Below are 72,089 nucleotides of genomic sequence, written 5' to 3' on the forward strand. Positions count from 1 at the left end.
AAAAAATAAATAAAAATTTGACAGGATGTGCGGCGCCTGTTCACTTGGTGTAGTTGGGGTTTTTTTTGTGTGAACTTTGGAGTCTCTCAGGCTGCAGTGCTGTGTAACATGGCAGCTGCAGCCTGCAGGCACGGAGGATGTAGCTGTACCGATGTAACGGGGGAGGGTGGGGAGGACCAAGCCTGGCCCGGCCTGCTCTGCCCAGCTCCCGCCCGGAGGACAGTGCAGTGCCGTGATTCGCGGGGATTTAGGGGGCGGAGCCTAATGCTGTGAAGTGCCCGCCCCCATCAGATGATCGGAGACCTGTGCTGCTATGCTACTGTAGTAATCAGGTAGTGTAACTCAGTCTCTCTCTGACACTCTATCTCTCTCTCCCTGACTCTCTCTCTCTTCCGGACTCTCTCTTCCTGGCACTTTCTCCCTCACTCTCTCTTCTGGCACTCTCTCTCCCTGACACTCTCTCTCCCTCCCTCTTTTCCTGGCACTCTCTCTCTCCCTCACTCTTTTCCTGGCACTCTCTCTCCCTCACTCTCTTCCTGGCAAACTCCCTCACTCTCTTCCGTGCACACTCTCTCCCTCAGTCTCTTCCTGGCACTGTCTCTCCCTCAGTCTCTTCCTGGCACACTCTCTCCCTCACTCTTTTCCTGGCGCTGTATCTCCCTCACTCTCTTCCTGGCACTGTCTCTCCCTCACTCTCTTCCTGGCGCTGTCTCTCCCTCACTCTCTTCCTGGCACTGTCTCTCCCTCACTCTCTTCCTGGCACTGTCTCTCCCTCACTTTCTTCCGGGCACTCTCCCTCACTCTCTTCCGGGCACTCTCTCTCTCTCCCTCACTCTCTTCCTGGCACTGCCTCTCCCTCACTCTCTTCCTGGCACTGTCTCTCCCTCACTCTCTTCCTGGCGCTGTCTCTCCCTCACTCTCTTCCTGGCACTGTCTCTCCCTCACTCTCTTCCTGGCACGGTCTCTCCCTCACTTTCTTCCGGGCCCTCTCCCTCACTCTCTTCCGAGCACTCTCTCTCTCCCTCACTCTCTTCCTGGCACTGTCTCTCCCTCACTCTCTTCCTGGCACTCTCCCTCACTCTCCCTCACTCTCTCCCTCACTCTCTTCCGGGCACTCTCTCTCCCTCACTCTCTTCCGGGCACTCTCTCTCCTTCACTCTCTTTCTGGCACTATCTCTCTCTCACTCTCTTCCTGGCACTCTCCCTCACTCTCTTCCAGGCACTCTCCCTCACTCTTTTCCCGGCGCTGTCTCTCCCTCACTCTCTTCCGGGCACTCTCTCTCCCTCACTCTCTTTCTGGCACTGTCTCTCCCTCACTCTCTTCCTGGCACTCTCTCTCTCCCTCACTCTCTTCCTGGCACTCTCCCTCACTCTCTTCCGGGCACTCTCTCTCCCTCACTCTCTTCCGGGCACTCTCTTTCTGGCACTGTCTCTCCCTCACTCTCTTCCTTGCACTCTCTCTCTCCCTCACTCTCTTCCTGGCACCGTCTCTCTCTCTCTCTCTGACTCACTATGTCTGGGGCCTTCCCCTGCCTCCTCCTCATGCATCGTTCGCTTCCCTGCCCTGACGATCAAGATTCGCTCCCTCCGTCGGTTCTTGTGCATAGCTGCATGCCCTAATTTACCCAGTGCTGCAAGTATGGCGGTACGGCATACCTGTAAGAAAATCCCAGCAGGTACGCCGTACCGCCGGGCCGCCACCTTGCAGACACACTAGGCCTTGGAGAAAGGAGAGCACAGCATGCGCCTCTCCTCTCCTGCCTGCGAGTCCCGAGTCCGGCAGCGGCGGCGTGCACTGAGCCAGTACGTGAGCCAATCAGGAGCCACTGCTGCCGGACCGCAAGCCCTGATTGGCTCGCGGACCGGCGCCAGTTCAGCAGACCGGACTGAGGGCAGGAGAGGGACAGGAGGAGCGCGTGCTGCGCTCTCCTCTCCCCAGCAGAAGATAGTGCCAGTCCCAGGCAGCAGCAACAACGGTAAGTTGCACTGCTGGGGCATATCTGGCACTCTGGGGGCATGTGTATCTGGCACTGTGGGGGCATATCTGGCACTGTGGGGACATATCTGGCTCTCTGGAAGCATGTATATCTGGCACTGTGGGGGCATGTATATATGGCACTGTGGGGGCATATCTGGCACTGTGGGGGCATGTGTATCTGGCACTGTGGGGGCATATCTGGCACTGTGGGGGCATGTGTATCTGGCACTGTGGGGGGATGTATATCTGGCACTGTGGGGGCATATCTGGCACTGTGGGGGCATGTATATCTGGCACTATTGGGGTATGTATATCTGGCACTGTGGGGGCATATCTGGCACTGTGGGGGCATATCTGGCACTGGGGGCATGTGTATCTGGCACTGTGGGTGCATATGTGTATCTGGCGCAGTGGGGGCATATCTGGCACTGTGGGGGCATATGTGTATCTGACACTCTGGGGCAATGTGTATCTGACACTCTGGGGCAATGTGTATCTGGCACTGTGGGGACATATATGGCACTACTGGGGGCATTTGTGTATCTAGCACCATGGGGCATTTGTGCATCTGGCACTGTAGGAGCATATCTGGCACGGTGGGGGCGTATCTGGCACTGTGGGGGCATATGTGTATCTGGCACTATTGGTGTCATAAGTGTATCTGGCCCCCCATATGTGTATCACGCCCCCATTTTCATTGGCCACGCCCCATGTGGCATTTGGCCACACCAATTTTTTCTGGCGCGCGCACACAGTACCTCTAAGACATTTTTTCTACTTACACCACTGAATTTACCACAGTATTACTTATTGCGTAAAATCAAGACGCTGTGGTAAAAATCAGTGGTTGAGTGGTTGTTGATATCGGTTACAGCCACATGTTCTGTTGCCCTAAATCCCTCCCCTGGAGGTTGCCTATTGTCATCTCCTCCTGTGCACAGTCAATGGTGGCGCACGGCCTCACACACAGACAGCAGGGCGATTGTAAAACCGACGTATGTGTTACGCATACCAGGCTATGAGTCCTGGCATAGTGTACTGTAGCGGGCACACACCTGCTTCACAAATTTTATGGAGGCGCACACCAGCCGCGGATACCGGGGAGCGATGCTCCCGCTACCCGTACACAGAAGGGGAAGCCTGCAGGAGCATAATCATGTGGGTAGCAGGAGGGTCAGTCGGAGTCAGCGGGCTGTTGTAATGTGGGTGCTACGCTGTGGCGCGATGCATATTTATCATGGCAGCGCCAAGACAAGATTTAAAGTGACACATCTGTAGCAGGTGGCATTAGTCCTCCCATACCTTCCACTGTATATTACACAGCAGCAGCAGTATACATCCCTCTCTCCTGGCTCACTAGCGGCTGGGCTGGCACACAGTCTATAAACAGTATATATATATATATATATATAAATGTATGTATATCGTTCACGCCTTCACAACGTTGGCCAGATGTGACCATCTTTTGCACTAATACAGAAGTTGTTGTTTTATCAAAATCCAGAGTGCTGCTGCCTTCTTGTCTTTTTGTACTATCATCTGCTGCGGTGGGCAATACACAAAAGCCGGCATGCCCTATATACTGTATGCTTAGGGAAGTTCTTAACTGGTTGCCTTCACAGTAGAACTATATATATAAGTCGAAGGGTGCGGCACTCCAAGCATATAAGAAGAACACATCAGTGCTGCCATTGATGTGTTATTACGCTTGGAGTGGCGCATTCTGGGACTTATATATATATACACATCTAAACCTCTCCCTAATCATAACCCCAATACAGTACCTTAACCCAAACTGATAAGCCAACCCTAATATCCTTCCTATCCCTAATACCCTAACCCAAAATCGCTAAAACAACCCTAATACCCTATCCCTAATATCCTAACCCAGACTGGATGGCCCTATTCGGTTCTTATCTGCCGTCAGATTCTATGTGTAGAAAATTTATTTGGTGTAGCACACACATTTATCAAGTGGGTTGGGTATGGGGGGGTGGGGGCGCTGAAGATTTGCCTAGGGTGCTGAGAAACCTTGCACCGGCCCTGCATATGTGAACCAAGTTTGTTGTAAATTGGTCCAGGCATTCGGGAGTTATGCTGTCTCCTGACATATTCTGTGTTGCTGTCCCACCCCTAGGGGTGTCTAACCCCCACAGAGTTTGTTTGCAGATTCTAAGTCAGATGTGTACCAAGTTTGGAGTAAATTGCCCCAGGCCTTCCACAGTGATGCTGTCTCCTGACCAGTGGCGGAACAAGCAAGCGGTGGGCCCAGGTGCAACAAAATGCTTTGGGCCCCCCCCCCCCATCCCATCCAAGTCCACCCCATGGGCAGTGCGCGCCGTAGGCGCGCGCAAAAATACATAGTGGCGTGGCTTCGTGGGGAAGGGGTGTGTCCACAAAATAATACCAATTCATAAAACGGTGCACAGTAGTCTCCATTCTTCAAATTACGCCGCACAGTAGCACCACTACACCAGGTAGAGACCCTTTTACTCCTTACAGCGAACAGATTCCCCTTTTTACACATAACGGCAGACAGCGTGCACTTTTTACACATAACGGCAGACAGCGTGCCCTCGTTACACATAGCGGCAGACAGCATACACTTTTTACACAATGGCAGACAGCGTGCCCTCGTTACACATAGCGGCAGACAGCGTGCCCTCGTTACACATAGCGGCAGACAGCGTGCACTTTTTACACATTACGGCAGACAGCGTCCCCATTTTACACATTACGGCAGACAGCGTCCCCATTTTACACATTACGGCAGACACCATACACTTTTACACATAACGGCAGATAGCGTGCCCTTTTTACACATTACGGCAGGCAGATTCTACCTTTTTACACATAGCGGCAGGCAGATTCCCCATTTTTATACATAGCGGCAGGCAGATTCCCCATTTTTATACATAGCGGCAGGCAGATTCCCCATTTTTACACATTGCGGCAGGCAGATTCCCCATTTTTACATTGCGGCAGGCAGATTCCCCATTTTTACACATTGCGGCAGGCAGATTCCCCATTATTACATTGCGGCAGGCAGATTCCCCATTTTTACATTGCGGCAGGCAGATTCCCCATTTTTACATTGCGGCAGGCAGATTCCCCATTTTTTACATTGCGGCAGGCAGATTCCCCATTTTTATACATAGCGGCAGGCAGTCCCCCCTTTTTACACATTGCGGCAGGCAGTCCCAACAAATAAAAAAAGAAAGAAAGAAAGAAAGAAAGAAAGAAAGAAAGAAAGAAAGAAAGAAAGAAAGAAAGAAAGAAAGAAGGAAGAATTATACTTACCCTCTCTGTTGGCTCAGGCTCCTCGGTGCAGCTTCCCGGGCAGTAGAGAAGAAGGAGGAGGGAGGTGAAGGAGGGAGCCGCAGCAGCGCTGTGTTACTGGTGGAGGCGCTGCTGCTGCTGTCCCTCTGCTTCCCTATAGGCTGTTCTCAGAGACAGCCTATAGTGAAGCAGAGGAGCAGCAGCAGCAGCGCCTCCACCAGTAACAAAGCGCTGCTGCGGCTCTCTCCTTCACTGAGAGACTGTGACCTGTTTGTATATGAGGGAGGGAGGGACGGACCCTCCTCCCTCCTTCGTGTGCGGGTGGCCAGAATCGTTCCTTATGACGGGCGGGTCACGGGAGCGCTGGTGTGCGGCTGCGGCATGACATACAATGAGTCATTGTGACTCATTCATGTAATGCCGGCCGGCGGCTGTGGGCCCTTGAGTGCGGCGGGGCCCCAGTGCAATGCACTGCCTGCCCCGCCAGTAGTTCCGCCCCTGCTCCTGACATACTTTGTGCTGCTGTCCCACCCATTAGGGGTGCTAGGGGTGTCTGACCCCCACAGTGTTTGTTTCCACAGTGAAAGTCATATGTGTATTAAGTTTGTTGTAAATTTCTGCAGGCATTCCAGAGTTATGCTGTCTGCTGAAATACCCAGTGCTGCTGCCTTACCACCTAGGGGTGCTAGGGGTGTCTTCCACCCACAGTGTTTGTTCCCAGATTGTAAGTCATATGTATACCAAGTTTTGAGTACATTGCTCTAGCAATTCCAGAGTTATGCTGTCTCCTGATGTACTCTCTGCTGCTGTCTGCCCCCCTAGGGGTGTCTTCCTCCCACAGTGTTTGTTCCCAGATTGTAAGGCATATGTGTACCAAGTTTTGAGTACATTGCTCTAGCAATTCTGGAGTTATGCTGTCTCCTGATGTACTCTGTGCTGCTGTCTGCACCCCTAGGGGTGTTAGGGATTTCTAATTGTTTTAGTTGCCTCCGCCGTGTTTTAATACGCTCGTATGTCAAATTTCACGATTGTCGCTTGTAAACTGTGGATTTGTATAGAAAGACAGAATTACGGTTTTTCGCTTTTATATAGTAGATACACTTAGAGTTACTTTGATATGTGACTGTCATACTTGGCAACATTTTATAACAAGTTCCAGGAATGCTTGGTGGCTGAGCCCAGTGCATGGTGGAATGTCATGTGCGGATCTGTCTAGGAGGCCCTTGGTGCACTACAACTCCCATCGTGCCATGTTTACTTGACTTCCTTATAATGTGATGATTTGTTTTTAATTCATGTTAATTACTCATGTTCCATACATTTTCATTTATACCACTTAATGTGCGCATAACACAGTGTTTATAGGGCCTAATTCAGACGTGATCGCTCGCTAGCGTTTTTTGCAGCACTTCCATCAGGTCAGAACTGCACATGCGTATGCACCACAATGTGCAGGCACGTCATACAGGTACAAAGCGGTTCGTTGCTCTGCGATGGGTTTGTGCAAAGAATCTAATCGCATGGGCGATCGCAAGGAGATTGACAGGAAGAAGGCATTTGTGGGTGTCAACTGACCGTTTTCTGGGAGTGGTTGGAAAAACCCAGGCATTCCCAAGCGTTTGCAGGGCGGGTGTCTGACATGAATTCCGGTCCCGGACAGGTTGAAGTGATCGCAGTGGCTGAGTAAGTCCTGGGCTACTCAGAAACTGCACAAAATCTTTTTGTACTGCTCGGCTGCACATGCGATCGCACACCTGCACAGATAAAATACACTCCCCGGTGGGCGGCAACTATGTGAATGCAGGACTGCAAAAAACAGCTAGTGAGCTATCAGGTCTGAACTGGCCCCATAGATACTCCAGAAACCCCATGGGGCTGTTTTACTGGTCCATGTCAGGTTTAGCCATCCAAGTGTGAGGTCAAATTGATCAATAATCCTGGGCCGCAGCTCCAGAGGCGGGATGGGCCTGCGTGTGGCCAGCTGTACAGTGGAGACATCGGATAACAACCCATGTCCTCTCATGCTTTACAGTGTTTAGATGCAAAATTGGGGGTGGGTGTTTGGTAGGCTAAAGCACTGGGGCTCGTTACAAATACTGGAATCTATTTACTAAGCCTTGGAGAGAGATATAGTGGATGGAGATAAGTACCAGTCAATCAGCTGCTAACTGTCATATTATAGGCTGGATTTGAAAAAAAGACAGGAGCTGATTGGCTGGTACTTTATCTCCATCCACTTTATCTCTCTCCAAGGCTTAGTACATAGAACCCATTGTATGCAGTGGTTGTGGGGCTGATCAAATGGTTAAAAAATAGATACTTTTTTGCTGGTGAGCTACAGGGCCCAGATATCACACAATTACCAAGTTCTTGGCTGCCAGTTGGGAGGGGTATGACGCAACCATGTGGGCAGTGCAGGGGCATGACAGCAGAATCGCATCATTAAGGCACAGTATATAAAGCCACGATTACATCATTGTAAAGTGGGGGAAGGGGCCATGATGATGGGATTCAGCAGGAATAGCGTCATCAGCTCGCCTGGACTGGTCACTTCACATGAGAAGTGGGCATCAGCGTGTGGAACTGAGGTGTTACTGAAGATATGCCTACACCTTGGTGCCTGCTATCCTGGAGTCTCCAAGACATTGCGGGAGAATAGGCAAGTACCATATGCTCTATCATGCGTTGGGATCGTGTAACTGGCGGATGGGATCCCAGCGGTCAGCATCCTAAGCCAGATTGCCGGTGGGGGTACGAGTGCAACAGAGCCCCATGCAGGCTCGCCAAGGACATAGCTACCATAGGTGCAGGGAGTGCAGCTGCTATGGGACCCAGAGCTGAGAGAGGCCACCTTCCCTGTCACAGTTACATGTGTTATATACAGGGTGTAGGTGTAGCTACCATAGGTGCAGGGAGTGCAGATGCTATGGGACCCAGAGCTGAGAGGGGTCACCTTCCCTGTCACAGTTACTGTACATGTGTTATATACAGGGTGTAGCTACCATAGGTGCAGGGAGTGCAGCCAGGGCCGGCGCTTCCATTAGGCAGCTTTAGGCAGCTGCCTATGGGCGGGTGATCTGAAGGGGCGGCCCGCTGAGAATGCCCTGGAAAATTTATGCTGCAAAGTGAAGGTATGCAGCGCTACAGTGAGGAGGGCGGCGCTGTAGTGGCGGGTCACGGCATCACGCTGAGGAGCAGCAGTGGCAGGGGAGAGGATTTGTCTTAGTGTCAAGAGGTGCAGAGCGCGTATCTACAATAGAGTGACAGAGGCGGCATTTTGAATGCTGCACTAGCTGTGAGCCAATTGCAGCTAGTGCAGCATTCAAAATGCCGCCGCTGTCACTCTATTTCAGGTCCGTGCGCTACACCGCTTGACAGTGGCCTTGCAGCAGCCTTGAGGTGTCCGGCTTAGACTCTGTTCCGGACACTGATGTATTTGAAACCCCCGAGCTGCTGCAGGATAGGAAAGGTCCTTCTCCACCTTCCGGGAAGAAAAGGTGCTTGATTGTTAAGAAGGTTTCTGAACAATCAATTATTGCATTGGTGGCTATTGTGGAGTTAAATGCTTGAAAGTTGAAGAGCTCTCCATAAGTGAATTTTGACCAAAAGGTGTAGCGCTGTATTGCTCTCATTTTTCACATTACATACAACACGAAAGTGTTCTTTAGTCTATTTGTTGTTAATAGAGAGTTGATAAAGTATGGGCAATATCCTCTGTCCCTTCTAAAAATTCTTCAGCAGCGCCAGAGTCAGCAGCAGCGCCCTCTGTGTACACTGTAACCTGCAGATACACTACTGCTCTCCCACATGCCCCCACATCCACTGACCAATCACAGTGGCACCAGCTGCGAGAGGTCCACACTGTACACAGGAACAAGCCCACCAGCCGGCCAAACAGAGGTCACCGCACAATGCCAGTTGAACACAGACATAAATATATCAAGTCAACACTTTTTCATCTAAGGGGGTGTGCGTGGGGGGGTGGGGGGCGGCTGGTCATGAGTTTTGCCTAGGGTGCCAAATTACCTTGCACTGGCCCTGAGTGCAGCTGCTATGGGGCCCAGTGCTGAGAAGGGCTACCTTCCCTGTCACAGTTACATACCTCCCAACTTTGCTCTTGCTTGAAGAGGGACACACGCGTGGCTTCGGGCGTGGCCTATAAAATGGGGGTGTGGCTTCACGGGAGGACCTGCGATCGCGAGCCACACCCCCGTTTTCATCACTGAGGGGGCATGCCCAGCGCACTGTGAGCCACTGGCATGACCCCTCTCCCTCTGACTCCAGTAAATAGACGCTGTGCGCATGCGCACAGCGCCTATTCACCGCTGCTCTGCTAAGCAGGGCAGCGACAGACAGAGCCTCCCAACTGCCCCCCCCCCCCCCCATGGTGGGAGACTGCGGCCCATGGGCGGGACAGTCCCCAAAAATCGTGACTGTCCTGTGAAAATCGGGACAGTTGGGAGGTATGCAGTTACATGTTTTATATACAAGGACGTGGCTACCATAAGTGTAGGGAATGCAGCTGCTATGCAGAGCTGAGAAGGGCAACCTTCCCTGTCACAATTACATGTGTTATATACAGGGTGTAGCTACCATAGGTGCAGCTACTATGGGGCCCAGAGCTGAGAGGGGCCACCATCCCTGTCATAGTTACATGTTTTATATACAAGGGTGTAGCTACCATAGGTGCAGGGAATGCAGCTATGCCAGCTACTATGGGGCCAGAGCTGAGAGAGCCTGCGTTCCCTGTCACAGTTACATGTGTTATATATAGGGGTGTAGCTACCATAGGTACTGTGACTGACTACCAGTGCAATGCCTCACCTACTGGTGTGATCTCCACCTCCTGTGACACGATCCTCCTGCTGGTGCTGTGACTGCCTACCAGTGCAATGCCTCACCTACTGGTGTGATCTCCACCTCCTGTGATATGATCCACCTGCTGGTACTGTGACTGCCTACCAGTACAATGCCTCACCTACTGGTGTGATCTCCACCTCCTGTGACATGATCCACCTGCTGGTACTGTGACTGCCTACCAGTACAATGCCTCACCTACTGGTGTGATCTCCACCTCCTGTGATATGATTCTCCTACAGGTGATGTGACTGCCTACCAGTACAATGCCTCAGCTACTGGTGTGATCTCCACCTCCTGTGACATGATCCTCCTGCTGGTGCTGTGACTGCCTACCAGAGCAATGCCTCAGCTACTGGTGTGATCTCCACCTCCTGTGACATGATCCTCCTGCTGGTGCTGTGACTGCCTACCAGAGCAATGCCTCAGCTACTGGTGTGATCTCCACCTCCTGTGACACGATCCTACTGCTGGAGCTGTGACTGCTTACCATGCTGCATTAGTCTTGCTTACTAACACTGTGGGTAATGCTAACAGTTTGCTTAAGCACAATTTGTGTTGGGCCCCGCTTATAGCTGACTTACTCCAACCTACATGAGGCCACTTTTCATATATTTCCAGGGCCACTTTACATTCCCAATCCACCCCTGTCTGGCATGGAAAAATGTGAATGATAAATCAATGTAAATGTACCAGGAGGTATTGACAAGCCTTTATAACAGTATCTTATATTTTCCGGGAGATGTATCAAGCCGTGGAGAGAGATAAAGTTGAGTATTTGCCCAAATCAAATGAAGCTTCTAACTACAGGTATCATTCCATGTACTGTGCTAGATAAGTGACAGAAGATGATTGGGTGGTTTTGACATCTGCACTTTCTCTGACGTCCTAGTGGATGCTGGGCACTCCGTAAGGACCATGGGGAATAGACGGGCTCCGCAGGAGACTGGGCACTCTTAAAAGAAAGATTAGGTACTATATCTGGTGTGCACTGGCTCCTCCCTCTATGCCCCTCCTCCAGACCTCAGTTAGAATCTGTGCCCGGCCAGAGCTGGATGCACCTAGTGGGCTCTCCTGAGCTTACTAGAAAAGAAAGTATTTGTTAGGTTTTTTATTTTCAGTGAGATCTGCTGGCAACAGACTCACTGCTACGAGGGACTGAGGGGAGAGAAGCAAACCTACCTGCTTGCAGCTAGCTTGTGCTTCTAAGGCTACTGGACACCATTAGCTCCAGAGGGATCGAACACACAGGGCCCGACCTCGATCGTCCGTTCCCGGAGCCGCGCCGCCGTCCCCCTTGCAGAGCCAGAAGACGGAAGATTCCAGGAGAAAATCGGCGGCTGAAGACTCCGGTCCTCAATAAGGTAGCGCACAGCACTGCAGCTGTGCGCCATTGCTCCCACAGCACACCACACGCTCCGGTCACTGGTGGGCGCAGGGCGCTGGGGGGGGGCGCCCTTTGTTGGCAAAATGCACATAATACAGTTTTAAACTGTATATGTGCCTAATCCCCCGCCATAAATATTATTAAAAAAGCGGGAGAAGCCCGCCGCTGAAGGGGCGGGGCTATCTTCCTCAGCACAGCCAGTGCCATTTTCTCTTCACAGCTCCGCTGGAAGGACGCTCCCCAGGCTCTCCCCTGCAGTATACACTACGGAAAGGGTAAAAAAGAGAGGGGGGGGGCACATAAATTTAGGCGCAAAAGGTGATATAAGCAGCTATTGGGGGAAAATTCACTTTGTATTAGTGTAAATCCCTCTGTTATATAGCGCTCTGGTGTGTGCTGGCATACTCTCTCTCTGTCTCCCCAAAGGACTTTGTGGGGTCCTGTCCTCAGTCAGAGCATTCCCTGTGTGTGTGTGTGTGCGGTGTGTCGGTACGGCTGTGTCGACATGTTTGATGAGGACGCTTACGTGGAGGCGGAGCAGGAGCCGATAAGTGTGATGTCGCCCCCTGCGGGGCCGACACCAGAGTGGATGGATATGTGGAAGGTATTAACCGACAGTGTCAACTCCTTGCATAAAAGGTTCGATGACGTAACAGCTTTGGGACAGCCGGCATCTCAGCCCGCGCCTGCCCAAGCGTCTCAGAGGCCATCAGGGGCTCAAAAACGCCCGCTACCTCAGATGGCAGACACAGATGTCGACACGGAGTCTGACTCCAGTGTCGACGAGGATGAGACAAATGTACAATCCACAAGGGCCATCTGATGCATGATTACGGCAATGAAAAATGTGTTGCACATTTCTGACATTAACCCGGTTACCACTAAAAAGGGTATTATGTCTGGGGAGAAAAAGCAGCCAGTGACTTTTCCCCCATCTGATGAATTAAATGAATTGTGTGAAGAAGCGTGGTGTTCCCCAGATAAGAAATTAGTGATTTCTAAGAGGTTACTAATGGCGTACCCTTTCCCGCCAACGGACAGGTTGCGTTGGGAAACATCCCCTAGGGTGGACAAGGCGCTCACACGCTTATCAAAAAAGGTGGCACTGCCGTCTCAGGATACGGCCGCCTTAAAGGAGCCTGCAGATAGAAAGCAGGAGGCTATCCTGAAGTCTGTGTATACACACTCAGGTACTATACTGAGACCTGCTATTGCTTCTGCATGGATGTGTAGTGCTGCAGCAGCATGGTCTGATTCCCTCTCAGGGATACTATTTTGCTAACCATAGAGCATATTAAAGACGTAGTCTTATATATGAGGGATGCACAGAGGGACATTTGCCGGCTGGCATCTAGAATTAATGCAATGTCCATTTCTGCCAGGAGAGTATTATGGACTCGGCAGTGGACAGGTGATGCTGATTCTAAAAGGCACATGGAAGTTTGCCTTATAAGGGTGAGGAATTGTTTGGGGACGGTCTCTCGGACCTCGTATCCACAGCAACAGCTGGAAAGTCGACTTTTTTACCTCAGGTTCCCTCACAGCCTAAGAAAGCACCGTATTATCAAGTACAGTCCTTTCGGCCTCAGAAAGGCAAGCGGGTCAGAGGCGCGTCCTTTCTGCCCAGAGGCAGGGGTAGAGGGAAAAAGCTGCACCAGACAGCCAGTTCCCAGGAACAAAAATCCTCCCGTGCTTCCACTAAGTCCACCGCATGACGCTGGGGCTCCACAGGTGGAGCCAGGTGCGGTGGGGGCCCGTCTCCGGAACTTCAGCGACCAGTGGGTTCGCTCACAGGTGGATCTCTGGGTTCTACAAGTGGTATCTCAGGGATACCAGCTGGAGTTCGAGACGTCTCCCCCTCGCCGTTACCTCAAATCAGCCTTGCCGGCTACTCCCAAGGAAAGGGAGGTAGTACTGGCGGCAATTCACAAGCTGTACCTCCAGCAGGTGATAATCAAAGTTCCCCTCCTTCAACAGGGACGGGGTTACTATTCCACAATGTTTGTGGTACCGAAACCAGACGGTTCGGTGAGACCCATCCTAAATTTGAAATCCTTGAACACTTATATAAGGAAGTTCAAGTTCAAAATGGAATCGCTCAGGGCGGTTATTGCAAGCCTGGAAGAGGGGGATTTTATGGTGTCACTGGACATCAAGGATGCTTACCTACATGTCCCCATTTACCCACCTCACCAGGAGTACCTCAGGTTTGTGGTACAGGACTGCCATTACCAATTCCAGACGTTGCCGTTTGGTCTGTCCACGGCACCGAGGGTATTTACCAAGGTAATGGCCGAAATGATGATACTCCTTCGAAAGAAGGGAGTTATAATTATCCCGTACTTGGACGATCTCCTTATAAAGGCAAGGTCCAAGGAGCAGTTGTTGGTCAGAGTAGCACTATCTCAGGAAGTGCTACAACAGCACGGCTGGATTCTGAATATCCCAAAGTCGCAGCTGGTTCCTACGACGCGTCTGCTGTTCTTGGGCATGATTCTGGACACAGAACAGAAGAAGGTGTTTCTCCCGGATGAGAAGGCCAAGGAGTTGTCATCTCTGGTCAGAGACCTCCTGAAACCAAAACAGGTGTCGGTGCATCACTGCACGCGAGTCCTGGGAAAGATGGTAGCTTCTTACGAAGCAATTCCCTTCGGCAGGTTCCATGCAAGGATCTTTCAGTGGGATCTGTTAGACAAGTGGTCCGGATCGCATCTTCAGATGCATCGGCTGATCACCCTGTACCCGAGGGCCAGGGTGTCTCTGCTGTGGTGGCTGCAGAGTGCTCATCTTCTCGAGGGCCGCAGATTCGGCATTCAGGACTGGGTCCTGGTGACCACGGATGCAAGCCTCCGAGGTTGGGGGGCAGTCACTCAGGGAAGAAACTTCCAAGGACAATGGTCGAGTCAGGAGACTTCCCTACACATAAATATTCTGGAACTAAGGGCCATTTACAATGCCCTAAGTCAAGCAGAACCCCTGCTTCAAAACCAGCCTGTGCTGATTCAGTCAGACAACATCACGGCTGTCGCCCATGTAAACCGACAGGGCGGCACAAGAAGCAGGATGGCGATGGCAGAAGCCACAAGGATTCTCCGATGGGCGGAGAATCACGTGCTAGCACTGTCAGCAGTGTTCATTCCGGGAGTGGACAACTGGGAAGCAGACTTCCTCAGCAGGCACGACCTCCACCCGGGAGAGTGGGAACTTCATCCAGAAGTCTTCCAGTTGATTGTAAATCGTTGGGAAAGGCCACAGGTGGACATGATGGCGTCCCACCTCAACAAAAAGCTAAAAAGATATTGCGCCAGGTCAAGGGACCCTCAGGCGATAGCTGTGGACGCTCTAGTGACACCGTGGGTGTACCAGTCGGTTTATGTGTTCCCTCCTCTTCCTCTCATACCAAAGGTACTGAGGACAATAAGAAAGAGAGGAGTAAGAACTATACTCATCGTTCCGGATTGGCCAAGAAGAACTTGGTACCCAGAGCTACAAGAAATGATCTCAGAGGACCCTTGGCCTCTGCCGCTCCGACAGGACCTGCTACAGCAGGGGCCCTGTCTGTTCCAAGACTTACCGAGGCTGCGTTTGACGGCATGGCGGTTGAACGCCGGATCCTAATGGAAAAGGGCATTCCGGTTGAAGTCATTCCTACGCTGATAAAAGCTAGGAAGGATGTGACAGCAAAACATTATCACCGCATATGGCGAAAATATGTTGCTTGGTGTGAGGCCATGAAGGCCCCAACAGAGGAATTTCAGCTGGGTCGATTTCTGCATTTCCTACAGTCAGGAGTGACTATGGGCCTAAAATTGGGATCCATTAAAGTCCAGATTTCGGCCCTGTCTATTTTCTTTCAAAAAGAACTGGCTTCACTGCCTGAAGTTCAGACGTTTGTTAAGGGAGTGTTGCATATTCAGCCCCCTTTTGTGCCTCCAGTGGCACCTTGGGATCTCAACGTAGTGTTGGATTTCCTAAAATCACATTGGTTTGAGCCACTTCAGACCGTGGAGTTGAAGTATCTCACGTGGAAGGTAGTCATGCTGTTGGCCTTGGCCTCAGCTAGGCGTGTGTCAGAATTGGCGGCTTTGTCCTGTAAAAGCCCATATCTGATTTTCCATATGGACAGGGCAGAATTGAGGACTCGTCCCCAATTTCTCCCAAAGGTGGTATCAGCTTTTCATTTGAACCAACCTATTGTGGTGCCTGCGGCTACTCGGGACTTGGAGGATTCCAAGTTGCTGGACGTAGTCCGGGCCCTGAAAATCTATGTTTCCAGGACGGCTAGAGTCAGAAAAACTGACTCGCTGTTTATCCTGCATGCACCCAACAAGCTGGGTGCTCCTGCTTCTAAGCAGACTATTGCTCGCTGGATCTGTAGCACGATTCAACTTGCACATTCTGCGGCTGGACTGCCGCATCCTAAATCAGTAAAAGCCCATTCCACGAGGAAGGTGGGCTCTTCTTGGGCGGCTGCCCGAGGGGTCTCGGCTTTACAACTTTGCCGAGCTGCTACTTGGTCGGGATCAAACACTTTTGCAAAATTCTACAAGTTTGATACCCTGGCTGAGGAGGACCTTGAGTTTGCTCATTCGGTGCTGCAGAGTCATCCGCACTCTCCCGCCCGTTTGGGAGCTTTGGTATAATCCCCATGGTCCTTACGGAGTACCCAGCATCCACTAGGACGTCAGAGAAAATAAGAATTTACTCACCGGTAATTCTATTTCTCGTAGTCCGTAGTGGATGCTGGGAGCCCGTCCCAAGTGCGGACTTTCTTCAATACTTGTATATAGTTATTGCTTAACTATAGGGTTATTGTTCTGAGCCATCTGTTGAATGAGGCTCAGTTGTTGTTCGTACTGTTAACTGGGTATAGTTATTAGTGATGAGCGCCTGAAATTTTTCGGGTTTTGTGTTTTGGTTTTGGGTTCGGTTCCGCGGCCGTGTTTTGGGTTCGACCGCGTTTTGGCAAAACCTCACCGAATTTTTTTTGTCGGATTCGGGTGTGTTTTGGATTCGGGTGTTTTTTTCAAAAAACCCTAAAAAACAGCTTAAATCATAGAATTTGGGGGTCATTTTGATCCCATATTATTATTAACCTCAAAAACCATAATTTCCACTCATTTTCAGTCTATTCTGAATACCTCACACCTCACAATATTATTTTTAGTCCTAAAATTTGCACCTAGGTCGCTGGATGACTAAGCTAAGCGACCCTAGTGGCCGACACAAACACCTGGCCCATCTAGGAGTGGCACTGCAGTGTCACGCAGGATGTCCCTTCCAAAAAACCCTCCCCAAACAGCACATGACGCAAAGAAAAAAAGAGGCGCAATGAGGTAGCTGACTGTGTGAGTAAGATTAGCGACCCTAGTGGCCGACACAAACACCGGGCCCATCTAGGAGTGGCACTGCAGTGTCACGCAGGATGGCCCTTCCAAAAAACACTCCCCAAACAGCACATGACGCAAAGAAAAAAAGAGGCGCAATGAGGTAGCTGACTGTGTGAGTAAGATAAGCGACCCTAGTGGCCGACACAAACACCGGGCCAATTTAGGAGTGGCACTGCAGTGTCACGCAGGATGTCCCTTCCAAAAAACCCTCCCCAAACAGCACATGACGCAAAGAAAAAAAGAGGCGCAATGAGGTAGCTGTGTGAGTAAGATTAGCGACCGTAGTGGCCGACACAAACACCGGGCCCATTTAGGAGTGGCACTGCAGTGTCACGCAGGATGTCCCTTCCAAAAAACCCTCCCCAAACAGCACATGACGCAAAGAAAAAAAGAGGCGCAATGAGGTAGCTGTGTGAGTAAGATTAGCGACCCTAGTGGCCGACACAAACACCGGGCCCATCTAGGAGTGGCACTGCAGTGTCACGCAGGATGTCCCTTCCAAAAAACCCTCCCCAAACAGCACATGACGCAAAGAAACAAAGAGGCGCAATGAGGTAGCTGTGTGAGTAAGATTAGCGACCGTAGTGGCCGACACAAACACCGGGCCCATTTAGGAGTGGCACTGCAGTGTCACGCAGGATGTCCCTTCCAAAAAACCCTCCCCAAACAGCACATGACGCAAAGAAAAAAAGAGGCGCAATGAGGTAGCTGTGTGAGTAAGATTAGCGACCCTAGTGGCCGACACAAACACCGGGCCCATCTAGGAGTGGCACTGCAGTGTCACGCAGGATGGCCCTTCCAAAAAACACTCCCCAAACAGCACATGACGCAAAGAAAAAAAGAGGCGCAATGAGGTAGCTGACTGTGTGAGTAAGATAAGCGACCCTAGTGGCCGACACAAACACCGGGCCAATTTAGGAGTGGCACTGCAGTGTCACGCAGGATGTCCCTTCCAAAAAACCCTCCCCAAACAGCACATGACGCAAAGAAAAAAAGAGGCGCAATGAGGTAGCTGTGTGAGTAAGATTAGCGACCGTAGTGGCCGACACAAACACCGGGCCCATTTAGGAGTGGCACTGCAGTGTCACGCAGGATGTCCCTTCCAAAAAACCCTCCCCAAACAGCACATGACGCAAAGAAAAAAAGAGGCGCAATGAGGTAGCTGTGTGAGTAAGATTAGCGACCCTAGTGGCCGACACAAACACCGGGCCCATCTAGGAGTGGCACTGCAGTGTCACGCAGGATGTCCCTTCCAAAAAACCCTCCCCAAACAGCACATGACGCAAAGAAACAAAGAGGCGCAATGAGGTAGCTGTGTGAGTAAGATTAGCGACCGTAGTGGCCGACACAAACACCGGGCCCATTTAGGAGTGGCACTGCAGTGTCACGCAGGATGTCCCTTCCAAAAAACCCTCCCCAAACAGCACATGACGCAAAGAAAAAAAGAGGCGCAATGAGGTAGCTGTGTGAGTAAGATTAGCGACCCTAGTGGCCGACACAAACACCGGGCCCATCTAGGAGTGGCACTGCAGTGTCACGCAGGATGTCCCTTCCAAAAAACCCTCCCCAAACAGCACATGACGCAAAGAAAAAAAGAGGCGCAATGAGGTAGCTGTGTGAGTAAGATTAGCGACCGTAGTGGCCGACACAAACACCGGGCCCATTTAGGAGTGGCACTGCAGTGTCACGCAGGATGTCCCTTCCAAAAAACCCTCCCCAAACAGCACATGACGCAAAGAAAAAAAGAGGCGCAATGAGGTAGCTGTGTGAGTAAGATTAGCGACCCTAGTGGCCGACACAAACACCGGGCCCATTTAGGAGTGGCACTGCAGTGTCACGCAGGATGTCCCTTCCAAAAAACCCTCCCCAAACAGCACATGACGCAAAGAAAAAAAGAGGCGCAATGAGGTAGCTGTGTGAGTAAGATTAGCGACCCTAGTGGCCGACACAAACACCGGGCCCATCTAGGAGTGGCACTGCAGTGTCACGCAGGATGGCCCTTCCAAAAAACCCTCCCCAAACAGCACATGACGCAAAGAAAAATAAAAGAAAAAAGAGGTGCAAGATGGAATTGTCCTTGGGCCCTCCCACCCACCCTTATGTTGTATAAACAAAACAGGACATGCACACTTTAACCAACCCATCATTTCAGTGACAGGGTCTGCCACACGACTGTGACTGATATGACGGGTTGGTTTGGACCCCCCCCAAAAAAGAAGCAATTAATCTCTCCTTGCACAAACTGGCTCTACAGAGGCAAGATGTCCACCTCATCATCATCCTCCGATATATCACCGTGTACATCCCCCTCCTCACAGATTATCAATTCGTCCCCACTGGAATCCACCATCTCAGCTCCCTGTGTACTTTGTGGAGGCAATTGCTGCTGGTCAATGTCTCCGCGGAGGAATTGATTATAATTCATTTTAATGAACATCATCTTCTCCACATTTTCTGGATGTAACCTCGTACGCCGATTGCTGACAAGGTGAGCGGCGGCACTAAACACTCTTTCGGAGTACACACTTGTGGGAGGGCAACTTAGGTAGAATAAAGCCAGTTTGTGCAAGGGCCTCCAAATTGCCTCTTTTTCCTGCCAGTATAAGTATGGACTGTGTGACGTGCCTACTTGGATGCGGTCACTCATATAATCCTCCACCATTCTTTCAATGGTGAGAGAATCATATGCAGTGACAGTAGACGACATGTCCGTAATCGTTGTCAGGTCCTTCAGTCCGGACCAGATGTCAGCATCAGCAGTCGCTCCAGACTGCCCTGCATCACCGCCAGCGGGTGGGCTCGGAATTCTGAGCCTTTTCCTCGCACCCCCAGTTGCGGGAGAATGTGAAGGAGGAGATGTTGACAGGTCGCGTTCCGCTTGACTTGACAATTTTCTCACCAGCAGGTCTTTCAACCCCAGCAGACTTGTGTCTGCCGGAAAGAGAGATCCAAGGTAGGCTTTAAATCTAGGATCGAGCATGGTGGCCAAAATGTAGTGCTCTGATTTCAACAGATTGACCACCCGTGAATCCTTGTTAAGCGAATTAAGGGCTCCATCCACAAGTCCCACATGCCTAGCGGAATCGCTCCGTGTTAGCTCCTCCTTCAATGTCTCCAGCTTCTTCTGCAAAAGCCTGATGAGGGGAATGACCTGACTCAGGCTGGCAGTGTCTGAACTGACTTCACGTGTGGCAAGTTCAAAGGGCAGCAGAACCTTGCACAACGTTGAAATCATTCTCCACTGCGCTTGAGACAGGTGCATTCCACCTCCTATATCGTGCTCAATTGTATAGGCTTGAATGGCCTTTTGCTGCTCCTCCAACCTCTGAAGCATATAGAGGGTTGAATTCCACCTCGTTACCACTTCTTGCTTCAGATGATGGCAGGGCAGGTTCAGTAGTTTTTGGTGGTGCTCCAGTCTTCTGTACGTGGTGCCTGTACGCCGAAAGTGTCCCGCAATTCTTCTGGCCACCGACAGCATCTCTTGCACGCCCCTGTCGTTTTTTAAATAATTCTGCACCACCAAATTCAAGGTATGTGCAAAACATGGGACGTGCTGGAATTTGCCCATATTTAATGCACACACAATATTGCTGGCGTTGTCCGATGCCACAAATCCACAGGAGAGTCCAATTGGGGTAAGCCATTCCGCGATGATCTTCCTCAGTTGCCGTAAGAGGTTTTCAGCTGTGTGCGTATTCTGGAAAGCGGTGATACAAAGCGTAGCCTGCCTAGGAAAGAGTTGGCGTTTGCGAGATGCTGCTACTGGTGCCGCCGCTGCTGTTCTTGCGGCGGGAGTCCATACATCTACTCAGTGGGCTGTCACAGTCATATAGTCCTGACCCTGCCCTGCTCCACTTGTCCACATGTCCGTGGTTAAGTGGACATTGGGTACAGCTGCATTTTTTAGGACACTGGTGACTCTTTTTCTGAGGTCTGTGTACATTTTCGGTATCGCCTGCCTAGAGAAATGGAACCTAGATGGTATTTGGTACCGGGGACACAGTACCTCCAACAAGTCTCTAGTTGGCTCTGCAGTAATGATGGATACCGGAACCACGTTTCTCACCACCCAGGATGCCAAGGCCTCAGTTATCCGCTTTGCAGTAGGATGACTGCTGTGATATTTCATCTTCCTCGCAAAGGACTGTTGGACAGTCAATTGCTTGGTGGAAGTAGTAAAAGTGGTCTTACGACTTCCCCTCTGGGATGACCATCGACTCCCAGCAGCAACAACAGCAGCGCCAGCAGCAGTAGGCGTTACACGCAAGGATGCATCGGAGGAATCCCAGGCAGGAGAGGAATCATCAGAATTGCCAGTGACATGGCCTGCAGGACTATTGGCATTCCTGGGGAAGGAGGAAATTGACACTGAGGGAGTTGGTGGGGTGGTTTGCGTGAGCTTGGTTACAAGAGGAAGGGATTTACTGGTCAGTGGACTGCTTCCGCTGTCACCCAAAGTTTTTGAACTTGTCACTGACTTATTATGAATGCGCTGCAGGTGGCGTATAAGGGAGGATGTTCCGAGGTGGTTAACGTCCTTACCCCTACTTATTACAGCTTGACAAAGGGAACACACGGCTTGACACCTGTTGTCCGCATTTCTGTTGAAATACCTCCACACCGAAGAGCTGATTTTTTTGGTATTTTCACCAGGCATGTCAACGGCCATATTCCTCCCACGGACAACAGGTGTCTCCCCGGGTGCCTGACTTAAACAAACCACCTCACCATCAGAATCCTCCTGGTCAATTTCCTCCCCAGCGCCAGCAACACCCATATCCTCCTCATCCTGGTGTACTTCAACACTGACATCTTCAATCTGACTATCAGGAACTGGACTGCGGGTGCTCCTTCCAGCACTTGCAGGGGGCGTGCAAATGGTGGAAGGCGCATGCTCTTCACGTCCAGTGTTGGGAAGGTCAGGCATCGCAACCGACACAATTGGACTCTCCTTGTGGATTTGGGATTTCGAAGAACGCACAGTTCTTTGCGGTGCTACTGCTTTTGCCAGCTTGAGTCTTTTCATTTTTCTAGCGAGAGGCTGAGTGCCTCCATCCTCATGTGAAGCTGAACCACTAGCCATGAACATAGGCCAGGGCCTCAGCCGTTCCTTGCCACTCCGTGTGGTAAATGGCATATTGGCAAGTTTACGCTTCTCCTCCGACAATTTTATTTTAGGTTTTGGAGTCCTTTTTTTACTGATATTTGGTGTTTTGGATTTGACATGCTCTGTACTATGACATTGGGCATCGGCCTTGGCAGACGACGTTGCTGGCATTTCATCGTCTCGGCCATGACTAGTGGCAGCAGCTTCAGCACGAGGTGGAAGTGGATCTTGATCTTTCCCTAATTTTGGAACCTCAACATTTTTGTTCTCCATATTTTAATAGGCACAACTAAAAGGCACCTCAGGTAAACAATGGAGATGGATGGATACTAGTATACAATTATGGACGGACTGCCGAGTGCCGACACAGAGGTAGCTACAGCCGTGGACTACCGTACTGTACTGTGTCTGCTGCTAATATAGACTGGTTGATAATGAGATGTAGTAGTATGTATGTATAAAGAAGAAAGAAAAAAAAACCACGGGTAGGTGGTATACAATTATGGACGGACTGCCGAGTGCCGACACAGAGGTAGCTACAGCCGTGAACTACCGTACTGTACTGTGTCTGCTGCTAATATAGACTGGTTGATAAAGAGATGTAGTAGTATGTATGTATAAAGAAGAAAGAAAAAAAAACCTCGGGTAGGTGGTATACAATTATGGACGGACTGCCGAGTGCCGACACAGAGGTAGCTACAGCCGTGAACTACCGTACTGTACTGTGTCTGCTGCTAATATAGACTGGTTGATAAAGAGATGTAGTAGTATGTATGTATAAAGAAGAAAGAAAAAAAAACCTCGGGTAGGTGGTATACAATTATGGACGGACTGCCGAGTGCAGACACAGAGGTAGCTACAGCCGTGGACTACCGTACTGTACTGTGTCTGCTGCTAATATAGACTGGTTGATAAAGAGATGTAGTAGTATGTATGTATAAAGAAGAAAAAAAAACCTCGGGTAGGTGGTATACAATTATGGACGGACTGCCGAGTGCCGACACAGAGGTAGCTACAGCCGTGAACTACCGTACTGTACTGTGTCTGCTGCTAATATAGACTGGTTGATAAAGAGATGTAGTAGTATGTATGTATAAAGAAGAAAGAAAGAAAAAACACGGGTAGGTGGTATACAATTATGGACGGACTGCCGAGTGCCGACACAGAGGTAGCTACAGCCGTGAACTACCGTACTGTACTGTGTCTGCTGCTAATATAGACTGGTTGATAAAGAGATGTAGTAGTAAGTATGTATAAAGAAGAAAGAAAAAAAAACCACGGGTAGGTGGTATACAATTATGGACGGACTGCCGAGTGCCGACACAGAGGTAGCTACAGCCGTGGACTACCGTACTGTACTGTGTCTGCTGCTAATATAGACTGGTTGATAAAGAGATGTAGTAGTATGTATGTATAAAGAAGAAAGAAAAAAAAACCTCGGGTAGGTGGTATACAATTATGGACGGACTGCCGAGTGCCGACACAGAGGTAGCTACAGCCGTGAACTACCGTACTGTACTGTGTCTGCTGCTAATATAGACTGGTTGATAAAGAGATGTAGTAGTATGTATGTATAAAGAAGAAAGAAAAAAAAACCACGGGTAGGTGGTATACAATTATGGACGGACTGCCGAGTGCCGACACAGAGGTAGCTACAGCCGTGGACTACCGTACTGTACTGTGTCTGCTGCTAATATAGACTGGTTGATAAAGAGATGTAGTAGTATGTATGTATAAAGAAGAAAGAAAAAAAAACCTCGGGTAGGTGGTATACAATTATGGACGGACTGCCGAGTGCCGACACAGAGGTAGCTACAGCCGTGAACTACCGTACTGTACTGTGTCTGCTGCTAATATAGACTGGTTGATAAAGAGATGTAGTAGTATGTATGTATAAAGAAGAAAGAAAAAAAAAACCACGGGTAGGTGGTATACAATTATGGACGGACTGCCGAGTGTCGACACAGAGGTAGCTACAGCCGTGGACTACCGTACTGTACTGTGTCTGCTGCTAATATAGACTGGTTGATAAAGAGATGTAGTAGTATGTATGTATAAAGAAGAAAAAAAAACCACGGGTAGGTGGTATACAATTATGGATGGACTGCCGAGTGCCGACACAGAGGTAGCTACAGCCGTGAACTACCGTACTGTGTCTGCTGCGACTGGATGATAAATAATGATATAAAAAATATATATATATCACTACTGCAGCCGGACAGGTATATATTATATAATGGCGGACCTGCTGGACACTGTCTGTCAGCAGAATGAGTTTTTTATAGAATAAAAAAAAAAACACCACACAAGTGAAGTCACACGACGAGTGTTTAACTTTTTCAGGCAATCACAATATAGTATACTACTAACTATACTGGTGGTCAGTGTGGTCAGGTCACTGGTCAGTCACACTGGCAGTGGCACTCCTGCAGCAAAAGTGTGCACTGTTTAATTTTAATATAATATGTACTCCTGGCTCCTGCTATAACCTATAACTGGCACTGCAGTGCTCCCCAGTCTCCCCCACAATTATAAGCTGTGTGAGCTGAGCACAGTCAGATATATATACATAGATGATGCAGCACACTGGGCTGAGCAGTGCACACAGATATGGTATGTGACTGAGTCACTGTGTGTATCGTTTTTTTCAGGCAGAGAACGGATATATTAAATAAAACTGCACTGTCTGGTGGTCACTGTGGTCAGTCACTAGTAAACTCTGCACTCTCTACACTTCTACAGTACTCCTAAGCTCCAGTAAATCAGGTCAATCTCTCTCTCTCTCTTCTAATCTAAATGGAGAGGACGCCAGCCACGTCCTCTCCCTATCAATCTCAATGCACGTGTGAAAATGGCGGCGACGCGCGGCTCCTTATATAGAATCCGAGTCTCGCGAGAATCCGACAGCGTCATGATGACGTTCGGGCGCGCTCGGGTTAACCGAGCAAGGCGGGAGGATCCGAGTCTGCTCGGACCCGTGAAAAAAACCATGAAGTTCGGGCGGGTTCGGATTCAGAGAAACCGAACCCGCTCATCTCTAATAGTTATCACAAGTTGTACGGTGTGATTGGTGTGGCTGGTATGAGTCTTACCCTGGATTCCAAATCCTTTCCTAGTAATGTCAGCTCTTCCGGGCACAGTTTCCCTAACTGAGGTCTGGAGGAGGGGCATAGAGGGAGGAGCCAGTGCACACCAGATGTAGTACCTAATCTTTCTTTTAAGAGTGCCCAGTCTCCTGCGGAGCCCGTCTATTCCCCATGGTCCTTACGGAGTACCCAGCATCCACTACGGACTACGAGAAATAGAATTACCGGTGAGTAAATTCTTATTTTATCTCTCTCCAAGGCTTGATACATCTCCCCAAGAATGCTGTATATAAAATATATGTCTGGCTGCTATACAGCAGGCCAGGAGCACCAGCAGGACAGTAGAGTAACAGTCATATCAGTAATATTTTGCAGACCCTGTGAAATTAGCATTTACTAAAGACGGAAGACTCAGTCAATGAATACATAAAACATTTTTTCGTTTATGTTAAAATATAAAAAGTTTATTAAGTGGAATATTTAATAAATAATATTTGCGAGACATCTCCAAAAACAGTCAGTTTTGGGGGCTGCCCACAAATATTAACCAGCCCCTGAATGTATGTATTGGGGACTGCAATGGATATTTGAGATATCTATTGCGTTCCTCCTATTTTGAACACAAAAGCAGCCACCAAAAGTTTCTATGGCAGATGGTAAACTGTGAAACTCACCAAGCTCCAGAATGCAAAGCATTTCTGAGCTTGGCCCAGCAGCTAATGTCATTTCTAAATGGCTTTTGTAGCCTGTAAGCTACATTATGCAATAATTCCCAGGAGAAGGATCTTTGGGATCCCTCTGCATTACTGTCTGCTCTCACATACGCAGTCTGACGATTGCACATGTGAACTAGTGCAGCCGGGGTCTAAATCCAGAAGTAAAGTGATCGCATTAGCAATTATTTTACTTCTTATACATTGCAGGGACGGGCATGAGATTGATACTCATTATGGCATAAAAGCTACACCTCTGGACTCACAAAGAGTCATCCTTCAGCACTCAGGAGAGGAAAACCCTATTGGGGGGAAACCTCTGGGGAACCATGGCCTCAGGATCGCCCTTCCCTCTGGGCATTAAGAGGTGTACTAATAGAGAGTCAGTATGTTATCCCAGTGCATGGGATCCCGGTGGTTGTCATACCGATGCCGGGATCCCAGTACAGAAGAGACTGACAGGAGTAAGCGGTGTTCTCCCCTCTCCCTAACCCCCTAACCCTGCCTGTCTGCAGTCTAACCCTAACCTCCCACTTTGTAACTAACCCTCCCGCAGAGGTGCCTAATCCTAACCTCCGTCCCTGCTGCCTAAACCTAACCCTCCCTTCCCCGCAGCCTAACCACTCCCAGGGGTGCCTAACCCACCCTACCCACAGCCTAATCCTAACTTCCCCCCACCCGCAGCCTAACGCTATCCTCTCCCCACCTGCAGTCTAATCCTAAACCCCCGCCTGATGCCTAAACCTAACCCTCCTTCCCCGTAGCCTAACCACCCCCGGGGGTTACTAACCCTAACCAACCCTACCCGCTGCCTAACCCTAACCTCTCCCCACCCACAGCCTAAACTTAACCTCCCGCCTAACCCTAATATAAACCCTAACCCTAATCTCCCCACCTGATACCTAAACCTAACTCTATACTCCCCCACAGCCTAACCACCCCCGGGGGTTCCTAACCCACCCTACCCGCAGCCTAACTCTATCCTCCCCCCACCCACAGCCTAACCCTAACCCCTCCACCTGATGCTTAACTCTCTCCTCACCCCCTAACCCTGCCTGTCCGCAGCCTAACCCTATCCTCCCCCCATCCGCAGCCTAATCCTAACCCCCCACCTGATGCCTAAACCTAAGCCCCACCTGATGCCTAAACCTAACCCTACGTTCCCCGCAGCCTAACCACCCCCGAGGGTGCCTAACCCACCCTACCCGCTGCCTAACCCTAAGCTCCCCCCCCCACCCCCAGCCTAAACTTAACCTCCCCTCCTGACGCCTAAACCTAATCCCCCTGCCTAAACCTAACCCTCCCTCTCCCGCAGCCAAACCACCCCCGGGGGTGCCTAACCCCAAGCTCCCCCCACCCGCAGCTTAAACTTAACCCCCCCACCTAACACCTAAACCTAACCCTCCCGCCTGATGCCTAAACCTAACCCTCCCTCCCATGTAGCCTAACCTCCTCCATGGGTGCATAACCCACCCTATCCACAGCCTAACTCTATCCTCCCCCCACCTGCAGCCTAATCCCCCACCTGATGCCTAAACCTAACCCCCCGCCTGACGCCTAAACCTAACCCTCCCTCCCCCACAGCCTAACCACCCCCCTCCCCCCGTGCCTGATGCCTAAACCTAACCCCCCTTGCCCAGCCCTAAACCTATGATCGTGGGGATACGGGCGTCGATATCCTTGACCATTCGGAGTTCCAACGTCAGGATTCTGAAGAGTGTCGGGATCCCAGGATCAGTATTCTGACTTCCGTAAACCCTTCAGCTGGCATCTTTACCGCATCTCCTAATAGTAATGCATATGTCCCAACATTTGGAGCATGTGTCCGCAGCTCTCCTCCCAGGGCAGCTATTGAGGGATCACCCACTGCGTGTAGACGAAGAGGAAGAGATGAAAAATAATTGTTAGTGGATGAACAAGCAGAGAGACAAACTGCAAACAGTGGTGTGGTTGTGTAGAGAGAAAAATCTCTATGTAAATATGTTACTCTAACTACTGAGGACATGGAAAACACCAAAAATAAGGACAATTATACCAAAAGGCCCATTGTTTTTATACAATACACACATTGGGGGGATAAGTTCTCTCTTATAGTAATTAGTGGGTACCTTCAGAAAAGAAATTTGAGCAGTAAATAATAAAAGCTATAAATTGCTAACATTTAGGGGTCAATCAATTAGGTACGAGTTACCATTGCTGCGACGTTTAACAGCATCCAAACTCACACCTTTCGTGGCCAGATTCAGCCTATGGGGCTACCGTAAAGTGCGTCTGTTGTAAGACAAACTCGCACCTAATTAAACTGACCCCTTAGTTGTTAAATGTGATAAAATAGTAAAATATAATGGTGTAATTGTGGGCCTGATTCAGTTGTGGTTGTTGAAGCGATCGCTGCTGCAATCTTGCCGTTCACAATTACATCGTGAGACTGAGCAGTTGTAGGCTGAGCAAGTCTCCTAGACACAGGGGGCTCTCCAGCAGCAACACAGGTTGCAATGGGTAATTTATGCACGCACATGGAACGGCGTTTGAACGGACCTGACACGCCTGTATACAGTTAGCCACCCCCGTTACCACCTCAAACGCTGACTTCCTCTCAGTCACTTTGCGATGGGATCCTCTATGTGAGCTTGATTTCATTTTGTGCGCAGTGCAGCTTACACGCATGTACAGTGAAAAAGAGAAAAAGCATTGATCAACTTGGTGCAACAGCAGCTCTGTGTCCGCATCTGAATCAGGCTCATGAGCGGTAAGGAGAAGGACTCTAGGGAAAGAACTATGTCACCTTTATTATATGTAAAGATAGGGAAACAGTCACTTGTTACAGCTCCAATTCACATCATTTATACCATTCTGTACCATTTCATCATTTGGTTATTCTATGGGGGAGATGCATTAAGCCCTGCAGAGTGATAAAGTGGAGTGAGGTAAAGTACCAGCCAATCAGCTCCTAACTGCCATGTTACAGGCTGTGTTTGAAAAATAACAACTAGGAGCTGATTGGTTGTTAGTTTATCTCTCTCTACTTTATCACTCTCCCAGGCTTTGTACACCTGCGCCCAGTTCATTGATATACTGTAAATGTCAGCCATTTTACTATCTCCCCTGATTTGTATTATTCTTCCTCCGATCTCTATGTTCTGTATCCTGCTCTCCCCACCCTTCCTGTTTTTCTGTATTACAGTATGTACTATATCTCGCAACCCCCAAAAGTGTATGTCCTTCCTCTATATGTTGTCTGCTCTCCCCCACCATAGACCCTATGTTTTGTACTGTGTTCTCAATACCCCCCACCACACACACAATTACACAAGTATGGTAACTTACCTCCTGCATGTAATACTCCAGTCGTTGCTACCTCTGCGACCCCTCCCATCGTCTTCAACTGGCACTTTGCAGATCTCTTGGCCGGTCACCCGACACTCTGCAAATCTCTTTGCCAGATGATCTAAAAAACACAAAAGACTATCATTAAGCATAGTACTAGTTTAAGTATAATAAAATGTCCATGAGTCAACCAGTTTCCCAATTTTCCTTAAACCAAACAAGATGCTTTAAAAGTTATCAATATCCCATTTATCTATTTTATTAACTTATTCATCCCAAAGCCACGATCCTGCCTCATAGAGACCCAGGTTATCTGCATCCCCTGTATGTGTGCTTATCCTCCATACTGCCCTCTTTATTCCTGTAATGCTACATTTTTATTCCTAAATATGTTGTTCCTTCCTGCGCTTCTCCTAATTATGTGTCCTTGTACCTGTATTCCCTGTTCTGTCTATCTTGTCTTGCCTTTCAGCGGACTATAATGCACTCTGTCTTCCTTACCCCCCTCCATTATACCCTGCTATGTAGGACTCACCTCCTCCTACCTGTCTTCCTGCATGGAAACTGGAAACGTCAGCAGCTGTAGATAGAATGTTACAGGAAGAAGCATTGTGATGTCACAAGCTAGGTGTGATGTCATAGTAACCAGCAGCAAAGCTACAGAGTTACAGCTATCTTACATATGCATTTTCTACATCAATTTCAACTGGATATACATGAGTTTCTAGTTTAAAAAAAAATGAGACAAGTGTAGAAAATGAAGTATAAGGCAATGTTGTACAGTGTGCCTCAATATATACAGTAGGTAAAGGGAAAACATAAGTGACAGGAATTTCTAGACAAAATCACCGCTTATATTTTATAAGGAAATAAAGCTCATTATCTAAGGGGCAGAATTAATCATTTTCCAGTGTGTGTGTGTGTGTGTGTGTGTGTGTGTGTGTGTGTGTGTGTGTGTGTGTGTGTGTGTGTGTGTGTGTGTGTATATATATATATATATATATAGAGAGAGAGAGAGAGAGAGAGAGAGAGAGAGTTATACTAACTATACTATCCCATTAAACCAGAAAACTCACGAATTATACAGTTTCTGTGGCTGGCTGACCTCAAGTCTGCATTTCACCTGGTTTAATCAGCCACAGAACCTGTGTAACCCATCAGCGTATAAGGAGGTGAAGAAATAAGAGTTTTTTTGTGGTGCACTAGAAATGTATTATTCAATACCAGCGTATATAAAATAGAGATGAGCGGGTTCGGTTCCTCTGAATCCGAACCCGCCCGAACTTCAGTTTTTTTTACACGGGGCCGAGCGACTCGGATCTTCCCGCCTTGCTCGGTTAACCCGAGCGCGCACGAACGTCATCATCACACTGTCGGATTCTCGCGAGGCTCGGATTCTATCGCGAGGCTCGGATTCTATATAAGGAGCCGCGCGTCGCCGCCATTTTCACACGTGCATTGAGATTGATAGGGAGAGGACGTGGCTGGCGTCCTCTCCGTTTAGAAATTAAAATAGGAGAGTGAGAGTGAGACACGTTCATTACTATACTTACTGGAGCTTAGGAGGAGTTATTATATTATACTACTAGTGACTGATGACCAGTGACCTGACCACCAGTGCAGTTTTATAATTTATTAATATTTAAATAATAATCCGTTCTGTTCTTGTTCTCTGCCTGAAAAAAAGATACACAGCTTAATTGTGGGGGAGACTGGGGAGCAGTTATAGGTTATAGCAGGAGCCAGGAGTACATATTAAACAGTGCACACTTTTGCTGCCAGAGAGAGACTAGTGCCACTGCCAGTGTGACTGACCACTGTGACCAGTGACCTGACCACACTGACCACCAGTACTATAGTACTATATTTATTGATTGTCTGCCTGAAAAAGTACACTCGTCGTGGACTCGTGTGACTTGTGTGGTGTTTTTTTCTTCTTTAAAAAACTAATTCTGCTGACAGACAGTGTCCAGCAGGTCCGTCATTAATATCTGACTGTGCTCACACAGCTTAATTGTGGGGGAGACTGGGGAGCAGTTATAGGTTATAGCAGGAGCCAGGAGTACATATTAAACAGTGCACACTTTTGCTGCCAGAGTGCCACTGCCAGTGTGACTGACCACTGACCACTGTGACCAGTGACCTGACCACACTGACCACCAGTATAGTATATTGTGATTGAATGTCTGCCTGAAAAAGTACACTCGTCGTGTGACTTGTGTGGTGTTTTTTTATTCTATAAAAATTAAAAAACTCATTCTGCTGACAGACAGTGTCCAGCAGGTCCGTCATTATATAATATATACCTGTCCGGCTGCAGTAGTGATATATATATATATATATTTTTTATATCATTATTTATCATCCAGTCTATACTAGCAGCAGACACAGTACGGTAGTTCACGGCTGTAGCTACCTCTGTGTCGGCACTCGGCAGTCCATCCATAATTGTATACCACCTACCCGTGGTTTTTTTTTTCTTTCTTCTTTATACATACTACATCTCATTATCATCCAGTCTATATTAGCAGCAGACACAGTACAGTACGGTAGTCCACGGCTGTAGCTACCTCTGTGTCGGCACTCGGCAGTCCATCCATAATTGTATACCACCTACCCGTGGTTTTTTTTTTCTTTCTTCTTTATACATACTACATCTCATTATCAACCAGTCTATATTAGCAGCAGACACAGTACGGTAGTTCACGGCTGTAGCTACCTCTGTGTCGGCACTCGGCAGTCCATCCATAATTGTATACCACCTACCCGTGGTTTTTTTTTTCTTTCTTCTTTATACATACATACTACATCTCATTATCATCCAGTCTATATTAGCAGCAGACAAAGTACAGTACGGTAGTCCACGGCTGTAGCTACCTCTGTGTCGGCACTCGGCAGTCCATCCATAATTGTATACCACCTACCCGTGGTTTTTCTTTCTTTCTTCTTTATACATACTACATCTTATTATCATCCAGTCTATATTAGCAGCAGACACAGTACAGTACGGTAGTCCACGGCTGTAGCTACCTCTGTGTCGGCACTCGGCAGTCCATCCATAATTGTATACCACCTACCCGTGGTTTTTTTTTCTTTCTTCTTTATACATACTACATCTCATTATCATCCAGTCTATATTAGCAGCAGACACAGTACAGTACGGTAGTCCACGGCTGTAGCTACCTCTGTGTCGGCACTCGGCAGTCCATCCATAATTGTATACCACCTACCCGTGGTTTTTTTTTTCTTTCTTCTTTATACATACTACATCTCATTATCAACCAGTCTATATTAGCAGCAGACACAGTACAGTACGGTAGTCCACGGCTGTAGCTACCTCTGTGTCGGCACTCGGCAGTCCATCCATAATTGTATACTAGTATCCATCCATCTCCAATGTTTACCTGAGGTGCCTTTTAGTTGTGCCTATTAAAATATGGAGAACAAAAATGTTGAGGTTCCAAAATTAGGGAAAGATCAAGATCCACTTCCACCTCGTGCTGAAGCTGCTGCCACTAGTCATGGCCGAGACGATGAAATGCCAGCAACGTCGTCTGCCAAGGCCGATGCCCAATGTCATAGTACAGAGCATGTCAAATCCAAAACACCAAATATCAGTAAAAAAAGGACTCCAAAACCTAAAATAAAATTGTCGGAGGAGAAGCGTAAACTTGCCAATATGCCATTTACCACACGGAGTGGCAAGGAACGGCTGAGGCCCTGGCCTATGTTCATGGCTAGTGGTTCAGCTTCACATGAGGATGGAAGCACTCAGCCTCTCGCTAGAAAACTGAAAAGACTCAAGCTGGCAAAAGCACCGCAAAGAACTGTGCGTTCTTCGAAATCCCAAATCCACAAGGAGAGTCCAATTGTGTCGGTTGCGATGCCTGACCTTCCCAACACTGGACGTGAAGAGCATGCGCCTTCCACCATTTGCACGCCCCCTGCAAGTGCTGGAAGGAGCACCCGCAGTCCAGTTCCTGATAGTCAGATTGAAGATGTCAGTGTTGAAGTACACCAGGATGAGGAGGATATGGGTGTTGCTGGCGCTGGGGAGGAAATTGACCAGGAGGATTCTGATGGTGAGGTGGTTTGTTTAAGTCAGGCACCCGGGGAGACACCTGTTGTCCGTGGGAGGAATATGGCCGTTGACATGCCTGGTGAAAATACCCAAAAAATCAGCTCTTCAGTGTGGAGGTATTTCAACAGAAAAGCGGACAACAGGTGTCAAGCCGTGTGTTGCCTTTGTCAAGCTGTAATAAGTAGGGGTAAGGACGTTAACCACCTCGGAACATCCTCCCTTATACGTCACCTGCAGCGCATTCATAATAAGTCAGTGACAAGTTCAAAAACTTTGGGCGACAGCGGAAGCAGTCCACTGACCAGTAAATCCCTTCCTCTTGTAACCAAGCTCACGCAAACCACCCCACCAACTCCCTCAGTGTCAATTTCCTCCTTCCCCAGGAATGCCAATAGTCCTGCAGGCCATGTCACTGGCAATTCTGACGAGTCCTCTCCTGCCTGGGATTCCTCCGATGCATCCTTGCGTGTAACGCCTACTGCTGCTGGCGCTGCTGTTGTTGCTGCTGGGAGTCGATGGTCATCCCAGAGGGGAAGTCGTAAGCCCACTTGTACTACTTCCAGTAAGCAATTGACTGTTCAACAGTCCTTTGCGAGGAAGATGAAATATCACAGCAGTCATCCTGCTGCAAAGCGGATAACTGAGGCCTTGACAACTATGTTGGTGTTAGACGTGCGTCCGGTATCCGCCGTTAGTTCACAGGGAACTAGACAATTTATTGAGGCAGTGTGCCCCCGTTACCAAATACCATCTAGGTTCCACTTCTCTAGGCAGGCGATACCGAGAATGTACACGGATGTCAGAAAAAGACTCACCAGTGTCCTAAAAAATGCAGTTGTACCCAATGTCCACTTAACCACGGACATGTGGACAAGTGGAGCAGGGCAGGGTCAGGACTATATGACTGTGACAGCCCACTGGGTAGATGTATGGACTCCCGCCGCAAGAACAGCAGCAGCGGCACCAGTAGCAGGATCTCGCAAACGCCAACTCTTTCCTAGGCAGGCTACGCTTTGTATCACCGGTTTCCAGAATACGCACACAGCTGAAAACCTCTTACGGCAACTGAGGAAGATCATCGCGGAATGGCTTACCCCAATTGGACTCTCCTGTGGATTTGTGGCATCGGACAACGCCAGCAATATTGTGTGTGCATTAAATATGGGCAAATTCCAGCACGTCCCATGTTTTGCACATACCTTGAATTTGGTGGTGCAGAATTTTTTAAAAAACGACAGGGGCGTGCAAGAGATGCTGTCGGTGGCCAGAAGAATTGCGGGACACTTTCGGCGTACAGGCACCACGTACAGAAGACTGGAGCAACACCAAAAACGCCTGAACCTGCCCTGCCATCATCTGAAGCAAGAAGTGGTAACGAGGTGGAATTCAACCCTCTATATGCTTCAGAGGTTGGAGGAGCAGCAAAAGGCCATTCAAGCCTATACATCTGACCACGATATAGGAGGTGGAATGCACCTGTCTCAAGCGCAGTGGAGAATGATTTCAACGTTGTGCAAGGTTCTGATGCCCTTTGAACTTGCCACACGTGAAGTCAGTTCAGACACTGCCAGCCTGAGTCAGGTCATTCCCCTCATCAGGCTTTTGCAGAAGAAGCTGGAGACATTGAAGGAGGAGCTAACACGGAGCGATTCCGCTAGGCATGTGGGACTTGTGGATGGAGCCCTTAATTCGCTTAACCAGGATTCACGGGTGGTCAATCTGTTGAAATCAGAGCACTACATTTTGGCCACCGTGCTCGATCCTAGATTTAAAACCTACCTTGGATCTCTCTTTCCGGCAGACACAAGTCTGCTGGGGTTGAAAGACCTGCTGGTGAGAAAATTGTCAAGTCAAGCGGAACGCGACGTGTCAACATCTCCTCCTTCACATTCTCCCGCAACTGGGGGTGCGAGGAAAAGGCTCAGAATTCCGAGCCCACCCGCTGGCGGTGATGCAGGGCAGTCTGGAGCGACTGCTGATGCTGACATCTGGTCCGGACTAAAGGACCTGACAACAATTACGGACATGTCGTCTACTGTCACTGCATATGATTCTCTCACCATTGAAAGAATGGTGGAGGATTATATGAGTGACCGCATCCAAGTAGGCACGTCACACAGTCCGTACTTATACTGGCAGGAAAAAGAGGCAATTTGGAGGCCCTTGCACAAACTGGCTTTATTCTACCTAAGTTGCCCTCCCACAAGTGTGTACTCCGAAAGAGTGTTTAGTGCCGCCGCTCACCTTGTCAGCAATCGGCGTACGAGGTTACATCCAGAAAATGTGGAGAAGATGATGTTCATTAAAATGAATTATAATCAATTCCTCCGCGGAGACATTGACCAGCAAGCAATTGCCTCCACAAAGTACACAGGGAGCTGAGATGGTGGATTCCAGTGGGGACGAATTGATAATCTGTGAGGAGGGGGATGTACACGGTGATATATCGGAGGATGATGATGAGGTGGACATCTTGCCTCTGTAGAGCCAGTTTGTGCAAGGAGAGATTAATTGCTTCTTTTTTGGTGGGGGTCCAAACCAACCCGTCATATCAGTCACAGTCGTGTGGCAGACCCTGTCACTGAAATGATGGGTTGGTTAAAGTGTGCATGTCCTGTTTATACAACATAAGGGTTGGTGGGAGGGCCCAAGGACAATTCCATCTTGCACCTCTTTTTTCTTTAATTTTTCTTTGCGTCATGTGCTGTTTGGGGAGGGTTTTTTGGAAGGGACATCCTGCGTGACACTGCAGTGCCACTCCTAGATGGGCCCGGTGTTTGTGTCGGCCACTAGGGTCGCTTATCTTACTCACACAGTCAGCTACCTCATTGCGCCTCTTTTTTTCTTTGCGTCATGTGCTGTTTGGGGAGGGCTTTTTGGAAGGGACATCCTGCGTGACACTGCAGTGCCACTCCTAGATGGGCCCGGTGTTTGTGTCGGCCACTAGGGTCGCTTATCTTACTCACACAGTCAGCTACCTCATTGCGCCTCTTTTTTTCTTTGCGTCATGTGCTCTTTGGGGAGGGTTTTTTGGAAGGGACATCCTGCGTGACACTGCAGTGCCACTCCTAGATGGGCCCGGTGTTTGTGTCGGCCACTAGGGTCGCCCAGCTTAGTCATCCAGCGACCTAGGTGCAAATTTTAGGACTAAAAATAATATTGTGAGGTGTGAGGTATTCAGAATAGACTGAAAATGAGTGTAAATTATGGTTTTTGAGGTTAATAATACTTTGGGATCAAAATGACCCCCAAATTCTATGATTTAAGCTGTTTTTTAGTGTTTTTTTAAAAAAAAACACCCGAATCCAAAACACACCCGAATCCGACAAAAAAAATTCGGTGAGGTTTTGCCAAAACGCGTTCGAACCCAAAACACGGCCGCGGAACCGAACCCAAAACCAAAACACAAAACCCGAAAAATTTCCGGCGCTCATCTCTAATATAAAACTGTAAGGCGGGCCCGCAAGGTGACATTCACAGGGAATAGGTAATGACATCCACTCGACTTGTTCACACCCGCTGGATGTGTTGGAAAGAGGTTGAGTGGACAGTCAGCGTGGCTGTGCCCTGTGGCACCACGTGGCACCATTGTACAGATAGCCGGACTGCTGAGAACGGAACCTGGAGAGTACATAACATTTTTGTTTTCATTTCATCTCATGACACTCCACCCAAAGCTACTCCTCTGGTTATCCTATCAACTAGGACAACAATGAAGGTGACTCCATAACATTTCTTCCATTGTTTTTCCATGTCACAGAAACATTGCATGTGTGTTACAGGTGACCATCCTAATCATCTCTCCTTCACTTCACAGTAATGTCATTGTTAGTGATACATTATTTGGATCAAGCATCAAAAGGAAACTTAGGTATAAGAGTCTGGCCGGCATATCACTTATTGCATGACGACCTTGTGCCTGCGCTGTACTGTATGTAGACGGAGCATTTGGTTTTGCTAATGACTTACATAGACTCCATAAGAGGGCATGCTGACATAGCATATTGTTGAATGATAACATGTATGATCTTAAACTCCATCTATAAATGTTCTGTTGCGAGATTTCCAATATGCTCAGAATATTGCTACTGTGACAGATGATTTAGTATATACTAGCTGGAGTACCTGGTGTTGCCCCAGATTTCAAGAATGTCTGTTTACATAAATAAATGTAAATATTAAACACACAGTATAAATAACATTGTATATAGCTGAATACCCGTGCTTTGGTACGGGATGAGGATGGTAAATTAGAATGATAGTTTGTTCATTTACGTTGATTGGAGATCTAGTATATAGGCATATCTTGCTTCCCTGATGCACTTTGTGTAGTGGCTGCACCCCTTTTTGGTCCCCCAATGGACCCTGTTCTTCCCACTATACAACTCTCAGACTGTGGCTTCCTGCTGCCTCCATTCCCCTCCTCACATCATGTCACTGGCCCCGTCACATGCAGCCCTGTCATCACTGAGATATCATGCATGTCCTGATATAGGGTGTGGTGCTGGCCAGGACCGTAACTACGTGTGTGCCAAGGGGGCTTGGCACACAGCGCAGTTGCCCTGAGGGCGCAACGGCCAGCGGCATGTAATGAGTCAAATTGACTCATTACATGCCGCCGAAGTCTGCGCCGTGCGCCCCGCTGTGTAGGGAGAAGAGGACCAGCGCCGGGCAGCGGAGAGAAGGAGGAGGAGGGAGGGGGAGCAGTGAGCTGCAGCAGCGCTATTTGATTGGTAGTAAGCGCCGCTGCAGCATCCCCCTCTCCTCCTGTATTGGCTGCCCGGCGCTGCTAAGGATGCTGGGATGCGGTTCCCCAGCATCCACAGCAGCGCCAGGCAACCAATACAGGAGGAGAGGGGGATGCTGCAGCGGCGCTTACTACCAATCAAATAGCGCTGCTGCGGCTCACTGCTCCCCCTCCCTCCTCCTCCTTCTCACCTCACACAGCCTGCACCGAGAGGAAGCTGCACGAGGAGCCTGTCAGCGGGGAGAAGGTAAGTATATCCCCCCCCTCTCTCTCTCTCTCTCTCTCTCTCTCTCTCTCTGGGACACCATCTGCCGCAATGTGTAAAATGGGGTCTCGTCTGCCGCAATGTGTAAAATGGGGTCCCGGCTGCCGCAATGTGTAAAATGGGGTCTCGTCTGCCGCAATGTGTAAAATGGGGTCTCGTCTGCCGCAATGTGTAAAATGGGGTCCCGGCTGCCGCAATGTGTAAAAAGGGGTCCCAGCTGCCGCAATGTGTAAAATGGGGTCTCGTCTGCCGCAATGTGTAAAATGGGGTCCCGGCTGCCGCAATGTGTAAAAAGGGGTCCCAGCTGCCGCAATGTGTAAAATGGGGTCCCGGCTGCCGCAATGTGTAAAATGGGGTCCCGTCTGCCGCAATGTGTAAAAAGGGGTCCTGGATGCCGCAATGTGTAAAAAGGGGTCCTGGATGCCGTAATGTGTAAAAAGGGGGCCTGGATGCCGCAATGTGTAAAAAGGGGGACGCTGTCTATTGCAATGTATAAAAGGGGCGCTACTGTGCAGCGTAATTTGAATAATGTAGACTACTGTGCACCATAGTATGAATTGCTATTATTTTGTGGCCACGCCCCTTCCCCATTAAGCCACGCCCCTATAAAAAAAATTGCGCGCCTACGGCGCGCACTGCCCCTATCTTACATTGGGGGGGGGGGGGCCCACTATCGTTTCTTGCACACAGCGCTAAAATGCCTAGTTACGGCACTGGTGCTGGCCAACCCCAAGGGGTGCTAGTGGTGTGTTACCCCCACAGTGTTTGTTCCCAGAGTGTAAGTCATATGTGTAGCAAGTTTGGTGTCAATTGCTCCAGGCATTCCAGAGCATAGTTGCCTACTCTCCCGCATTCCGCGGGAGACTCCCGGTTGGACGCAAAGTCTCCCGCTGCCCCGGGAAGCTACATAAATCTCCCGGATTCCCCACTGCCCAGGAACTCATTTTGTGACATCAGAACACAAGGGGCGGCCACTGCGGAGTTATGGGTAGCGGTAGCCGGAAGCTATACCCCGGCTCCCGCACTGTGCCTGTACCAGCTCCTCGTTCTCCTCCCCGCATGTGTGCCGCAGCAACAGTGAGAGGAGGCTAGCTGGATCAAACACCCACAGCAGCCGCTTATCGGAGTGATTGTGCTGCGGCTGGGATGACAGTGGGGGCAGCGCAGGGGGATCTGGCACAACAGCAAAGAGCCCAGCTGTGATGAGGGAGTCAGCAAGACGCACAGAAACCCGGCCAGAGAGGAGAAGGGTAAGAGGGGTGTGGTGGTCCGGGTGTGTGATCAGGAAAATGGGGAAAACTATGGAATACCTGGTTGTCTGATTTATTGGGGTGCATAGATAGCAAAGTGCAGGGACTCAGCAGGGCTGCGGGCTTCCCTATTTCTGCTCTCCTACCTCATGCTGCTGCTGTCAGTCTCTGTGTTTCACTTTCAACTCCTCCTCCTGCAGTGCTCCACGGAGTCCTTGGTGCTGTCACTGAGCCCGTTTGAAGCCTCTGCTCCCTCAATGCACACACTGCACAGTAGTCAGGGAGGCTGGAGCTCTCACTAATAAACACTCAGAGCAGGTTTGGGGAGGGGAGCTCATGGGCAGGTTCCCCACCTGTTGCTGCTACCTAACTTGTTCTAGAAAAACAGGGGCAGAATACACATAAGTACAGTACAGGCACCCTGGAAACTCCCTGGTTATTGGTGTGCAGCTGTCTCTATTCCTCCCTGCCCCTCTCTGTGAGCCTGTGTCCCTGCTCCCTGACTGCAACAGACAATCTCCCTCCCCCCCTCACTCTCCCCTCCTCACTCTCCCCTCCCCCTTCTCTCGCCCCCTCTCTCTCTTTCCTCTCTCTCCCCTCCCCCTTCTCTCTCCCCTCTCACTCTTCTCTCCCCCTTCTCTCTGCCTCTCTCTCTCCTATCTCCCTCTCTCTCTCCCCTCCCCCTTCTCTCTCCCCTCTCACTCTTCTCTCCCCCTTCTCTCTGCCTCTCTCTCTCCTATCTCCCTCTCACTCTCCCCTCCCCCTTCTCTCGCCCTCTCTCTCTCTTTCCTCTCTCTCCCCTCCCCCTTCTCTCTCCCCTCTCACTCTTCTCTACCCCTTCTCTCTGCCTCTCTCTCTCCTATCTCCCTCTCACTCTCCCCTCCCCCTTCTCTCGCCCTCTCTCTCTTTCCTCGCTCTCTCTCCCCCCCTCCCACTTCTCTCGCCCTCTCTCTCCCCTACCCCTTCTCTCTCCCCTCTCACTCTTCTCCCCCTTCTCTCTGCCTCTCACTCTTCTCTCCCCCTTCTCTCTCCCCTCTCACTCTCCCCTCCCCCTTCTCTCGCCCTCTCTCTCTCTCTCTCTCTCTCTTTCCCTCTTTCCTCTCTCTCCCCTCCCCCTTCTCTCTCCCCTCTCACTCTTCTCTCCCCCTTCTCTCTGCCTCTCTCTCTCTCCTATCTCCCTCTCTCTCCCCTCCCCCTTCTCTCGCCCTCTCTCTCTCTTTCCTCTCTCTCTCCCCTCCCCCTTCTCTCTCCCCTCTCACTCTTCTCTCCCCCTTCTCTCTGCCTCTCTCTCTCCTATCTCCCTCTCACTCACCCCTCCCCCTTCTCTCTCCCTCTCTCTCTCTCTTTCCTCGCTCTCTCTCCCCCCCTCCCCCTTCTCTCGCCCTCTCTCTCCCCTCCCCCTTCTCTCTCCCCTCTCACTCTTCTCCCCCCCTTCTCTCTGCCTCTCTCTCCTATCTCCCTCTCACTCTCCCCTCCCCCTTCTCTCTCCCTCTCTCTCTCTCTTTCCTCTCTCTTTCTCTCTCCCCCTCCCCCTTCTCTCTCCCTCTCTCTCTCTCTTTCCTCACTCTCTCTCCCCCCCTCCCCCTTCTCTCGCCCTCTCTCTCCCCTCCCCCTTCTCTCTCCCCTCTCACTCTTCTCCCCCCCTTCTCTCTGCCTCTCTCTCCTATCTCCCTCTCCCCTCCCCCTTCTCTCTCCCTCTCTCTCTCTCTTTCCTCTCTCTTTCTCTCTCCCCCTCCCCCTTCTCTCTCCCTCTCTCTCTCTTTCCTCACTCTCTCTCCCCCCCTCCCCCTTCTCTCGCCCTCTCTCTCCCCTCCCCCTTCTCTCTCCCCTCTCACTCTTCTCCCCCCCTTCTCTCTGCCTCTCTCTCCTATCTCCCTCTCACTCTCCCTTCCCCCTTCTCTCTCCCTCTCTCTCTCTCTTTCCTCTCTCTTTCTCTCTCCCCCTACCCCTTCTCTCTCCCTCCCTCTCTCTGTCCATCCCCATCTCACGCTCTCTGTCACATACACAAGTATAGGAAGCAAGAGAGGCAGAAGAATGATCTTTGGAATGTTTAGTGCCACAAGAAGAAAGATAAATGCTGGGCTCTGGACCTCTTGTTAAGAAACAGTTAAAATAAAATTAATAATATTTTTGTACTGTGTATGCGGTCTTATACAAAAAGGATTGCACTGGGACGGTGAGAGGTTGTCAGAGAAGACAGAATGCAGCCTAATCAAATCACATTTAACAAATTGACCCTTTGAAAATATTTTTGTGTCCCTTTGGTTGGAATCAGCATGTTATCCCACCGCACAGGATTCCGACGCTCAAAATTTTAACAAAGGGATCCAAAAGATTAGAACACCGACAGGGGTGAGTAGGGGGTGTTCTTCCCTCTCCCCATCCCTCTAACCCTCTCTACAGCCTAACCCTATCCTCCCCCTTAGTGCCTAACCACCCCCCAGAGGTACATAACCCTAACCTAACCTGGCATCTCGACTTTTACAATGCAGACAGGGGAGTAATTAATTTACCCGTACCCTAACCCATCTGAGGTTGCGGCTAGGGTAGAGCTAAATTAGTGGGGGTGGCAGCTAGGGCTAAGAGTCTGAGGGGTGGCGTCTATGGATAACCCCCCTTCTAGTCCGTAACCCTCCCCCATCAGGTCCTAACCATCCCCCCAATATTTACCTTTGGGATGTCAGCAGTCAATGTTTCCGGCACCAGGATTCTGAGTGATGATCCAGACCGGTGGGATGCTGACCGCATCACATCAGACACATAGCTGCTTCCACTGGGTCCATGTTCATGCAGAGACACTGTATCTGCCATAGGTGGACACTATGGTGTGCTGCTGGTGGACTGTCTAGAACCACCAGGCGAGGTGACAGCATGCAAGGGCTCAGAAAGTGGGCATCTCAGGGCTTGAACAATGAGGCAAACACTAGTACACAAAGAAAATGCTGAAACTTATATACATAGTATCACTCCTTCAATTCTAGCAACAAGTGGCAGAGGGAATGTAGCAACGTCCACCTTTGTATCAAGCACAGTGTTACTGAGCTCTACCACAGCTATTTCCAGATAAAGCACAGGTTGCCTGATGTGAATTAGACCCTCCCTCTGGCAGCATGCTGCACTTAGTACTTTAGTTATCATCTGCCACTGCTGAACACACCCCTTAGTGGTGAGAAACATGCCAATAGGTAGACTTAAGGCCCGTACACACTGGTCGATATATCGGCCGTTCTCCTGAATGGCCGATTTATCGCGGGACCGTCGGCCAGTGTGTACGGCCGATACGTCTGTGAACTCCGTCGTTCACAGACGTATCGCGTCGGCCCCGCAGCACAGCCGACGGCTAATATATCTACAGATATATTGGCGCGTCGCTGTCTGTGTACGCCTGTACACATGCTGCGGCGGCCGGCGGTGATTGTCAGATGAACTGGGCGGGCGTGTGTACACGCCCGCCCAGTTCATGACATCAGTGTCCGACGGATCGGGCAGTGTGTATGCACAGCACACTGCCCGATCCGTCCATAGATATATCTGCATATCAATTGATCTGCAGATATATCTATTAGTGTGTACCCACCTTTAGACACGCCCTTTGGGCGGAGCTTGGCACACCCTCTTAGCAGCTTGACGCACTCTACTACTGGCTAAAATCTCCCTGAAACTAGTTTTCAAAAGTAGGCAAGTATGTTCCAGAGTTATGCTGACTTCTGAAAAACTCTGTGCTGCTGCCTCACCCCTAGGGGTGCTAGGGGTGTCCCACCCCCACAGTGTTTGTTCGCAGCTTGCAAGTCATATGTGAACCAAGTTTGTTGTAAATTGGTCCAGGCATTCGGGAGTTATGCTGTCTTCTGACATACTCTCTGCTGCTGTCCCACCCCTAGGGGTGTCTAACCTCCACAGAGTTTGTTTGCAGATTGTAAGTCAGATGTGTACCAAGTTTGGTGTAAATTGCTCCAGGCCTTCCACAGTTATGCTGTCTCCTGACATACTTTGTGCTGCTGTCCCACCCATTAGGGGTGCTAGGGGTGTCTGACCCCCACAGTGTTTGTTCCACAGTGAAAGTCATATGTGTACTAAGTTTGTTGTAAATTGCTGCAGGCATTCCAGAGTTATGCTGTCTGCTGAAATACTCAGTGCTGCTTCCTTACCACCTAGGGGTGCTAGGGGTGTCTTCCTCCCACAGTGTTTGTTTCCAGATTGTAAGGCATATGTATACCAAATTTTGAGTACATTGCTCTTGCAATTCCAGAGTTATGCTGTCTCCTGATGTACTCTGTGCTGCTGTCTGCCCCCCTAGGGGTGTTAGGGATTTCTAATTGTTTTAGTTGCCTCCGCCATGTTTTAATACGCTCGTATGTAAAATTTCACGATCGTCGCTTGTAAACTGTGGATTTGTATAGAAAGACAGAATGACGGCTTTTCGCTTTTATATAGTAGATACACTTAGAGTTACTGTGATATGTGACTGTCATACTTGGCAACATTTTATAACAAGTTCCAGGGATGCTTGGTGGCTGAGCCCAGTGCATGGTGGAATGTCATGTGCGGATCTGTCTAGGAGGTCCTTGGTGCACTACAACTCCCATCATGTCATGTTTTCCTGGACTTCATTATAATGTGATGATTTGTTTTTAATTCATGTTAATTACTCATGTTCCATACATTTTCATTCATACCACTTAATGTGCGCATAACACAGTGTTTATAGGGCCTAATTCAGACATGATCGCTCGCTAGCGTTTTTTGCAGCTCTGCCATCAGGTCAGAACTGCACATGCGTATGCACCGCAATGTGCTGGCACATTGCACAGGTACAAATCGGTTCGTTGCTCTGCGATGGGTTTGTGCAAAGAATCCATTCGCATGGGCGATCGCAAGGAGATTGACAGGAAGAAGGTATTTGTGGGTGTCTACTGAAAAATGCAGGCATTCCCAAGCGTTTGCAGAGTGGGTGTCTGACGTGAATTCCGGTCCCGGACAGGTTGAAGTGATCGCAGCGGCTGAGTAAGTCCTGGGCTACTCAGAAACTGCACAAAATCTTTTTGTACCCCTCGGCTACACATGCGATCGCACATTTGCACAGCTAAAATACACTCTCCAGTGGGCGGCGACTGTGAACGCAGGGCTGCAAAAAACAGCTAGCGAGTGATCAGGTCTGAATTGTCCCCATAGATCCTCCAGAAACCCCATGGGGCTGTTTTACTGGTCAATGTCAGGTTTGGCCATCCAAGTGTGAGGTAAAATTGATTAATAATCCTGGGCCGCAGCTCCAGAGGTGGGATGGGCCAGCGTGTGGCCAGCTGTACAGTGGAGACATCGGATAACAACCCATGTCCTCTTATGCTTTACAGTGTTTAGTTGCAAAATTAGTGGTGGTGGTGGGTGTTTGGTAGGCTAAAGCACTGGGGCTCATTACAAATATTGGAGTCTATTTACTAAGCCTTGGAGAGAGATACAGTGGACGGAGATAAGTACTAGCCAATCAGCTGCTAACTGTTATATTATAGGCTGGGTTTGAAAAATGACAGGAGCTGATTGGCTGGTACCAGTGCCGGTGCTACCCGCTCAGCAAGGTCTGCAAAGCAGGGAGGTGTCTGGCTGAATAGGCGCTGTCCCCGCTCTGCTACCTTGCTGATGCGCCGTGTTGCTGCCGCTGCACCAGTGTGACAGGCAGCGGCTCCGGCAGTATGAACAGATCTCCTCCTGTGTGTCAGCCCTCCCTCCCTCTCCTCCTCGCTCCTCCCCCTGTCCATGTCAGCCTGAAGACAGGCAGCAGCATCGCCTCCCCTCTGTCACTGAAGACACAGAAGACAAATCTTAAGCACGGCCCCCCCCTCTCTCCCCTCCCGTCTGTGGTGGATTCAGATAGGGTTCACAGGAAGTCACATGATGTACATGTGACTGTGCACTGTGTCTGGAGGAGCAAGCTGTCGTAAGAAGAGGAGCAGCCAGCCAGTTTAGCTTCCTGCAGCCCTGGCAGCCAGCCACAGAGGAGCTGAGACTGGTAAATACTGCTGCTGATAAACAAAGGAGGGGGATAGTATATTCATGTGTCCTGGGCGAGGGGGGAGTATCATTCATGTGTGCTGGGGAATGGGGGGGGGGGAGGAGTATCATCCATGTGTGCTGGGAAATGAAGGGGGGGAGTATCATTCATGTGTGCTGGGGGGTGCCGCTAGCCGTGAAAAGCGGTGAAGCTTTTCTACCAATGGGGGACCGTGAGAAAGTTAACCAGCCCATCAGCATCCTCTCCCTGGCCCCGGCCAAAGGTCTCTTCAATGAGCCCGGCCCAGGAGCAGCAGCAAAGCGTTGGTCAGAGCCGGGTTCACTACACCCGCTGCCACCCCAGCTCCCGCACTCTCACTGAACTGGCCAGAGCGGCAACTGAGCACTGAAGGGGACCCGGCAGAGAGGTTATTTTTAATTACATTATTTGCAGTATCATGATGGTGTAAAGGATATGGTGTCCCCGGTCACAGTGTATGGTTTGGGGACTGGACAGGAGCAGGATGTACTTTGTTCTCAGGATGCCAGCTGATCAGGCTGCACTCACAGCCAGACCTGGGACAATATCTAATGCAACGTCCTACAGCCCTATAGCTGCCCAATGTCTGTCCATGATGATGAGCCTATTTATGTGGTGGCTACGAATGTAGGCCCTCATTCCGAGTTGTTCGCTCGTTATTTTTCTTTGCATCGGTGCGATTTTCCGCTTGCGCATGCGCAATGTTCGCACTGCGGCTGCGTCAAGTAAATTTGCTTAGAAGTTTGGTATTTTACTCACGGCATTACGAGGTTTTTTCTTCGTTCTGGTGATCGGAGTGTGATTGACAGGAAGTGGGTGTTTCTGGGCGGAAACTGACCGTTTTATGGGTGTGTGTGAAAAAACGCTGCCGTTTCTGGGAAAAACGCGGGAGTGGCTGGAGAAACGGGGGAGTGTCTGGGCGAACGCTGGGTGTGTTGGTGACGTCAAACCAGGAACTACAGGCACTGAACTGATCGAACTGGATGAGTAAGTCTCGAGCTACTCAGAAACTGCAAAGAAAAGTCTATTGCGAAAGAATGCACCTGACTCAAGCGCAGTGGAGAATGATTTCAATGTTGTGCAAGGTTCTGCAACCCTTTGAACTTGCCACACGTGAAGTCAGTTCAGACACTGCCAGCTTGAGTCAGGTCATTCCCCTCATCAGGCTTTTGCAGTAGCAGCTGGAGAGATTGAAGGAGGAGCTAAAACGGAGCGATTCCGCTAGGCATGTGGGACTTGTGGATGGAGCCCTTAATTCGCTTAACCAGGATTCACGGGTGGTCATAAACTTCACACGTCAGATGCATTCACACACCTCTCAAGCACACTTATCTTAATAAATAAAGACACAACAACCGTAATTGGCGTGAAAGGGGTCAGCTTTTTATTTTGACTGAGAGGAAGGCCTATTAATACTATAACTAAAAATGCAGACTTCCCTCTCTAACTAAGGTGGCGGGGAGAAGAACGGTTAAGCATGATAAACAACTTAATAAGGGTGATCCAAAATTATATGACAAAATAGAGCAATAAACATATGTGTGTGAGGGGGCCTTCTGCCCTAGATGTTCCGGGATCGGCCTCCTGCCTCCATCCCGAGCAACAAAAACATATGTGCGAGGGGGCCTTCTGCCCCAGATGTTCCGGGATCGGCCTCCTGCCTCCATCCCAGACATCGTAAATCCAAAATCCAAGGCCAGGGGTCGACCTTCTGCCACTACCCCTGCCCACCAACAGTTGTAGGGACGGAGGTACGCTCCGCCCCTACAGGGTAAAAAATTGGGCCTCCGGCCCCGATATCCACATATGTTTATGATCTATCATATGGGCCCACCAGGTACGGTGGTGCCCATCAATTAATAATAAGACTATAAAAATACCTAAAAGTTCACCCGAACTTACTAACAGTAAACTCCTTAAGTTAAACTGAAATAACCGTTCAGAAACCGGCCAACTGCCAGGTTACCAACCTGCCACCGCCACCGAACCGAAAACTCCACTCAACTAAACAAAGCATAACACGAAGAAAACTCAACTCAACTCAAACTAAAGAAAACAGAACACGAAGCTAAATAGAGCACATGACCCGGCGTACCAGATCATTGCCACCCACATGCAGGACCAGAAAAAGCGGATACCTGAATCGGCCAACTGCCGACCGCAGCCAATCCCACAGGCCATCCCAGCGGAGGCCTCCACGCCCCAACCAGCGCCCAGCCTGCAACTCCAGAAACCGGATCGTGTCGCAAGCCAGAGCCGACACCGCCGTGGGAATGGCCGACAAGCCATATAAAGCGCGGATCTAGCCGCCTTCCTGCAAAAGAAGGGTGAAGAAGGGTGTGACTGAGGTTAATAAACAAAATATAGTATGGAGAAAATGGGTAACCTAACCTGCGTCCCTAACAGGGGGAAAGGGGGGTGGGTCGCCCAATTTGACTTGAGGCAAAAATGCAAAACTTCGTCAGCCGGCAACAGCCGTAATTAAAACCAACGATAAAACAAAAATTCCTCAAGGCCCCCGCAGTCGCAAAGTGCAACTGCGACGAGCAGCTAATCCTCAAAAGGGGCGCACTGGGAGGAAAAGGCCTGATGTAGCGCCTGACCGCACCAGACCTCCACCTACCCAGTGCCCGGACTTCGACTTCGGACCAACCCGCCGCAGCAGCCGCAGAAGCAGCGCAGATGCGGAAAGAGTGAGTCCCATAGTCTGCCGGAGGTAGACCCAGGTATAAAATACAGCGTCCCAAAACCGACTGGAATGGAGATATGGTCAAAGGGGAACCGTCACTATGGACGAACCACCCGGAAGGCGTTGGAGGCCGTACGGACGAATAAGACCTGGCCGCGGTAAATGGACAAATGCCCCGCCACGAGCCCGACCCATTCGAACGCACTGCCCCCTGCCGATTACGTCAGTCTTGGAGCGCTGAATCCCACACCGCAAACCGTCGGGGCGTACGTCGATGTAGGCCGCCAGCAGGGGCGAGGCAGAAGTCCGAGAAACGGACACCAGCTCGCCCCCCTGAACGCACAGTTAAAAGCCATCGTAAAGGCCGTCATGAAGGGGCGAACTTCATACCCTGAAGAGCAAATACTCCGTAGGGATCCTAGAATGCGCCTCAACAAAGACCCAGTGATTGGTCGGCGATCGTCCGGCCTGGACGGGATCACCCGAGCCCATCCCTTCAACACCCTCCGGAGGGAAAAGGACCGAGTGAATCCTCCTCCCCCCGAAGCTGAAGAAAGTATGATATACCCGCTAGAACCCTACCAACCTACCCCCGAGAAATCCCGTCGGTGTACAAAAACCCAGATGTAGTCTAAAAGTAAGTCGAGATAGGTCTTACCACCATGGCCCCTCTCCAGAAGGAAGCGACTCCACCGCTTCCAGGCAGCCAAAGAAGCTTGCAGGGGCCAACGACCTGTGCGCTAAATCCTCCAATCCGGGCGGATAACCTGCCACACAGAAGCAGGACATAATTCCCCATGGATTAGAGCTGCAGGAGCCCAAGCGCCTAAACTGCTGCCAGTCGCCACGAGAAAGGGCATCAGCAATTTCGTTACACGCTTGGCTCGCAACGGAATGTTGTTCACCAAGCATAAAAAGACTATCTGCACAAGGACGTGGACTTCTGCCGGTTTATGGCAAAAAACCACGCCCAAGTTGTCGCACCAGAAGATAACCTGTGTGCTACGCCGAGCATCGCACCACAACTCCAATGGGACCAGAATGGGAAAAAATTTCCAGCAACAGCATGTGTGCCGCGAGGTTCGCGCGAAACCAGGCACGCGCCCAAGGAGACGCACACCATCGGCCTGTGAAAGAAGCTCCGAAACCGAAAGCACCAGAGGCGGCCATGAAAAGCTCCAGGGACGTGCTAGAAATGACCGCCTCTTGCCAAATACAGACGCCGTGGAAACGAACTAGAAATTCGTCCCAAAGACGTAAAATCCCTCCGGATTTCGAGTGATAATCCAAGAAAATGATGCGGGCTTCTAATACCAACTGTCGCCCGTTCCAATTTCCTATAGAAAAACCCTGCCCATAGGGATAACCTTGCAAGCAAAAGTATACAGGTCCAATAAGGATTGAGGCTGTTTCAAAGTAAGCTGGCCCGCAGCGAGCCCATAGAGGATACCATCGTGAAGACGCAACACCTTGTCCTCAGGGAGCCTACAGAGACCACCGACCATAGCAATCTGAATCCTGAGGTAAACCAAGGAGGCGGAGGGACCCTCCGTCTCCTCTGGTGCAACTGGACCCAGAAGTGTGCGAAGAGGGCCGACGTCCACCGAAACAAGTAGACGCAGCGAACAGAGTCCGGTGGGCCAATCAAAAGAATATTGTCCAAGTAGTGCAAAAATCCCTGCTCGCCCGCAGTCTGCTCCAGACACCAGTGGAGGAAAGAACTGAATGTTTTGAAGTATGCGCAAGAGATAGAAAAACCCATAGGGAGGAATCGATCGATGTAGTAGCCATCGTCCGGTTTAAAACCCATAAATCGAAAGGCGGAAGGGTGCAGCGGGAGGAGACGAAATGCTGACTCGATGTCCCATTAACACAGCACTGCCCCCAGACCAAACGACCTAATGGTGTCTATGGCTGAATCAAAAGATAGGTAAATGACCCTGCACTGAACATAAGGGATAGCGTTAATAGCCGATGACCCGAGAGGACGGGAAAGATGTTGGATGAGTCGAAATTAGCCCGCGGTCCTCTTGAGCACTATGCCTACGGGGGACAAGACAAAATATGGTAAGGGTGGGGCAGGGGGGTTCCCGGAAAGGGCCTAACCTCCTGCCCAACTACACTGCAGCCCCAACCTTCTGCCGGAGCACGTCCGGAAACTCTCGAGCCGAACTCAGGTTCGTATCAGTTCCGGGACCTACCAGTCCATGTATCAGCAAGGGGAAGCCAGAAGCGAAACCCGAGTGTAAGAATTGGGCATCCACCGGCCGCGGGTACCGTCGCAGCCAGGGTATGAGCACCCGTAGTTTAATGGGGGTGGGGGCTGAGTGATGAAAACGACAGGGCCCCCCCAAGTCACTTTGGGCATTAATGAAAGCGAAGCATTTTCCATGCCCCGTGCGCAATGAACCCCCTTGAAAGCCGGCAGAATGAGAGGCAGGTCGGTTTGCCCATCTTCTCGCCGTACCGCCCTCGTAAGTGCCGGCTGAACCCTGCGTCAGATCCGAGCTAGATTCCGCATCCTTGTTACCGAAGTTATAGATCTGCCGCCCGTGCTGTTGGCGCCAGAAGTCCTAATCGCAACGTCGCCAAGCCGCCCCTCTGTACTTATGGTACTGCACGTGTATAAGGAACGTCGCTGGTTAGCAGATGAAAGCAAGGCTTGACAATCGTTGCTAGTAGGAGCACAAATATAGACGTATCGGCCCCGATGGATCCGGTCCCGGACTCGGGACCTGAGCCCACGTTGCACTGCCGTGTTGGCGCAGTGAACGGCGTCCGACTCCAACAAAACTGGCGAGGCGGAAGAGGTGGAATCCCGGCGTTCGCGCCATTTGCAACGCTTAATCCTGCGCAAATTGCCATGGAGGACACACCCTCCGAGGATGTGGAGGAGAGGGAAGAGTCCGAGCCCCGATGCCTGAGCCTGTGTCTACTGCACGTGCTGGACCCTACGCGTACTGCTGCCCCCGCAAGAGGGCCGGGACTGTGTACTGGGTCACAAGCCGCTATGGGGGGGTAACCGCACTCCACTTGGACCAGACAGGGTCTGAAGAAGACTCACCTGCACGAGAGTGAACTGCGTCCATCCTAGCGGGGAGACAAAAGAGCATTGTTCCCCTGCTGCCCCCCCCGGTCCTGCAGCCGCCGGGCCGGCCGCTCCGCCAGAGGACTGGAGCGGCGCAAGAGTCTGAGTAATGCCAAAGAAACGGTGGACAGCCCTTGTCCCCCGGGTACGGAGGAGACAAGGGAGCCACCGTCGACTGAGCTGACTGCGGCATAAATGCCGGACAAGATGGGTGCGTCCACCCAGAGGTGCGGCCGCCGTTGCCGGCGCTCAAAGCTCAGACACGGCACGCGAGTCCCGCGCCCCCACGGGAGGTTCGCGAACCACCCGTTGGGAGCAAGGACCCGGAAGATCCCACGCTGTCGGGTATCACAACATATCTGTCCCGCTGCAATAAGCTCTGCCTGACCCGCCTGCGCCGCGACCTACTACTATCCCGAGCATGGTCTCAGCACCATATGCGGGAGCGCCGTCAGAACTAGGAAAAAACCAATGCAACAGGGCTGTCCGCGGCAGCGTTCGAATAATCAGTCCGGACACCGCGGGGGACAGACAGCTTGTTGCCCACCTGCGCTCGCCGCCCCCCGAGGGGGGGGGGGAGGAGCCGTGGCCGGGCCCTCAGCCTGGGAGCGGCCCGGGGCGCACAGCCACTGGTGGAGGCACTACTAAGCGAGGCGCGTGCAAGAGAGGCCTGGTGGCTCGTCCCACCGTGGGCGGACGCGGAGCGTCCCTGCGCTACGGCCCTTGCAAGGTCCCCCGGCGGCCTCTACCCATCAGCAGCGGAAGAGAGGGCGCATCGCACCGCACCGCCCTGGGAGCGCGCCACCCGGCCCTGACCTGGGACATTGCCACCAGGCCCGGCGTGAGGAGGCCTCATATGGGCTCCCCTAGTGCGGACCTGCAATATATTAACACGTACGCGCCGCACAGATTCACCGCGTACGGCAGCCGAGCGACCCCCCACCAGTGCAGAGGGGGACGTGAGCAGATATATGGGGGCTGCCCCCGCTGGGTATAGCCATATGAGGTGCAGCACGCGCGCTGCCCGGACAACCCGCGTCCGGCAGCCGCGCGACCCCCCGCCCGCCCAGTGGAGAAGGGGATGTGAGCCAGAGACACGGGGGGTTTCACCCCGCTGGTTATGGCCATATGAGGTGCAGCACATGCGCGCTGCACGGACACCCCGCGTCCGGCAGCCGCACGACCCCCCGCCCGCCCAGTGGAGAGGGGGATGTGAGCGAGAGACACGCTGGGAACTGACATGCCAGCAGGGCGGGAGCGCTGTATCGTCCGTGCAGGACTAGCGCGGCCGGCCGCAGCCCAGACCGGCGGGTGCAGGGACGGAACAAACCCATCCCCTGCAAGCCGCCCCAGCAGCCCACGGCCCCCCCGCGCACTGCCCACCGCCGCCGCTAGCGGCGGAAACGGAGACAGAGAGCGCGGGCGTAAGGGAGCACGAGCGGACGGCCGAGCCCGGCCGCGTCGCCAGGTGCCTCCCGCATACCAGCCGCAGCATGCCCGCCCTGGCTCAGCCGCACCGTATAGGAGTCAAGGGCCGAGCAGGGAGGACCGCGCTGCGCCGGTGTCTGAGTATATATGAAATAAAAAGAGAAGGGAAATAAAAAGAGCAGGAGGAGTGGAAAGGAGAAGGGAATAACAGGGTAGGAAAGAGAACTACAGAGAGATAAGCTGAGGAGAAGGTAGGGAGAAATAGAATAGAGCAATGTAGTTATAGTAATAATTACTTACCAGCAGTTGAACTGGTCACGGAAAACGCTGGAAGAGGCAGGATATCCTGGGTCTGAAGACTATATGTATGTCAGACCGGCCCCTATGCAGAATCCAGCCAATCACAATCCAGACAGTTTACCTTACGTTCCTCCCACAAAAACTGTAACCCCTTCCGTGCCAGAGTGATGCATCAAGAGGCGTGCAGCAGGCCCAGCCGGTGAGTTTATGTTGCTTTCGGCCATATTATATGACCTACGCAGTCTATCTTTTGAAATCAGAGCACTACATTTTGGCCACCATGCTCGATCCTAGGTTTAAAGCCTAAGTTGTATCTCTCTTTCCGGCAGACACAAGTCTGCAGAGGTTCAAAGACCTGCTGGTGAGACACTTGTCAACTCAAGCGGAATGTGACCCGTCAACAGCTCCTCCTTCACATTCTCCCGCAACAGGGGCTGCGAGGAAAAGGCTAAGAATTCCGAGCTCACCCGCTGGCAGTGATGCAGGGCAGTCTGGAGCGAGTGCTGACATCTGGTCCGGACTGAAGGACCTGCCAACGATTACTGACATGTCGTCTACTGTCACTGCATATGATTCTGTAACTATTGAAAGAATGGTGGAGGATTATATGAGTGACAGCATCCAAGTAGGCACGTCAGACAGTCCGTACGTATACTGGCGGGAAAAAAGAGGCAATTTGGAGGCCCTTACACAAACTGGCTTTATTTTACCACAGGTTCTGACTCGGATACGGCTGATGGGGAGGGTAGTTCACATGTGGATGTTCCTGATCTTTTGGAGGCTATTAAGTTAATTCTACAGATTACGGATGATCCTGAGCCATCCGTCCCTCCTAAGAAACCAGATAGTTTCAAGCGTCAGAAGGTGGTTAAACAAGTTTTACCTCACTCTGACCACCTAGTGGATATACGTCAGGAACCCTGGGAAAACCCGGGTACGAAGTTTGTGCCTCACAAGAAGATGCTGGCTCGCTATTCCCTAGCGCCAGAGCTGTCTAAGAATTGGGAAACGCCTCCTCCAGTGGACTTACATGTGGCCAGGATGGTGGTTTCCTCAGCTCTTCCTGTCACTACCGTCACGTCTCTAAAAGAGCCTACGGATAAGCGTGTGGAGGGTGGTCTGAAAGCGATTTACACCCTCACGGGTGCTGCACAAAGGCCCACTATTGCAGCTACATGGGCTGCCGAGGCTATTGAAGCGTGGGCCTTGGAGTTAGATACTGAAATCTCCTCTGACCATGCTAGACAATGCTTGTCATATATTGTCACAGCTTCTCGCTATATTAAAGAGGCGGCTTCGGATGCCGGTATCCTAGCAGCCAAGGCCTCTACTACGTCAGTCCTGGCTTGCCGGATATTGGGGGTAATTCCAAGTTGATCGCAGCAGGAATTTTATTAGCAGTTGGGCAAAACCATGTGCACTGCAGGGGAGGCAGATTTAACATGTGCAGAGAGAGTTAGATTTGGGTGTGGTGTGTTCAATCTGGAATCTAATTTGCAGTGTAAAAATAAAGCAGCCAGTATTTACCCTGCACAGAAACAAAATAACCCACCCAAATCTAACTCTTTCTGCACATGTTATATCTGCCTCCCCTGCAGTTCACATGGTTTTGACCAACTGCTAACAAAATTCTGTTTGGGGAGGACTTAAATAAGATAGTGGCTGACTTGGCCACTGCCAAAACTGCCTGTCTACCAAATACCGCTCGTTCTGTGTCGAAGGCTAAAGGTACGTCCTTTCGCCCCTTTTGCCCTTCAGGTAAAGCAAAAGGTCAGGCGTACCACAAGCAGGCCCAAACTTCCACACCTGGTAAGCCGAAGCCCAAAAGAGCCTGGGATGCCCGTCAGCCAGCTTCCAAGACCGATAAGCCTGCCGCATGACTGGGCGGGCCTCCCCCTGGGTGATCCCAGGGTGGGGGGCCGGCTTCTAGGGTATACCCAGGAATGGTTGAAGACCACTTCAGATGCCTGGGTATGGGAAGTTGTCACTCGAGGTTACGCCATAGCCTTCAAAAACCGACCCCCTCACCGATTTTGCCAGACAGACGTCCCGTCGGACCAGACAAAGGCAAACACTCTGCATTCGGTGGTACAGACCCTCTTGGATACAGGAGTTGTAGTACAGGTGCCTCTTGCTCAGAGGGGCCGGGGGTACTATTCTCCGCTGTTTCTAGTCCCGAAACCGAATGGGTCCTCCCGGCCCATTCTCAACCTCAAGGCATTGAACAAGTTTGTGAAGGTTTCCAAGTTCCGTATGGAAACCCTTCGCTCTATAGTTCTGGCCTTGGAACCTGGGGACTACATGGTCTCCCTGGATATACAGGATGCTTACCTGCATATTCCTAAAGCAGCGTCACATCAGCAATACCTGAGGTTCGCTATTGGCAACCTTCATTACCAGTTTCGGGCGTTACCTTTTGGTTTAACAACGGCTCCGCGAGTTTTCTCCAAAGTAATGGCAGTGATGACAGTGGTACTCCGCCGTCAAGGGGTCAGGATACTGCCGTACCTGGACGACTTGTTAATACTGGCAAATTTCCCAGAACTTCTCCTATGTCATCTGGATATGACGGTCCGGTTTCTACAAGCCCACGGGTGGCTCATCAACTGGAAGAAATCCTCCCTGGTCCCTGCTCAGAGCATGGTGCACCTGGGAGCGCTATTGGACACTCACAACCAGCGGTTGTTCTTGTCTCAGGAGAAAGTCCTGAAGCTTCAGGACAGGATTCGTTGCTTCCTTTCTCGTCCGCAAGTGTCAATACATTCGGCGATGCAGGTGCTGGGCCTCATGGTCTCAGCATTCAACATGGTGGAGTATGCTCAATTCCATTCTCGCCCCCTCCAGAGGCTGATTCTAGCCAAGTGGGACGGCCTGCCTCACCGGACAGGTCTCACATAATCTCATTGACTCCGGAGGGCCGTCTGTCGCTACTTTGGTGGCTTCGGGACCAACAGTTGTGCGGAGGCCGTCCCTTCTGGATATCCAACTGGGTCCTGTTGACGACAGATGCCAGTCTAAGAGGTTGGGGCGTGGTGCTGGAGCAACACTCCCTTCAGGGTAGGTGGACCAAGGAGGAATCTCTCCTCTCGATCAACATTCTGGAATTGCGGGCGGTCTTCAATGCGTTGAACCTGGCCCAGCATTTAATTCAGAACCGTCCTGTTCAAATACAGTCGGACAACGCCACCTCAGTGGCTTACATAAATCATCAAGGCGGCACTCGAAGCCGTTTGGCAATGAAGGAAGTCTCACGGATTCTACGTTGGGCGCAACGCCATCTACCGGCCATATCGGCAATATTCATTCCGGGAGTCCTGAATTGGGAAGCGGACTTTCTCAGTCGTCAGGACATGCATGCCGGCGAGTGGAGCCTCCATCCAGAAGTGTTTCAACTCCTAGTGGAAAAGTGGGGTCTTCCAGATGTAGATCTGATGGCGTCTCGACACAATCACAAGGCTCTGGTCTTCGGAGCAAGGACAAGGGATCCTCAAGCAGCATTCGTGGATGCGCTGTTGGTGCCGTGGAGGTTTCGGCTGCCGTACGTGTTCCCTCCGGTGTCACTCCTGCCCAGGGTAATTCGGAAGTTCAAGCTTCTCATAGCTCCGGCGTGGCCCAGACGGCCCTGGTTCTCAGACCTGCAAGGCCTATCGTCAGAGCGTTCACTTCTGCTTCCACAATGCCCAGACCTCCTCGTTCAGGGCCCCTGTGTCTACCAGGACCTAGCCCGGCTGTCTTTGACGGCGTGGCTCTTGAAGCTTCCGTCTTGAGGGCTAAGGGTTTTTCTGAAGAGGTCATTAAAACTATGTTGCGGTCCCGGAAACCGGCTTCTGGTCGGATTTACTATAGGGTCTGGCATTCCTACTTTGTTTGGTGCGCATCTAACAATTATGACGCTTCCAAGTTTAGTACAGCCAAACTTTTAGCTTTTCTGCAGCAGGGCCTAGATTTAGGCCTGCGTCTGGCCTCCCTCAAGGTTCATATTTCGGCCTTGTCGGTGTGGTTTCAGAGAAAAATTGCGACTTTACCTGATGTTCATACTTTCACTCAGGGTGTGTTGCGTATCCAACCTCCCTATGTCCCACCTGTGGCTCCTTGGGACTTATCGGTGGTTTTGGAGGCGTTGCAGGAGCCTCCGTTTGAACCCCTGGGTTCAGCTGACCTTAAGTGGCTTTCCCTTAAGGTGGTGTTCTTGCTGGCTATTGCCTCTGCTAGAAGAGTGTCGGATCTGGGTGCCTTGTCTTGTAGATCCCCATATCTGATTTTTCACCGTGACCGGGCAGTTCTTAGGACTCATCCCGGATATTTACCTAAGGTGGTTTCTTCGTTCCACCTTAATCAGGAGATTGTGGTTCCGGCCTTTGTCTCTCCTGATTTGTCTCCCAAAGAGCGGTCTTTGGATGTGGTACGGGCTCTCAGTATCTACGTGAAGAGAACTGCTTCTATTCGAAAATCTGATTCTCTCTTTGTTTTGTTTGGATTTCACAAACGTGGCTGGCCTGCTCACAAGCAGACCCTGGCCAGATGGATTAGAATGGTGATTGCACATGCTTATGTGAAGGCTGGTCTGTCAGCTCCTGCTCACATTACAGCCCATTCTACTCGGTCTGTTGGACCTTCTTGGGTGGCCCAACGTGGTGCGACCCTTGAACAATTGTGCAAGGCGGCTACGTGGTCCTCCGGGAACACGTTCATAAGGTTCTATGTCTTCGATACTGCCGCTTCCCAGGATGCTTCCTTTGGACGCCGGGTTCTTGTGCCCGCTACAGTGCGTCCCCTCCCATGAGGAACTGCTTTAGGACATCCCCATTGTCCAATCCTTGTGGAGCCCAGTGTACCCCGCAGCAGAAAACAAGATTTATGGTAAGAACTTACCTTTGTTAAATCTCTTTCTGCGAGGTACACTGGGCTCCACAAGGCGCCCACCCTGACGCACTTAGCTTCTTTGGGTTGGTATGGCATTAGCCGCTGACACTTCTCTTGTTGTGAGAGTGTGGTGTATGTGGCTACTAACCGTTGTCGTCTCTTTTCCTGCTACTGCATTGGGCTGGTTAACTAAAAACTGAGCTCCTGTGCAGGGAGGCGGGGTTATAGAGGAGGCGGCGCTGTGCATTCTGGGAACAGTCAAAGCTTTGAGCCTGTTGGTGCCTCGGATCAAGATCCTACTCTACACCCCATTGTCCAATCCTTGTGGAGCCCAGTGTACCTCGCAGAAAGAGATTTAACAAAGGTAAGTTCTTACCATAAATCTCGTTTTTTTTTTTTTTTATCTTTGCATCATGTGATGTTTAAGGCCAATTTTTTTAAGTGCCATCCTGTCTGACACTGCAATGCCACTCCTAGATGGGCCAGGTGTTTGTGCCGCCCACTTGGGTCGCTTAGCTTAGTCATCCAGCGACCTCGGTGCAAATTTTAGGACTAAAAATAATATTGTGAGGTGTTCAGAATAGACTGGAAATGAGTGGAAATTATGGTTATTGAGGTTAATAATACTATAGGATCAAAATTACCCCCAAATTATATGATTTAAGCTGTTTTTGAGGGTTTTTTTTTAAAAAAACACCCGAATCCGACAAAAAATTTTCAGGGAGGTTTTGCCAAAACGCATCCGAATCCAAAACATGGCCGCGGAACCGACTCCAAAACCAAAACACAAAACCCGAAAAATTTCCGGTGCACATCTCTAAAAATCAGAAGTAGATTAAAGGCATGACTGCAGTGTCAGTAGACACTGAAAGTGGGCATATCAGTCCTTGTATATTCAGATGTACAGGTGTGCATCAGGAAAGGGTATTGTAGCAGCATATGCATAAAGGGGGTCATTCCGAGTTGATCGCTCGCTGACGGCAAAACTGCGCATGCGTATGCGCCGCAATGTGCACGTGTATCGTACGGGTACAAAGAGCATCGTTGTTGTGCAATGCTTTTAGTGACGAGTCCATTTGCGCAGCCGATCGCAAGGAGATTGACAGGAAGAGGGCGTTCGTGGGTGGCAACTGACCGTTTTCTGGGAGTGTTTGGGAAAATGCAGGCGTATCCAGACATTTGCAGGGCGGGTATCTGACGTCAATTCCGGGACCTCCGTTGCTAGAATCATCGCACAGGAGAAGTAACTACAGGGCTGGTCTTGTTTTGCACAAAATGTGTTTGTGTTGCTCGGGTGCACGTGACTGCACACTTGCAAAGCGAAAATACACTCCCCCGTGGGTGGCGACAATGCGTTTGCATGGCTGCTAAAAGTAGCTAGCGAGCGATCAACTCAGAATGAGGGCCACAGTCACAGGTAAACAATAGCATAACGTAAAGCAAAGGAGGCCCCAACTGTGTCTATCTCAGAATCAGGACCTCTGAGGAGTGACTCCGCCCTCTTGACAGGCCCCTCCCCCTCAACAGACTCCGCTCTCATTAGGGCTGCTTCCATAAATTTCCCGGGCTGGGGTTCGATCCCAATCCGCCCCTGACCTCAAGAGAAGAGGAACTCCGCACCTCAGTGGATATGCCTGAGTTAATTTGTGTAGCAAAATCCATATTGTCAATGGAAGATATAGAAGAGCCTATACTAAGGTTTGAGGCTCCAATCTTTAAACGTCCAAAAACAGTAAAAGCTGAATTTCCAAACACATCAGTTGATGGAAATTATACAAGAGGCATAGGTAACACTCAGAAAGAAGTTTAAGTTACCAAAAAAATTGTTCTCTTACTATCCTCTACCGCCTGTGGACTGTGTAAAAAGGGAAGTACCTCCAAAGGTAGATGCTCACGTAGTTCGACTGGTGTGCAAATCTATATTACCTCTGCCCTTAACATCATTAAATGATGCAACAGACAGAAATTGTTAGCTCTCTTAAGACTATATTTTCCCTAACAGGGGCAATTACAAGACCAGCTGTGGCCACAACATGGGTGGCTAAAACCGTAACAGGCTGGGCAGAAGCTTTGGAGAATGATTTCACAGTTCATGGAACAAGAGAACAATTATCCCATATAGCTAATATAAAGCAAACAGCTGCCTATATGGAAGAAGCAGCCCTAGATATGGGTATATTAGCTTCTGGTTGAGGCTAGATCCAAGTGGCCTAAGGGACCTTTTCTGTCAGGGGGAGGAGCCACGACACAAGGGGGAGGAGCTAGGCCAGCGGGATAGTTGCTCTACTATCCCCGCCACCAACTATTACCTTTAGTAATTAGGTGGCTCGCTTCGCTCGCCACCGAGCCCGAAGTGTGGCGAGCGAAGCGTGGCGAGCGAAGCGTGGCGAGCGAAGCGTGGCGAGCGAAGCGAAGCATGGCGAGCGAAGCGAAGCGTGGCGAGCGAAGCGTGGCGAGCGTACTTTTCGGGTACCCTGTTCGGCCGTAGCTCCTCCCCCTGGTGACGTGTCTCCTCCCCTAGGTACGTCACAAGGTCCCTTCTCCCACTCCGATATAGAACCAACCATTAGCTTCTCAAGCGTCAGCTTCCTCAGTAGTAGCTCGCAGAGCAATTTGGCTACGTTCATGGAAGGCTAATACGGAATCCAAAAAGGTATTGGAATCCATACCTTTTATTAGAAATATTCTGTTTGGAACAGAATTGGACAACATTCTAATGTCTGAAGCAAACTCTAAATCAGCTGGGTTTCCCTCGACATCTACATCAAAACCTAGATTCCCTGCTTTCCGGTCCTTTTGGCCCCAAGGTAAAGCAAAGGTAAAGGCTTATGTCAAACAGTCTCAAGCAAATAAAACTGTTAAGTCTAAGGCCAAACAGGCTTGGTCAGCCAGACACCCGACTTCTAAATCATAAGACAAGTCTCCTGCCTGATGGCACAGGCCTCCACCTGGGGGACTCCAGGGTGGGAGTCCGACTTCTTCAATTTGCACGGGTCTGGCAGCAGTCCACCACAGATATCTGGGTGCAAGAAGCGATGTCTCACGGGTATGCCTTCTCCTTCAAGAAGTGTAACCCCCTCAACAGTTCTTTTGTACCAGTTCCCCGTCAGTAGCTACGAAGGCCAGTGCTCAGGGGCGTATCTACCCGTTGGCCAGGATGGCACTCGCCAGGGGCGCCAGTCAAGGAGGGGGCGCCGCCCGGCAGTGCCACCCTCGGCCAATGGGTGGAATCACTTAGTAGTGGAATCGCCTGGGCTAGAGGATCTCACAGTAGGCAGGAACAGGCGCCGGTGTTCGGCACAGCAATGCACTAGTGAAGAACGTGAAAGTAAACTACAGTTCCCAGCAGCCCTTGCTGTCGGGAGCTCCTGGCAGCAAGGATTGCTGGGAGCTGTAATTTACTTTCACTTTCTTCAGGAAGTGTGGGGCAGTGCTGAAGTGTGGTGTTCCTGCCTACTAAGCAGTCCTCCAGCCCAGGCGATGCCCATAGCACCTCATAGACACTAGAGGTCAATTATGGCCTCTAGCGTCTATGGTTCTCCCACAATGCTGTGCGGTGCACAATGACGTCATCGCGCACTGCACGGCATCGGCACCAGTAGCGGATCTTGCCATGATGGTGGCGCCCTCGTGACAGCGGCGGCTCTGTCTAGGCAACGACGCCTCGGGCAAAAGTCCTGCTTGCCCGTGGCAAGATCCGCTACTGTGTGTGACATAATGTGTATAAGCGGTACTACTGTGTAACGTAATTTGAATTGGGAGTACTATTGTGTGGTCATGCCCCTTTCCCACAAGATCATGCCCCTTTTTTGCACATACACCTCCCCTACTTCAAATATGGAGTGGGGGGTGCCAGTCCCTTACTGTGCCAGGGGCGCCCGGTCCCCTAGATACACCTCTGGTCCTCACACCAGAGCAATGCTGCATTGATAAGATGCAGAACTGATTGATAAGTATTTCCCGCCACGAGTTGGATACTTAGTGAATAGGCTCCATATGGAACAAGTAATGACTTTAAGGTCTGTTCCTTTATTTCATGTATATTTTTTTTCAGGGTCAATAATTAGCCTCAGTACGAGATAAGGGATGTAGGCAAAAGCGCAAAGATCTGTCAGTGTATGGGGTGGGAGCAGCTTGTCACTATGAGTTGTCCACACTCAAATGTGCAATGGTTCAGAAAGCGGTTGTATTCCAGTATGCGGTTATGGATGGTGTATTAAACTGATCCTACTGTATGTGTTTCTAATGATGCATGTTTGTATATGTCGTCGCAAAAAAAACTATAAAAACAACTGCTGTTTTTTCTCAGACGACATATACAAAGATACATCATTAAGCTGGATAGCTTACATCGCGCAGTGCGTACCCAGGTTTGCTCATGCAACAGACACTTGGGGGTAATTCAGATCTCATCGCAACAGCAAATTTGTTAGCTTATGGGCAAAACCATGTGCACTGCAGGGGGCCAGATATAACATGTGCAGAGAGAGTTAGATTTGGGTGGTGTTCGTACTGAAATCTAAATTGCAGTGTAAAAATAATGCAGCAAGTATTTCCCCTGCACAGAAACACTATAACCCACCCAAAGATAGTCTCCACCTATGGGGGATTGTATTTTCACTTTGCAAGTGTACGAACGCGCGTGCAGCCGAGCGGTACAAAAACAGTTTTTGCAGTCTCTGAGTAGGTCTGAACTTACTCAGCCGCTGCGATCACTTCATCCTGTCCGGTCCCAGTATTGACGTCAGACACCCACCCTGCAAACGCTTGAACACGCCTGCGTTTTTCCAACCACTCCCTGAAACGGTCAGTTGACACCCATAAACACCTTCTTCCTATCAATCTTCTTGTGATTGGCTGTGTGAATGGATACTTCGTTAAATCCATCGCCCAGCACCGATCCGCTTTGTATCCGTACGACGCGCCTGTGCATTGCGGTGCATATGCATGCTCAGTTTTGCAGAGTTTTGACCTGATCGCAGCGCTGCAAAAAATAGCTGTGCGATCAGGTCGGAATTACCCCCATGGTTTTGCCCGTTAGCTAACAAATTTGCTGCTGTGATCAGGTCTGAATTAGGCCCTTGGTTTGGCTACTTTTCGCACTGCTGCGATCAGGTAGTCACCGCCTAAAGGGGAGGGGGGATTAGCTGTGCAGGGCTGCGAACCGCCGTGCAGAGAGCTGCACAAACAAAAGTTTGTGCAGTTTCTGCACAGCTCAGGACTTACTTACCCGCTGCGATGATCTTGTCCAGAGCTGACGTCAGGATCCCTCCCTGGAGACGGCTGGACACGCCTGCGTTCACCCGGACACGCCGTCAAAACGGTGAGTAGACACCCCCGGCCGGCCTCTTCCTGTCAATCTTCTAGCGTTCGTCGTTGCGAACGCTTCCCTCGTCCATTTCGTCGCTTTATGGCGACGGCTGCCGCCGGGCAGCGATGCGCCTGAGCATTGCCACCCGTGCGCATGTGCAGTCCTGACCCGTTCGCACGGCTGCGAAAAATTGCAGCATGCAAACGGGTCAGAATGACCGCCTAAGTGTCCATCGCTAGCGTCTTGTGTTACAATGCTCACTTTTTCATGCCACCTCAGAGTAAAGCTATTTATTGTATATCAGGTTACCCATACCTCCCAACATTTTCCATGAGAGAAGCGGGACTCCCTCGTGTGCACATAGCGCGCCCGGAAAAGGGGTGTGATCTATCCAAAAGGGGACATGTCCTCGCTGCAGTGTTGCGATCACGAGCCACGCCCCGGTTGACGTCACTGAGGGGGCAAGCGCTCTGTGAGCTGATGCCATGCCCCCTCTTCCTCTGTCTCCAGTAAATAGACGCTGTGCGCATGCGCACAGGGTTTGTTCACCGCTGCTCTGCTAAGCAGGGTAGCGATGACAGGAGCCTCCCAACTGCCCTCCCCCCACGGCGGGACACTGCGGCCCGCGGTTGGGACAGTCCCAAAAAAACGGGACAGTTGGGAGGTATGGGTTACCCAATAGCATCTGAATAATGTGAAAATGATTCATGTTTGACAGTATGCAAACCAAAAGGTATGCAATCATATGGCTGACATTCAGAAATTCGACACTGTAATGTTGAATGGTTCTGAAAACAGCTGAAGAAGCACCCCCCGACCCCCACTCAGCTGTCTGGTCCTGCTATGGAGGGTTAGCACATGCCCTCCTCATTAGCACTTAGCCCATCTGTGGACTCCAGGGCCAATATTTACTAAAAATCCGAGTTGTGCCGATTTGTTTTGTTTTTTTTCTAAGTCCCAATCCGGGAATTCACTAAACAGAAAACTCGGCAGTGTCTGGTCTATTCGTAATGGTTTGATTGGCAAAGTTCTGAAATACGAATGAATAGACCATCGGTCAAACGCGGCTGTTATTTCATACAATACGGGTATTCACTATTCATTCGTATTTGGGTGTTAGTCTCTGAGTGCTCAAGTGCGGGTCTATTTTTTTGCGAATCATTAAAAAAAGCAGAAAAAAAATAGACCTGCTTTTTCCAGTCGAGTTTGGATAACCATGCACGGATCAGTGATATCTGTGCATGGTTATCTATGGGAAAGGGTCTGTTTAGTGTAAAAACAGAAAAAAAAATTGCGTGGGGTCCCCCCTCCTAAGCATAACCAGCCTCGGGCTCTTTGAGCCGGTCCTGGTTGAAAAAATATGGTGAAAAAAATGACAGGGGTTCCCCCATATTTCATCAACCAGCACCGGGCTCTGCGCCTGGTCCTGGTTCCAAAAATACGGGGGACAAAAAGCGTAGGGGTCCCCCGTATTTTTAAAACCAGCACCGGGCTCCACTAGCCAGGTACATAATGCCACAGCCGGGGGACACTTTTATAGTGGTCCCTGCGGCCCTGGCATTACATACCCAACTAGTCACCCCTGGCCGGGGTACCCTGGAGGAGTGGGAACCCCTTAAATCAAGGGGTCCCCCCCCTCCAGCCACCCAAGGGCCAGGGGTGAAGCCCGAGGCTGTCCCCCCCATCCAAGGGCGGCGGATGGGAGGCTGGTTGCCAAGTGTAAAAAATGTGAATATTGTTTCTCTAACGTCCTAGTGGATGCTGGGGACTCCGTCAGGACCATGGGGAATAGCGGCTCCGCAGGAGACAGGGCACAAAAGCAAGCTTTTAGGATCACATGGTGTGTACTGGCTCCTCCCCCCACGACCCTCCCCCAAGCCTCAGTTAGGTTTTTGTGCCCGGCCGAGAAGGGTGCAATCTAGGTGGCTCTCTTAAAGAGTTGCTTAGAAAAAGTTTTTAGGTTCTTTATTTTCAGTGAGTCCTGCTGGCAACAGGCTCACTGCATCGAGGGACTTAGGGGAGAGATTTTCAACTCACCTGCGTGCAGGATGGATTGGATTCTTAGGCTACTGGACATAGCTCTAGAGGGAGTCGGAACACAGGGCTCGCCCTGGGGTTCGTCCCGGAGCCGCGCCGCCGACCCCCCTTGCAGATGCTGAAGATGAAGAGGTCCGGAACCAGGCGGCAGAAGACTCTCAGTCTTCATCAGGTAGCGCACAGCACTGCAGCTGTGCGCCATTGTTGTCAGCACACTTCACACAGCGGTCACGGAGGGTGCAGGGCGCTGGGGGGGGGCGCCCTGGGCAGCAATGTATAATACCTGTATGGCGAAAAATACATCACATATAGCCCTTGAGGCTATATGGATGTATTTAACCCCTGCCAGATATCTAAAACTCCGGAGAAGAAGCCCGCCGAAAAGGGGGCGGGGCCTATTCTCCTCAGCACACAGCGCCATTTTCCCTCACAGAAAGGCTGGTGGGAAGGCTCCCATGATCTCCCCTGCACTGCACTACAGAAACAGGGTTAAAACAGAGAGGGGGGGCACTGATTTGGCGATATGTATATATATTAAAATGCTATAAAAGGAACACTTATATAAAGGTTGTCCCTGGATAATTATAGCGTTTTGGTGTGTGCTGGCAAACTCTCCCTCTGTCTCCCCAAAGGGCTAGTGGGTCCTGTCCTCTATCAGAGCATTCCCTATGTGTGTGCTGTATGTCGGTACGTGTGTGTCGACATGTATGAGGAAAATATTGGTGAGGAGGCGGAGCAAATTGCCTGTAATGGTGATGTCACTCTCTAGGGAGTCGACACCGGAATGGATGGCTTATTTATGGAAATTACGTGACAATGTCAACACGCTGCAAGCCGGTTGACGACATGAGAGGGCCGGCGAACAAATTAGTTTCTGTCCAGGCGTCTCAAACACCGTCAGGGGCTGTAAAATGCCCATTTACCTCAGTCGGTCGACACAGACCCAGACACGGACACTGATTTCAGTGTCGACGGTGAAGAAACAAACGTATTTTCTTTTAGGGCCACACGTTAAGGGCAATGAAGGAGGTGTTACATATTTCTGATACTCCAAGTACCACAAAAAAGGGTATTATGTGTGAGGTGAAAAAACTACCTGTAGTTTTTCCTGAATCAGATAAATTAAATGAAGTGTGTGATGATGCGTGGGTTTCCCCCGATAGAAAATTACTGGCGGTATACCCTTTCCCGCCAGAAGTTAAGGCGCGGTGGGAAACACCCCTCAGGGTGGATAAGGCGCTCACACGCTTATCAGAACAAGTGGCGGTACCATCTACGGATAGGGCCGTACTTAAGGAGCCAGCTGATAGGAGGCTGAAAAATATCCTAAAAAGTATACACACACATGCTGGTGTTATACTGCGACCAGCGATCGCCTCAACCTGGATGTGCAGAGCTGAGGTGGCTTGGTCGGATTCCCTGACTAAAAATATTGATACCTTTGACAGGGACAGTATTTTATTGACTATAGAGCATTTAAAGGATGCATTTCTATATATGCGAGATGCGCAGAGGGATATTTGCACTCTGGCATCAAGAGTAAATGCGATGTCCATATCTGCAAGAAGATGTTTATGGACACGACAGTGGTCAGGTGATGCAGATTCCAAACGGCACAAAGATGTATTGCCGTATAAAGGGGAGGAGTTATTTGGGGTCGGTCCATGGGACCTGGTGGCCAGGGCAACTGCTGGAAAATCCACCGTTTTTTACCCTAAGTCACATCTCTGCAGAAAAAGACACCGTCTTTTCAGCCTCAGTCCTTTCGTCCCTATAAGAGTCATATCTGCCCAGGGATAGAGGAAAGGGAAGAAGACTGCAGCAGGCAGCCCATTCCCAGGAACAGAAGCCCTCCACCGCTTCTACCAAGTTCTCAGCATGACGCTGGGACCGTACAGGACCCCTGGATCCTACAAGTAGTATCCAAGGGGTACAGATTGGAATGTCGAGAGGTTTCCCCCCTCGCAGGTTCCTGTAGTCTGCTGTACCACTGTCTCCCTCCGACAGGGAGGCAGTATTGAAAACAATTCACAAGCTGTATTCCCAGCAGGTGATAATAAAATTACCCCTCCGACAACAAGGAAAGGGGTATTACTCCACACTATATGGTGGTACTGAAGGCTAGGTGAGACCTATTCTAAATCTGAAAAATTTGAACACTTGCAAGGGTTCAAATCCAGATGGAGTCACTCAGAGCAGTGATAGCAAAGAACAAGGGGACTATATGGTGTCCCGGGACATCAGGGATGCTTACCTCCATGTCCCAAAATTTGCCTTTTCTCACCAAGGGTACCTCAGGTTCGTGGTACAGAACTGTCACTATCAGTTTCAAGACGAGGCCGTTGGATTGTCCAAGGCACCCCGGGTCCTTACCAAGGTAATGACCGAAAGGAGGATTCGTCTTCAAAGAAAATGGACGACCTCCTGATAAGAACAAGGTCCAGAGAACAGTTGGAGGTCGGAGTAGCACTATCTCAAGTAGTTCTACGACAGCACGGGTGGATTCTAAATATTCCAAAACCGCAGTTGTTCCGACGACACGTCTGCTGGTCCTAGGGATGATTCTGGACACAGTCCAGGAAAAGGTGTTTCTCCCAGAGGAGAAAGCCAGGGAGTTATCCGAGCTAATCGGGATCCTCCTAAAACCAGGAAAAGTGTCAGTGCATCATTGCACAAGAGTCCTGGTAAAAATGGTGGCTTATTTCGAAGCGCTTCCATTCGGCAGATTTCACGCAAGAACTCTTCAGTGGGATCTGCTGGACAAATGGTCCGGATCGCATCTTCAGATGCATCAGCGGATAACCCTATATCCAAGGACAAGGGTGTCTCTCCTGTGGTGATTACAGAGTGCTCATCTTCTAGAGGGCCGCAGATTCGGCATTCAGGATTGGATGCTGGTGACCACGGAGGCCAGCCTGAGAGGCTGGGGAGCAGTCACACAAGGAGTGTGATCAAGTCTGGAGAATTCTCTCCACATAAATATACTGGAACTAAGAGCAAATTTATAATGCTCTAAGCTTAGCAAGACCTCTGCTTCAAGGTCAGCCGGTATTGATCCAGTGGGATAACATCACGGCAGTCGCCCACGTAAACAGAAAGGGCGGCACAAGAAGCAGGAGGGCAGTGGCAAAACTGCAAGGATTTTTCGCTAGGCGGAAAATCATGTGATAGCACTGTCAGCAGTGTTCATTCCGGGAGTGGACGACTGGGAAGCAGACTTCCTCAGCAGGCACGACCTCCACCCGGGAGAGTGGGAACTTCATCGGGAAGTTTTCCGCATGATTGTGAACCGTTGGGAAAGACCAAAGGTGGACATGATGGCGTCCCGCCCGAACAAAAAATGGGACAGGTATTGCGCCAGGTCACGAGACCTTCAGGCGATAGCTGTGGACGTCCTGGTAACACCGTGGGTGTAACAGTCGGTGTATGTGTTCCCTCCTCTGCTTCTCATAACCAAGGTATTGAGAATTATAAGACATAGAGGAGTAAGAACTATACTCGTGGCTCCGGATTGGCCAAGAGGGACTTGGTAACCGGAACTTCAAGAGATGCTCACGGAGGACTAATGGCCTCGGGAGCTAAGAAGGGATTTGCTTTCAGCAAGTACCATGTCTGTTCCAAGAGGAACCGTGGCATCGGCCTTTAAGAAAGGACCTGCTCCAGCAGGGACCTTGTCTGTTCCAAGACTTACCGCGACTGCGTTTGACGGCATGGCGGTTTGAACGCCGGATCCTAAGGGAAAAGGCATTCCGGAAGAGGTCATACCTACCCTGGTCAAAGCCAGGAAGGAGGTGACCGCACAACGTTATCACCACATGTGGTAAAAATATGTTGCGTGGGTGAGGCCAGGAAGGCCCCACGAAAAAATTTCAACTAGGTCGATTTCTGCACTTCCTGCAAACAGGAGTGTCTATGAGCCTCAAATTGGGGTCCATTAAGGTTCAAGTTTCGGCCCTATAGATTTTCTTCCAGAAAGAATTGGCTTCAGTTCCTGAAGTCCAGACGTTTGTCAAGGGAGTATTGCATATACAGCCCTTGTGTGCCTCCAGTGGCACCGTGGGATCTCAACGTAGTGTTGGGATTCCTCAGATCATATTGGTTTGAACCACTCAAATCTGTGGATTTGAAATATCTCACATGGAAAGTGACCATGCTGTTGGCCCTGGCCTCGGCCAGGCGATTGTCAAAATTGGCGGCTTTGTCTTACAAAAGCCCATATTTGATTTTCCATTCGGACAGGGCAGAACTGCGGACTCGTCCCCAGTTTCTTCCTAAGGTGGTGTCAGCGTTTCACCTGAAACAACCTATTGTGGTGCCTGCGGCTACTAGGGACTTGGAGGACTCCAAGTTGCTAGACGTTGTCAGGGCCCTGAAAATATATATATATATATATAATTCCAGGACGGCTGGAGTCAGAAAGTCTGACTTGCTGTTTATATTGTTGGCACCCAAAAAGCTGGGTGCTCCTGCTTCTAAGCAGACTATTGCTCGTTGGATTTGTAGTACAATTCAGCTTGCACATTCTGTGGCAGGCCTGCCACAGCCAAAATCTGTAAATGCCCATTCCACAAGGAAGGTGGGCTCATCTTGGGCGGCTGCCCGAGGGGTCTCGGCTTTACAACTTTGCCGAGCAGCTACTTGGTCAGGGGCAAACACGTTTGCAAAATTCTACAAATTTGATACCCTGGCTGAGGAGGACCTGGAGTTCTCTCATTCGGTGCTGCAGAGTCATCCGCACTCTCCCGCCCGTTTGGGAGCTTTGGTATAATCCCCATGGTCCTGACGGAGTCCCCAGCATCCACTAGGACGTTAGAGAAAATAAGATTTTACTTACCGATAAATCTATTTCTCATAGTCCGTAGTGGATGCTGGGCGCCCATCCCAAGTGCGGATTGTCTGCATTACTTGTACATAGTTATTGTTACAAAAAATCGGGTTATTATTGTTGTGAGCCATCTTTTTTAGAGGCTACTTCATTGTTATCATACTGTTAACTGGGTTCAAATCACAAGTTGTACGATGTGATTGGTGTGGCTGGTATGAGTCTTACCCGGGATTCAAGATCCTTCCTTATTGTGTACGCTCGTCCGGGCACAGTACCTAACTGAGGCTTGGGGGAGGGTCGTGGGGGGAGGAGCCAGTACACACCATGTGATCCTAAAAGCTTGCTTTTGTGCCCTGTCTCCTGCGGAGCCGCTATTCCCCATGGTCCTGACGGAGTCCCCAGCATCCACTACGGACTATGAGAAATAGATTTATCGGTAAGTAAAATCTTATTTTTTAGTAGCAGTACTACAAGTCCCAGCAAGCCTCCCCCGCAAGCTGGTACTTGGAGAACCACAAGTACCAGCATGCGGTGGGAAAACCTGGGCCGCTGGTACCTGTAGTACTACTACTAAAAAAATACCCCCAAAAAAACAGGACACACACACCGTGAAAGTATATATTTATTACATACATGCACACCTCCATACATACATACTTACCTATGTTCCCACGAGGCTCGGTCCTCTTCTCCTTGTAGAATCCTTGGGGGACCTGTGAAAAAAAATTATACTCACATAATCCAGTGTAGATTCTGTCCTTTGTATAATCCACGTACTTGGCAAAACAAAAAAACGGAAACCCGACCACGCACTGAAAGGGGTACATGTTTACACATGGGACCCCTTTCCCCGACTGCCAGGACCCTCCCATACTCCTGTCAAAGAGGGTCCCTTCAGCCAATCAGGGAGCGCCACGTCGTGGCACTCTCCTGATTGGCTGTGTGCTCTTGTAGTGTCTGAGGCAGCACACGGCAGAGATACAATGTAGCGCCTATGCGCTCCATTGTATCCAATTGTGGGAACTTTGCGGTCAGCGGTTGACCGAAAGTAACCTCACCGCTGACCGCAAAGTTCCCACCATTGGATACAATGGAGCGCATAGGCGCTACATTGTATCTCTGTCGTGTGCAGCCTCACAGACACTACAGGAGCACACAGCCAATCAGGAGAGTGCCACGACGTGGCGCTCCCTGATTGGCTGAAGGGACCCTCTTTGACAGGAGTCAGGGGGGGTCCTGGCAGTCGGGGAAAGGGGTCCCATGTGTAAACATGGGACCCCTTTCAGTGCGTGGTCGGGTTTCCGTTTTTTTGTTTTGCCAAGTACGTGATTATACAAAGGGCAGAATCTACACTGGATTATGTGAGTATCATTTTTTTCATAGGTCCCCCAAGGATTCTACATGGAGAAGAGGGCCGAGCCTCGTGGGAACATAGGTTAGTATGTATGTATGGAGGTGTGCATGTATGTAATAAACTTATACTTTCACGGTGTGTGTGTCCTGTTTTTTGGGGGGTATTTTTTTAGTAGTAGCAGTACTACTACAGGTACCAGCGGCCCAGGTTTTCCACCGCATGCTGGTATTTGTGGTTCTCCAAGTACCAGCTTGCGGGGGAGGCTTGCTGGGACTTGTAGTACTGCTACTAAAAACAATATTCACATTTTTTACACTTGGCTATCAGCCCCCCATCCGCCGCCCTTGGATGGGGGGGACAGCCTCGGGCTTCACCCCTGGCCCTTGGGTGGCTGGAGGGGGGAACCCCTTGATTTAAGGGGTTCCCACTCCTCCAGGGTACCCCGGCCAGGGGTGACTAGTTGGGTATGTAATGCCAGGGCCGCAGGGACCACTATAAAAGTGTCCCCCGGCTGTGGCATTATGTACCTGGCTAGTGGAGCCCGGTGCTGGTTTTAAAAATACGGGGGACCCCTACGCTTTTTGTCCCCCGTATTTTTGGAACCAGGACCAGGCGCAGAGCCCGGTGCTGGTTGATGAAATATGGGGGAACCCCTGTCATTTTTCCCCCCATATTTTGTCAACCAGGACCGGCTCAAAG

The sequence above is a fragment of the Pseudophryne corroboree genome, chromosome 9 (genome assembly GCF_028390025.1).
Source record: "Pseudophryne corroboree isolate aPseCor3 chromosome 9, aPseCor3.hap2, whole genome shotgun sequence".
Classification (NCBI taxonomy): domain Eukaryota; kingdom Metazoa; phylum Chordata; class Amphibia; order Anura; family Myobatrachidae; genus Pseudophryne; species Pseudophryne corroboree.